Source organism: Centroberyx affinis, unplaced genomic scaffold (genome assembly GCF_046629955.1).
Source record: "Centroberyx affinis isolate AG114_WGS23_722 - 3 ecotype Tasmania unplaced genomic scaffold, CSIRO-AGI_Caff_v1 ptg001599l_1, whole genome shotgun sequence".
Classification (NCBI taxonomy): domain Eukaryota; kingdom Metazoa; phylum Chordata; class Actinopteri; order Beryciformes; family Berycidae; genus Centroberyx; species Centroberyx affinis.
Window position 1 is genome coordinate 334,765 of NW_027280045.1, and position 61,182 is coordinate 395,946.

General features: G+C 42.6%; 1 protein-coding gene across 4 annotated transcripts; it reads right to left on the minus strand.

Annotated features, from left to right (window-relative positions):
• Positions 1-23,682: 23,682 nt before the first annotated feature.
• elavl4 (ELAV like neuron-specific RNA binding protein 4) lies at positions 23,683-60,658 on the minus strand. Of its 4 annotated transcripts, XM_071527986.1 has the most exons (8): positions 60,400-60,658; positions 47,533-47,636; positions 42,960-43,113; positions 32,948-33,173; positions 27,258-27,296; positions 25,672-25,687; positions 25,590-25,606; positions 23,683-24,019 (listed from the first exon to the last, which is right to left on the minus strand). In XM_071527986.1, the coding sequence occupies exons 1-8, from the start codon at positions 60,632-60,634 to the stop codon at positions 23,683-23,685; spliced, it is 1,128 nt and encodes a 375-aa protein (XP_071384087.1). In that variant the 5' UTR covers positions 60,635-60,658. The 4 variants fall into 4 exon arrangements, with proteins under 4 accessions (XP_071384087.1, XP_071384088.1, XP_071384090.1 ...); XM_071527987.1 differs by lacking the exons at positions 25,590-25,606; positions 25,672-25,687 and having other exon boundaries at positions 23,683-24,010; XM_071527989.1 differs by lacking the exons at positions 25,590-25,606; positions 25,672-25,687; positions 27,258-27,296 and adding an exon at positions 31,771-31,773 and having other exon boundaries at positions 23,683-24,010; positions 60,400-60,652.
• Between the last annotated feature and the right edge of the window lie 524 nt (positions 60,659-61,182).

Below are 61,182 nucleotides of genomic sequence, written 5' to 3' on the forward strand. Positions count from 1 at the left end.
AGCTGTAAATTTTTCCCACTGTCCCCATTGTTTAGATGGGTTTTCTCCACTAATAGTGGCAAGGTAGCTGAAGAGACTGGCAAACTTTGTCTTACACAGGGCTTAAAGACCTCCGGCCAGGTGCTGGATTTCCGGCATATAGAAGTTTTAGATTCACAAACTATTTTCGACCAAAAAAAAAAAACCTCACTTCATGTGGGTTTTTGTTTTTGATGCGTTTTATCCAATCATATTCAGTGAAGCAAAGCAATATTTTACATTTACCAATGGAATGTGAGCAAGTTTTTTTTATTTTTATCCAATGAACAGCAACCTACTTTCTATCACAATGTAGCACAGATTCCGTAGTGTAGCACAGCTGAAATATGGAAACAAAGTTTATGAAAGCTGGTGAAGATACACGTCACTGAGACAGAAGTAAAAAACAAACAGCGATAGACATGGATTGAATAAACGGGTGGAGACGGGAAACCGTTTGACACTTGGTGCGACAAATTAAGGGATATCTGACCACATTGCCGGGAGCGATAGTTACAGCTGCTGCTCCAGCAGCAATGACAGTGACGTGATCTGTCTTTCACAATTTACAATCGTCATTCAGCATAAAAATGTGGCATTGCTTTGGCTGTGCTCCTCTACAGAGCTCCCCAGGGGTCACCTGGTAAGAAAAAAATTATAGATGTAGAAATCCATACGGGCACCGATTGGTAAACGTGCACGGCTCCATGCGCACGGAATAGTAAACCGTGCGCATGGATTAGTAAACCGTGCCCTCGAATTAGTGGCACGGAGTCCTAAACCATACCCGCAGATTAGTAGACCGTGCACATGGATTTGTAATATGTATATTGATAACGTCAAACAGGGACACCACAGCAGCCCACAGAGTTGCATATACAATTTAATTAAGATGCTTTTTCTACAAGCATGATTTATAAATAAATAAATGGGTTTCATTTTGTCACCAAAACACATATCGGATCATAAATTAGACCTACTGATGAATCAATGGTTATGGTTCATATATGCTCTAGGTGCCTAATGGCTATTACAGCTCACTATATGTATGCCAAGCTGTGTGTAATGGCTCTGGCTCACTGTATATAGGCCCTCTTTGATGTTATCAGCGTAGATATTACAAATCTGTGCACATGGTTTACTAATCCGTGGGCACGGTTTAGGAGTAAATTGTAAGAAACCCGTGCCCACTGATTTCCGCATCATTTTTTTTTGTACCAGGTGACCCCTGGGGGGCTCCACAGTTATCCTTATTGCACTAGGTTTATAGATTAATAATGCTGTGTTGAATACTCATTCATTCAGCACAGAAATGTGTAAATTGTTTTCGTTGTTCTTGTTATTGGACTAGTTTTATAGAGAATGTTTTTTTGCTTTAAGCCCTTCTTACAGGTTTACTTAGAAAGTGAAAGGTTGCAGTTACATTGAAAAACAAATAGTGGCGATGTTACAACTTTAATTAATGGGCGTCAGAGAGGCTTCATTAATTTCATTACTTAATAAAATGCTAACAAATTTCATAAAATGTGAAAATATATGTTTTTTTTCTTATGGCTCTTATGCTGATTTTGATTCCGTATAGAGGGTGATGAAGGGAAGATTCCTCATGCTGGATGGGCCACTTCCACTTTGTTTCTTCAAGACCCTGAGGGAAGAAACTGACAAGCGAGGAGAGACAATGGTTGATAACATGGTACGTGTGTGCCGCTCTGGTAAACATTTCTGATAGGGTTGTTTACAAGAAGACAGCTAAATGAATGTGACTGTCAAAGTGAGTCGCCTAACAGAAGCCTGAAATGTCAATCTAAAGCTGGGATTGCGTTTTTTTTTTATTATTCACCAGTTAGTCATTTGAGGGAATTCACTATAATACTGTGTGATTACATGAATCAAGTGTGAGCTTGGTATTCTTTACATCTCTCTCTGCATTCACTTTTCTTTCTTCCTCCCTGCACTGCATCCCAGCCCTGCTCTCGAATGTACGGCTTCCCCTAACGTTTTATAAATCCACCTGGAGACACAGTTAACTTGCTGTGGTTTTCTTGCACCATGATAATCTCTTTGGAGTTGTCTGCTGTGGCACTGCTCACTCCTACAGCGTGCATATCTGTGTTAAGGGCATGCATACAGTAAGTTGATGAGAAGCTCTTTGGTTGGCAGAGTGCATGTGAATCTCATGGTTTGATTTTCTAATTTGATTTTCTTGAGTCTTGGAGGATTTCGGTATAGGCCGACACACTCTCTCTCTGTTCCATTTACCTTTTCTTTGACTCTATCTCTGCAGAACATGAGATTAAAGAAACCTGGACCAGGCAGGACTAGTGCTGGCAACCCTGGTTTATCCCAGAGGCTTCAAGTTCAAACAAGACACCCCCGACCTGGGAACAGTTTTCTGCTAGGTGGAAATTTGACAAATATAAAACACATTTCACAATAAAACTTACGGAGGATATGATAATTTGTGTCAATAATGTACATGCTCTTATACACTATACATAAGGCGGCGGTTTCTCAGATACAAATAAATTTGTACGTTATTTGTGTCTCATCCTGGGGTGGAGAAAATATTCCTATTTGTCTTTCATATAGAACAAACAATAATTTGACTTTACCCCGCTATGCAGTCATAGTCTGCTGATGGTTTTACTTTTGCCTTCATGGTGGCACAGTTGGATCCTTCAGGTTTGCGAGGGTAAATCACCTGTACCTATCTTCTTCAAATAAGTTATATGCTTCCAAGGAAAGTAGTAGTTTTCAAACGATAGTATTTCAAACGGTTGGAGGTGTAGATTCCTTGTAAGATGAGGAACAAAATATCAATGAAAAGAATAATCAATTGAATGAATAATTCAGGAGGACACATCAAACTCCATTACTTTTTAGGGGAAGATGTGAGAGATTGGCAGGAAGGTGATATTGGTGAAAATATACCCTCTTTCCAGAGCCGGCCCCAAGCATTGGCGTTATAGATGTTCGCCTAGGGCGCTAAACTGTAGAGAGAGCGCAGGGGGGCGCAAGCCAGAAAGTTTATATATATATATATATATATATATATATATATATATATATATAAAAAACAACTTTCCCCTCAGATTATTATTATTTTTTTAGGCGCCCCCCATATCAGGATTCATATGTTTTGAGAATGAGAATATGAAAAATAAAACGTAGGGGTGCCCCCAACACTGCACTCATGTTTTCTTTGGTTTCTTCCATTTGTGTTGTCGCGTGTGACGCGCTCACGGCCAGAACAAGTGGGGAATTTAAATATCGTTAAGTTACTAATCGACAACATGAAGAGGGGCGACCCCAACAAAAAGCCTTCTGGAGCACACTGGAAAAGGCGAAAAAAGATGCAGGAGGAAAAACGTCAGGAAAGCAGAGGTATGTCTGATGGCTGTTTGTGTTTATTGACATTTTTCAAGCAAAGGTTTAAAGCTAGCCAGCTAGCTAGCTAACGTTAGCTAACGATAGCAGTTGGGAGCTGGCAGATGAGCTGCTTTACCTGTCGTCATCTAGCTAAATAGCTAACTACCTTTACCTCACTGATATTATTAAAGCTATCTATTTTGTTCCATCTGTAACTTACAAATGGTAATGGACACAAAATAAGTCTGCTAAATCATTAATGAGCTAGGTTATCAGTTCTAAAAATGTATACGGAAAGAAAGATTTCAAAATGCATTTGAAATATGTAAAAATTGGCCACTTCTTATATTTTAATAAATATATTTTAAATGTATTATCAATTCATTTCAAATGCATTTCTAATATAATATAATATATTTCTTCTCTGGTCTGGAATACATTTTAGAGACATTTTTGCATGGCTTCAAATGCATTTTCAAAATGTATATTCTGAAGATCCCATACATTCCAAATGTATTTGAAATGCATTGTGGCCAAAAAATATATATTTCAAATATATTTCCTTTCCATATGGCCACAGGAAATTATGTCAGATAGTCAAAACTAGTCAGGCTGCTCAGTATTATTGCAGATAGATACCTACATTATTATCTGTATAATTTCCAGGTGCACTTTTAAAATATCTGGGTAATTCCACCACTGCACAACCTGAGGACTCTGCTACTCAGTCTACTGTATCACTGCCTGTAGCAGGTGAGTTCAGTCAAGTTTTTTTGTGATATTGCCTGTTGAGTTTATTAGGGTGGGGGGTAGTTCATACACACATTCACACCTGGAAGCTTCCCAGCACAGTACCACAGTTTTCTAGTGTTAGAGACTAGTACAGTACAGTGCAGTACCATACAGTAGCACTTTTATTGCCACTAAGTTATGTCTGCAACGTGAATATTGCCTCGGCGCGCGCGGGGGGGGGGGGGGGGGGGGGCTTTTCCAGAATATTGCCTAGAGCTACTGAAATGCTAGGGCCGGCCCTGCCTCTTTCCCCAAGGATGTGGTTGTGTATCTATAATACTTATGTAGTTATAACAGCTTTAGGCTATTTCACAGACTTTGCTGTCAGAATTCACAGATGTAAACTAAGGTAATGTTTTTAAGTACAACATATCATGGTGAGGCATTAATAAATATTAGTAAGAACAAATTACTAACTTCAGTCCTTTGGATAATCATCACTTACTTTGGTCTGAGATACTAACATAAATGTTGCCTTGTAACTAAATATAGGGAGTAGTTACTTTATCACATTATTGTCAGCTGATGATGTAGCGTACTAGTAATATTTGGGCATTACAACTATAAAACATAAAGATCATTTTATTATCCATAACTTAGCTGAACAAAACAGGAGTACATGCCCATTTAATGTTGTACAATAACCTCAGCCTTCATACCACCTAACCTACTGTTAACATATAAATCTCAGTTCTAACGTAACATTACTTTCTGCTTGTTTTACTTAGCTAGCCATCGACAGCAGCTGCCTAGACTGCTGAATGACAGGCAGGTTGCTTGTGTGTAGATGAAGTCTCCTCACAGTTTCCTGAAGTGTGTGTGGATCATTAAGCACTAATACATATTAATGATTGCTGATTTATCTGGAAAGTCAATGAGATATGAATAGATGTCTGGACATGACACACCTGACCACTTGGTGGGGTTGTTAGTCCAGCAATCCTCTGGCAGGGTGAAAGGGCATCATTAAGTTTTTGGATGTACCTGCCACATAGTTTTTATACATTTTGCAAATATAGAATGATTATAATTTAATTAGCTAAAGATACATTTTCCATACAGATTCAATCAATTGTGCTGACAAACCCAGTCTCTGTCCCCCAAACAGTGGGTGGAGTCTCCAGCGGAGGGGCGTGGCCAACATGCCGACTTTCCCTTTTGGTGAAGGTGATACGTAATTGTTTTGTTACAGCAAATCCCCCTGACATGAAAGCCAAGTGTCATCAGTTCATGTATATTATACTTATTTATCATAGAAACTGTGATATTCTCTCAGGCACAATTAACAGTCAATGCTTGACACCGTCTGTTTGTCAAAAACAAGGTGACTGTCCAAAAAGGACACATGAATAGATTTAATATCACAGTCATGGAGATTAGTAGTGATTAATGAGCAGTGACAGTAGATAATCGTGTCAATATTTCTCTATTCATATTCAGATTTTGTTCCGTTCCGTTCCGGCCCGGGAAAAACAAAGTGACTAATCATAATAATGTCATAGGCAGACTTTAATAGATGCATTAGGATTGATATCCCCCTGGGGTGAATGGGTTATCACTCATAAAGCAGAATCATCTGCAGTGGCAATTAAATCAGATAGCATTACGGTTTCATTTAAGAGACTCACAGATAATGTAGGCATAGAGAAAATGGTCAAATACATGCTAATTGCAATAGGTTTAGGGGTTTGACCAGGAATACATTAGAGAGATTCTCAAAGTGCCGCCTGTCTGGAGGAAGGGTGGGATAAAGTCCTGCAACTTTCATGACATTTAATCCAGCTGAATTAGATTCACTTTGTTCGCACATAGGATGAATGAGGAATTTGACTTGGCGTCCATGATGCTTTACACATGACTGTCAAACTCCATGTATATGCTGATAAAAGTAGAACTGTTGATCCAACAACAGATTTCTTTTTGCAATGTTTTACTGGTTTATGGCGCATGTATCTGCCTGGTTTATGCAGGCACGCACAGACACCTACACACACACACACACACACACACACACACACACACACACACACACACACACTCAGCCCTAACCTCTGCTGCCCCACGAGTCTCTTCCCTGCTGGGCTGGTTTGTCCCATCACTGCCAGGCTGCTGGTCAAGCAGGATGGTCACCGTGTGTGTGTGGGTGTGTGAGATAGAGAGAGAGAGAGAGAGATACAGAAAGAGAGAGAATATGTACCTTCAAGTATGTATGTGTGTGTGTGTCATAGGGAGAGGGAGAAAATGGAGCGATACAATAGTGCTTGCATGTGTGCGTTTCAGTGTGTGTGTGTGTGTTAGTGTGTTAGATAGTGTGTGTAGGAGTGTGTGTGCGCCAGCTGCTGTTTCACGGCAGATTAAAGCCTCCTGTGGTCAATTTGCTCTCCCTAATGTCAGGTCCCCTCCAAAGACTGGAATCACCCGTAGCCTAGCAACCGTGGCCACAGCTAAGGGAAGCGCAGCCATGCATGCAAAATTCCACCTGCTTAGGTATGTGTGTGTGTGTGTGTGTGTATGCTTATATCCATGTTGTGTGTGTGTGATTGAGTGTACACGTGCATGAGTGTGTGTGTGTGTGCGCGCCTGTCCAAACGTGAATGTTTCGGTATGTGTGTGAGATAAATATTGTTATACGTGGCCAAACAAAAGCATTCTCCCTTTTTCTTCAATCTTCTTTGATTTCTCGTTCTTGCTAACTACCCCCCTCACACACACACACACACACACACACCACCACCACCACCACCCATCCTCCTTCAGCTCCACCTTCTCTCACTCTGTTCCTCATACCTCCATTGCCCATATCCAGTGTGATTCTCCAGGGAAGCCAGCCAGCGCTGCTGAGAGGCTGGGCTTGGTGCTTCTTGGCTGGGCAGCAGCAGAGGCTCTCTGGCCTCCACGGTCTGGATCTCTGCTTTGGGACCAAGTTCCTTAGACTGACTTATAGAGTGCAGTGCTGGATGGCTTTAGGCAAAACGGTGATACATATTCCCTGGATAGCAGAATGAATCTGGAATGAAACAGAGAGAGAGAGAGAGATTCTGGTATTTAAGAGGGATTCGGCATCAAAACCACAGACCAGCTGGTCACCCACTTACATACAAAGCAGATGGAATATCTATTTCAAGTAGGATTTGCTCAAATAAAAACACCAGAGTTCTTCCTGTAAATCTTTTGTTTATCATTCAGAAACAGAAAGAGAAATATAGTGAGAGGAGAAAAGAGACCTAAGCAGGTATCACACAAAAACTGAACAATAAAAACAGAGACCAAGTCCGAGTGTGTTGCACTTTTCTAAAACATGTATAAAATGCTTCACAATTGAGACAAACAAGAGAAACAAGGGTACACAGGCACAGAAGAGTATAGTGGCAAAATCAAAGACACAGCCATAAGTGTGTGGGTGGGATACAATACACTCTGGTTAGGGGAAGGGGAAAGGGTGTGGGGTGAGGTTAAACCAACAAACCAAAAAGACAAAGACGTGCACACAGTCCGAGACCAACTGTGTGTGTGTATGTGTGTGTGTGTGTGTGTGTGTGTGAGCCTGGCTGTGGTTACATGCGTGAGAAGAAAAAGAGGGAGAGAGAGAGCGAGCCGCAGGCAGAGAGACATGAGCCAGCAGCAGCACTAGATTACATTAGCAAGGCATGAGGCAGCGAGAAGGTCAGTGAATCAGATACTGGTTCAATATAGCGGCACAACTCGGAGGGCAGGAGCTGAGCTGGTCTGCTATCCCGGCTGAGTGCTGAGGAAGCCTTGTCTTTGCGAATGTGTTTAAGGAATTTGACCATGCTGAGAGGAGACAGAAGAGCTGACTCCTGAAAATGGCAGCAGGTCCATTTCATCTCAGAGAGAGAGGGAACTTTGTTGCTGAGTAGATACGTATTAACAATAAGCAGAGAAAAGCTTTTTTTTTTTAACTGTCTGCCGTTTTCCACTGGGTTTTTACGTAAAACAAATTATAGCCGCATACTGTCTGTGTTTCCATGCATCCATAGTAATGTTTATAATATTTTGCTGATCTTGTAAGCTGCTTTTAGGCCTCATGAAAAACAGATGAACAGCTCAACTTTGATAGATTACAATATCAAAGCAAAAGGATACCTACAGTAAATCCTGCACATTTTTGCTAGGCTATAATTTGTTAAAATCAATTACCAGCACATCTACCCAATAGGCACACTGTGAATGAGCTACATTTTGAGTGGCTATTAAGTCTCTCATAGATCATATTGACTAAGATAGGGTCCCTCTAACTTTTAATGGCCAGCACTTACAGTAGATGAGTAGTTCAGCACTCTTAGCCCATTATACTGTTAGTGGACAGACAGTGCAATCAGGAGGGTCAAAGATTTTAGTGTGCTCCATCAGTGAAGTGCACTACTCAGTTGGATTCTAATTGACCTGCTGTAAAAGGAGTGGACCAACTAGACCTCTCCCAGTGAAAAGTAATAACCACTAATTGTCAAGTCGGCCAGTAGAGGAAACTACATTACGTCCCTCGTCATCTTTCCTCACTCACTTCCAAGTCATTTATAAATAGATAAATATATTAACAAGATAAGATAATAAAAGATTAAACTTCAATGATCCTTGAGTGGACATTGTGTTGTTGTAGCGGCACATTGTAATAGGATACAAACAAGAATAGAACAAATGGGGGTTATATAAACATACGTAACCTACAGTTCAATTTGAAGAATATGTTAGGTACAATGTTTGAATGAAATGTATGGGAATGAATATGGATTGCAGCATTACTAGGGTGTGCAAAATAACAGCAGCAGAAACAAATGAATGCAGAATATATATGAAAATATACCAAAAAATATGCAGTATGAAATAGGTTATGTTACATTATAACAATATCGATCTATTTGCAATATATAATAATGAGAACAATATGGGGATATGAATATAACATGTTAATTTACAGCAAATATATATAATGTGAAATCTGAGTGTCGCGTAATCAATATATTCACTTTACAGAGGTAGATAATATCTGTAGAGTATGTGCTGATTTGGATAAGTAAATTGCTAGCAGTTCCCTTGTCATAACTCCACATGGAGGCACCATATTGTCGCTGTTGGGTGAAAACTTTGTATCACCAAACTTTTAAGGAATTAAGAAAAATAGCCTTGTATTTAGTTTGATGACGATGCATTTGTTATATTATCTGATGGGTTTTGAAAGGGTTTCACAAGTCCAAGAGGTTGGAGAATTTTCTCAACCCATAGAGGAGCCATGTAGGCTAATCCTTCAACTGAGGTAAAAATATGAAAATCACCAAAATTGGAATTTGGTGTCAGTCGAAGTTAAACAGCCAATGACGTACAAGAGAAAATTTGGGGTGGCACCAAGGGAGGCCAATCAGTTTTCAAGGGTAGCCAGTGCCACCCTGGCCACCCATTTGGCTCCGCCCCTGGGTAATTTGTAAAGACAGTGCAGGCGACCTGCTTCAGCACCCTGCCAGCTGGCTGAGGCGCAGTTTGGGCTGGAAGTATTGCACAGTCTGATGGCTGTCGGAACAAAAGAGCACCTAAAGCGCTCCGTGTTCAGTTGCACCTTGGGGGGAAGAGTCGGAGGCTGACGTTGCCTCATAGCTGCATCAGCTCGTCATAGATGGGGAGGGAGGAGTTGCCTAGGATGGATTTAAGTTTGTCCTTGTCCTTCTCTCTGCTACTGCCTCCAGTCTGTCCAGGCTCAGCCATACAACAGAGCCAACATTTTTCTCTAGTTTATTTATCCCGCCTGTGATGTTGTCTCCACAGCACACCTCTGCAAAAAACAGTGTGGGCCACAACAGATTGATAAAACATGTAGAGTGTTGCGTATATTGAAATGCCTCAGCCTCCACAAGAACAGTCTACTCTGTCGTCTCTTGTACAGTTCTTCTGTGTTATCAGTGCAGTCCAGTCCAGTCTGTTATTGATGTGAACCCCAGGTTTCTTTAGGACTGCATCAGTCAACAGACAACTTGTAGAGGCGGCATGACCAGGAGTTGAATCTGAAGTTTGGTGTGCAGAGTGTGAACAAGAAAGGTAACAGTACATCCCCCAGGAGAGCTACTCTGCAGCATGTCCGTCACACTGCAGTCAACACACTGCGGCCCGTATGTGAGGTGGTCAATAATCCAGGAGACCTTGGTGTCGTCCACCTGTATCACCTTGAGCTTCTCCCCAAGCAGGAGGGACTGGATGGTAAAGAAAGCACTGCTAGAAATCCACGAACATGATCTTCACCATACTGCTGGCCTCTCCAGGTGGGAATGGGCCCTGTGGAGCAGGTACATGATGGCAAACCAGAAAACCAATCATGTACTGAGGAAGGCTGATTGAGACCGAAACATCTGCACTCTGCGCTCTGCACCTTTTTATTAAAGCATGATCTTGCAATAATCTTTTTTAAGTCCTCTTTTTGCAAGTTGTGTGTGGGTTTTTCACCATTTCACTCATAAACCAACCAACAAACAAACAAACTAACCAACTAATCAATCAATCAATTATAGTCCTTTCCAGGTTTCTGAGATTACACCTTGAGAATATAGATTAAATCACAATGCCAACATGTCTGAAAAACTATTTCCAAGGATCCAGTCTGTAAAAGTGTTTGATTTTGTCCATCACAGATTAAGTTACCTATTACGCTTAAAAACTAACATTGTTGATGTGTAGCTATTACTTATTTTCAAATGGTGAATATTTTATTTCAAAATTAATCTCTTCAAATGTAATTGTAAAATGCCAGGATACTTTCAGGGAAAATTCTGCCAAAATTGTTTGTAAACTTTACATGATGACAAAACATTGTGGTGAATGGGGTGAGGGGTTTGCACCACAGTTGCACCACAGCTTCAGTACGCTTCTGCAGATTCTGCAAGTGTCTGGACCTCCAAACCTCTTGGGACGGCTGTTATATGGTTTACATCATTTTCATGCTCATCAGACTCAGTGACTACTTGTGGCCTGCGGATGGGGGCACTGTGACCACCAGAATGACTTTGTAGTTATTCACATTTACCTTGTCCTCTAAGGGTTGCAGTGAGCCTAACCACCCAATTTCCTGCTTGTTGAAAACAGAGTGAAGGATAACCATATGACTTTTTTTCACTGCTCAGGAGGCCACAGACTGTGTTCTTTGCACCACTTCACTCGCAAAAGGACATTTTAAGTTGTAAAGAGGTTTATGCACTTCACTCAGAACTGCTAAGTTCTTGAAGGACTTTTCTTGAAGAAACTGCCTGCTCACGCCTTAGATTGACATTTTCATTCAGCTGATTCAGAGTTGCGTATCTGTTTTTCCTTTCCTTTCCATCTTGAAACAATACATTGAAATCACAGTTGAGGAGTATGTATTTCCGACAACAATTGCCCCTTGATGATGTTTTTCTGACTTCTCTGCCTGTTGTTTGTGAATCAACAAGTTGTGTGTTTGGCTGCAGCCAAACGTATCCAAACAATCATCGTCTTCAAAGTCACTGCAACCTCTTCTTCGAGCCTTGATATAAAAAATAATGAACAGTTGGGTCTGCCCAGCATTTTTACACATGACCTTAAACATGATGAGATGTTAACTGCTCAATTATCTTTGTATTAAAAGCACCTGCTTTCAATACAATTTGCATTCCTCATGTACTCAAGTGTTTTCCCTTATTATTAAAGTGTAGTTTAGTGGTTGAGACTGTTGCTTCTGGAGCCTGAGCTTAGATTTACATTTTCATCTACAGAACATTTTAGGGATTTAGCTGACGCTCTTATTCTGACCAATATGCAATGAGTGAGGAGGTTTTAAGTTTCTTTCTGTAGGACACTATAAAACGACTATTGTGGGGATCAACTCTTATATGTCTCTCCTATTCTGTGTCCCACCCAGGACTACCCAGTGTCCTCTAAATGAAAATACTAAGGGAAGTGGACTGCCCACTCTCCTTTGGAAAAAATACCAAGGGGAGTGGAGAGTGGACTGCCAGCTCTCCTTTAAAAGAAAAATACTGAGGGGAATGGACTGCTCACTCTCCTTTAAAAGAAAAAAAAAATACTTTGGGGAGTGGACTTTTTGTCCACCTCTGTCCTCCATCTGAGAGCCAAATTGATTCCACACTGTGGCAAACGTGCTGCTTTCCCATTATCAGCACCCTTCTTTGGATGGCTGTTCCCCTTAGGTGTGATCAGCTGATTCTAGTGGACCATTTAAGAACAGCCATGGATACTTGTGTGTGTGTGTGTGTGTGTGTGTGTGTGGGTCTGTCCTTTGTGTATGTGGACTGTTACCACTGAAACAGCCTATGTACGATGAAAGTAATCATTTTATACACACACGCACGCACGCACACACACGTGCAGAATCATTGTGGGTACTCCCAGCTGGCCTTCTGTCAGTTAGCAACTTCAGCACCATGGACAGCTCTAAAGTCTGCGTTTAAGGAACATCTGGCTCTGTTTGTAGGAAAATGGGGGAATTACATGAAAGGCCAGGCATTGTAAAGGCAAGTCATGGAGATAAATTGGCTGAGGCCGAGTCAATAGCTAATGGAAATGGTCGGTCATTTTTGTGCCTGCAGTAAACACATATTTGGTTCAGCTGAAGAATGAAATGCTTGGACTTGGAAAAATGCTTTGAAAATGGCTGACTGAGCTGTGGACATTTACGGCTTTAGGTTTCCTCTGAACCTGGATCAGGACAGTGCAGGGAGGCTTTGACTGTATAGACAGGTCTGTTCATGCAGTCAGGAGTCAGGAGTCAACTTACAGTAATGAGGAACTTAAAGACACAATATGTCTTTCTGCAAGGACTTGGAGACTCCAACAAAAAAGGCAGAAATCTATCCCAATAATTAGCCCTGGTTTTCTGAATGGCTAAAAATATGAGGTGAAAGGGATACTGTTTTCAAGAGGGTGATGTGGTTGCTATGAGGAAAATTAGAAAGCATGTAAGGTCATAAATGAAAAAAATCCAAATTATAAAGAGAAGAAAGACGCTAATCCTATAACCTTAACCCTGTCTTCATTCTGCAGAGTATTTCTCAATTATTCCAACAGACAAACATTTTGAAGAGCCCAGGTCCAAATAATAATAATATCTGTGGGAAGATGCTGTGCTGCGAAACCCAGTTGCGTGTTTTACTTCATTTTTGTAAAATCATTTCAGATTCCGAGCGCGCCGAGCCTCTGATAACACGCGACTGTTGTTCCCACTGTCAAAAAAGAACAATCCCCGGGAAATAAATGATTTCAGGACAGTGGCATTCATTTCCCTCGTGATGAAAACACTTGAGAAGCCTTTCACAAATGATCTCCAACACACCAACACATAATTTTCCTCAATAAAAGATATCAGCGATGATATTGACAAAATAATGTACCGCCTGCATAGTTTTATTTTTGAAGTAAATTGTAAGTGACACTACAGCCAACATTGCATGCATAGCATTAAAGACAGCTGGACAGAAAATACTTGGTGTGAAAATATAAAAGCTGTGTTGGATCTGCAGGGAATTGATGTTTACTTCATTTATAGTTGATGTGTGTGTGTTTGTGTGTGCATGTGTGTGTGCGTGAATGTCTTTTCATACTGTGTATATATGGATACAGAAGCATAGCCCACATTTTGTTTCACTGAAGGTTGTAGGTGGTTTTGCTTCCTTGCCTCCAGCAGCTTTTGACAATAGCTGCCATTTCTGGTCAACTCGAGCCATATCTTAAGCTGTTGTTGTTTCTATTGTGTGTGTATGTGTGTGTGTGTGTGTGTGTGTGTATGTGTGTGTGTTGAGGTAAATGTGCTACTGTTGGCTGTCTCAATGTTGACATCTATATTGAAATTCCTGCCAACTTACATTTGAACTTTGAGTTCACCCTGGACCTTGATATCTGGACTGTAACATGACAAATTGTCAGCAGTGCTCTTTTCAAATGAACTTTAAGATGTGATAAAATAAGATAAAATAAGGTATGATGAAGTTTTATTGATCCCTGTGGGGAAATTAGGTTGTTGCAGCAACAAATAATAACAGGACTCAGCAGGGGAAAAGGAAATACAATCTGAGCACACAACCAGAATATAAAAATAAGCAATAAAAACAGAAGAAATAATAAAATACAACAATGAAAGCAAAATAAAAAGAGTATAAAATTTGTTTGTGTAAACACATGCTGCCAACAATTTAAATGTGTTAAGCAGACTGTATAAACTGGGAAGTATGGTGGCAAATGGATTACTAACATTTATGGATGATGTACAGATGTTAGTAAGAGGCACGATTGCTTACTTAGACATGGATTAAAATATGATTACTAAGTATGAAATATACAGTATGTTGTATTTGTAAGCTCTACATATACAAATATTCAGCTCATGTGGCAACCAATCAGAGAGTCACTCTGAACTACAAAACAAGCTACTTCTTGGAATTGTGTTGAAAGCCAGAGTTTCTCCAAAGAGAAAAAGGCCTTAACTGTTTTGAAGGCAAGTATCTATGTGATTGTTAAGTTTGTGTATGTGTGTGTGTGTGTATGTATGTATGTGTGAGTGTATGTGTGTGTGTGTGTGTGTGTGTCTGCTGATAGGAGCATGTGGCAGACTTTGTCATTGTCTGTGTGTGAATGTGTAGTTGGCGTCCTGGACCCTCGTTGGAAGGCAGAGCGAGGATCCTAGAAGCTGTTGGAAGGAGATGATTGGCTTTGGAACATGGTGGCCCCTTGGTGACAGATGGTTGGGTGCTGGGCTTGCAGAGCCGAATTCACCCACACACATACATATACATGCACACACACACACACACATACATACGCACACATAGACTCATACAGGCATTCAGACAGGCATGCAAACACGTGCAAACACACACACACATACACACAAAAACACAAAGACAATTTCTGGACTTAAACTATGCATCTTGGCAATAAGATATTAAACAGGTGATGATTAGGTCAAGTGGAAAGTCAATAATCAACAACCTACATGTTTCCAAAAGCCTCCAAATAGAGAGGAAGAGCGAGACCCAGAGACAGACAGGCACATAAATAGACACACGGAAAGACAGTAAGACAGATGCACAGACAAACACTCAGGCAGACGGGCGAGAATTTGGAAAATGGCATGAAAACAATATGTGCTCTAACCAGTGCCAGTGTTTTGGTTTTACTGGGGGTTTGCAGCCTTGGGTTGAACACAGTAAAGCTTTGCTGTGTGTGTCTCTGAACAAACAGGAGGAGATCTGGTGCCTGCTGCTTCTGCTAGCCAATACCACTCTCACTGTCACCGCCACCATCATCACAGCCATCAGCCTCCTCGCCACAAACAACACCACTGTGTTTGCCGTAGCAGTGCCCACCATTACCAAGGCCAAAACCAAACATCCAGGGAGAGCCAAAGAAGCGGCCACAGAGAGTCACACCAACCACAGTCTTTGGGCCATAATACAAATATACAATTTTGAAGAAATATGCATTTTTATGTATACAAAATAACAATTATAAACAAATTCCTTCTCATTATACTTTTCTCCTTTATGGTCCATTATCTTCTTTACTGTCAGCAGCCTGCTATCGAGAGTCATTTCATCCCGTTTGCCAATCACCATCCCTGCTGAAGACAATATTGCTCCTCTCTACTGCCTCAGAAAACTAGCCCATATGTCATCACCTAATCTTTGCAGCCACTGCCATCGCTACCATTATCACAGCTATCATCGTTATAAACAACAACACTGCATTCGCCAGGACAGTCAACAAACTATTCACAAACAATACCTTTGCATTTGCTTCTGCCAACAACAGCAATCATTACTGATTCCAAGAACCCCAGTCATTTTTGCAGTCACAATCACAGACATCTAAGCTATAAAAGCCCCCTGTCACTGTCACAACTACCGCTGTTGCCAAAATCCCAGTCTTCATATGAAAGGATGCTGGGGCTGCCAATATCACAGTCACCACAACCGCACGAGCCTTTGTTACAGCCAAAACCCACTGTCAACATGAGAGTCCCTCTACTGTAGCCAAGGCCTATAGTGAGCGGATAGAGAAGGACAGGATGAGGAGGGGAGGGTTGGGTTGGGGTTGTTGTTACCATTTCCACTATCTGTCCAGGCAGCAGGGTGGAGCTTTGAATTGGGAAACCACCATTCAGCCGGAGGAACCCAGGTTCAAGCCCTTGTGTCGCCAAGTGTCCGCCCTGCTGAAGTGTCCTTGAACAAGACATCAAATCCCCACCGGCTCCAGCAGGCAGGAGGGCTGTTCTGTGGCTGTGAGCCTGTGCTCCGACTTCCCCGTGGAGGGCAAAGAGGGAAAATATAATTTCTCTAGAGGAATCAGTAAAGTAACGCATTATTATTACCGCTCCTGGCCAAGGTTATTATCATATACTGAAGCTAAAACGACAAAGAAACTAGGTGTTGAAGAACACTGTCATAAACTGAAATTGACTTTGTGAAAACTCTAAAACAGAAATAAAACTATCTTGTCTACTGCAGACCGATTTGTTCGGCCTCCATGAGCGCCTCCTGCTCTCGGAGAAAGTATTGGCGTTGAGCCATCAGTGTTTGCATGTATGGAATTATTTTGAGCTAAATGGACTGAATTCAGATTGCTGTTGAGACTGCTAATGCATTTCATTTGTATAACATGAAACCAAGCAGTCCTAGAAAACCTTAAATAACCAGAAAAACTACTAAACCCTCACTGAAAACTAACTAAAACTAAACCAAACTTCCCCAACCTAACGCTAACGCTATAAAAATAAAATCTAATGAAACATCCAAAACTATACCAACCCTGCTCCTGGCCACTTTCACCTCCAGAATCACCATTACTCACCATTACAGCTAAAAGTCATCTTAACAAGGCTCTGCTAATGCCAGAACTCCATGAGTGCCAAAAGAGGAGCTGCCAAACCAGTGTCACTGTCAGTCATCAGAGCCACCAGCCATACTGCTCTGCCAAAGCCAGGCTTCACCACAGGCATTGTCATAACACTATCACAGCCACAACTGTTTTGGAAAGAGGAAGTGAGAAGAAAGTCAGAAGATGGGAAGAACGGCAGCAGGATTTTGGAGGTGAGGAGACAAAGGCCTCTTTTGATTTTGATGACCATACTGCGCTGGCAGGGGAAGTCTGTTCACATGCAGCAACCACAGTTGTCGGGAATAGGATGAAACACAATACTCTTTGTCCCAAATGAAATTCAGTTTGAAAGGCTAACACAAAATGACAGTGCAGATTATACCCAGCAGTGGAACACATAAAACAAACTCACTAATTAACATTGACGATTAAATCATCAGTCTGGTCACTCTAATAATGCCAAATCAGAAAATGAAGTGTACCACGCACTCATCTGTGAGCGGCATAGTTAATAAATGGCATGCAGTGAAGTTGAGTGTCTTTTGATTAGGCAGTGTGAAATCCCCAAAGCGGACAAAGGGGTGAGGAGAGGTATCCCATTAATGTTAGAGTGTGTACCAAGGAGAGCTAGAGGGCAACGACAGCGCCCTACCACAGAGTTTTGACTACCAGATTTGTCAAAGACAAGTAGCTCCTTATCAAATAATATGCCTCCGACTGTGAGGCTCATGCTTGTCATTTGGCAGAACTGCCGTCTACATCACAGCACGGCAGGATGCTGACATTCACACCATGGAGCGAGTGTGATCAGCTCTCACCCAGACAGATGAAAGGTGGTTTATATAGAAACTGAGAGGCAGTATCATATGGTTGCACCTGGTAATAGAATATGGTGAGAACTGAGCGATATTAAATCCAACAACTTTTCTGCATCAAGAAAAGGTCCCTTTCCATTCTAATTTAAACAGTTAGCTTCTTTACTTCAGATACTTCTATAGAATTTTTAGAAAAGCTATCATTTATTATTCTTCATGTGACATTGTACTAGTTTTCACTTGTCTAAGTGACAGTCTTGTAAAAAAAATAACTCTCTTAACAGCAGCAAACCAAATTCAAAATCCTCAATAGTTGTTTATTGAACTAACTATGCCTTTAAACCCCCGAGGAGCCAGTTGAAAGGGGACCGGCACGCGCACGATCCCCATCTACTCTTGCCTTGATGAGAGCGGAGGCTCATTAAGTCCCTAACAACGGGAGAGGAAAGACAAGGCTGGCTGGACATATCACAATCTAACAACCATAATCTCCTCCACGACCTCGCTAATGCTCTCTGGTTTGACTTAGATTATAAAGGCGTAACGCTGGGCTCACATCACTGGACATTATTGGGTTATTTCATCATTTTACACTGATATTGATGAGCGGACGTGGCCCGATGTGGCCCGCCGCAGTCATGAGGCCGGCTGCGGTGGCATTTTCCCCCTCTTCCAACAAAGCATGCATTCCCTCTGCGAAGGTCTGATTCTCCGCCTTTGTTTTCTGAGCTGAAAGGCCACCTTTTCTTTGTCAAGAAGAGCGATTAGAGCTGAGGTGGAACTGCATTTTCACCATAGCTAAATGACAGTGTTCCTGCTCGGTGTGAGCAGCAGCAGTGTGCTGTGAAGCTCTCTGATACTCTGGTGGAGATACAGGGGGCAGTGTTATCTCACTGATGTAGCTCGCTGATTCCTCCCGTCTGTCCCATAGCTGCACCTCAGAGGGCTGATTGAGATTAGCACAGTGTTTTATGCCCACACTGTTACCGCCCTGCGCTTCATGGTCGTGACTGTTCCTCAATAACTGAAAGGTCACGCTGAACTTAGATTAGATGTGTGATTTACAACAGCTCTATTGTGTTGTATTACTAATGTGAGATATTTACCTTATGCTGAGAATGACAGACGTAGGTACAACAGACACTGAATGTGCAAAATATTAAGGGAACTTAACTCTTTTCATGAAGTGCACTGATGAGTTGAATTCAGGCAAAAGCCATAATATCTTATTGATTACCCTTATTAAATCTACACCAATCACAAAAGAGGAGATGTAGATAGAGAAGCAGACTAGTTAGAAGATTTTTAAACCTTGAGACAACTGAGATATAGATTGTGCAAAAGGGGCTGCAACTCAATATCAGGAAGATGTCTCTAATATTTTGCACATTCAGTGTAGAGTACAGAATATTTAAATGCTCATCCATCATGACAAGGAACAGCCAAGCTCTTAACACCTCATTTTATTGTCCCAACATTCAAAAGTACAAATAATTCAAACACAACAGTTTTATGAAAAAGAAAAAACAAACATTTACAGCAAGATTTTTATTTTGTTTCCAGTTTCAGAAATGACCTAAACTAGCAAGGATAACATGAAGTCATTCATCGCAGTAATTGGATTAATAATAAGAATAAGAATACTAAGAATAATAGCAATAATAATCATAATAATCATCATTGATAATTGTTAAGTAATAACATAAGCAGGAGAGAGTAGAGAGAGCCACAGTCACGGGGCCCTGTGAACATTTTTTCATCTTTTTTGTCTTTAAAGATTTCGTTTATAGATTTTTCAGATAGTAAACAAACACGTCTCAGGAGGAAAATGAAAACTGACAAGAAGAGCCTAGTTCCTCTGTTCACCTTCCCTCCTCCACTACTGGCTGCGTTGTTCCTACTGGCAGGCTGCCACTATAAGGCGCTACAGGGGATGGTGTGAGCCATAGGGGTTGGGCATAGAGCGAGGTGACGCAGCCCCATGTTTCAAACACCCTGACATGCACACACACGCGCACACACACACACACACATTCCAAACACTCTGACAAACACACACAGTCATACTCAGGTTTCAAACATCCTCACATGCACATACGTTCACACAAACACATTTTAAACACCCTTGCTTGCTCTTTCTCTCTCTCTCTCTCTCTCTTACACACACACACTCACTCACACACATGCACGCACACACACACACACTCAGGTAGACACAGGTATACGTTTGAGACCCAAATGCACAATCATACACGAATAAGCACAAGCACAAACACATACATATATATACATACAGTCGCACACAAACACATGCAAAATACGTACTAACATATGAAGACACACGCACACACTCATAAAGGAACATAGCAATGTGCATGCACAACACGCACCCCCACTCACACACACACACGTGCACACACAGGGTCTAGACGGAACACAGGCACGCATCGTAAGAGTTCAAAAGTCATACAGTGTAGGAAATTAGTTCACACATCAGAACAACATTCTACTGGGGTCGTTGCATAATTCAAGCTCCCGACGGCAGCGGGGAGCATGAAGGGGTCTGGTTGGTGGGTTGGTTGGGTGGTTAGTTGGCGTTCTGAAGTCAGAACACTACGCGATTGGATGACGAGGAAGATGACTGGATAATGACGAGGATGTCAGATGGCCCGGCCTGTCAGATGACTGAGGTGTGAGGGAGAAGATGTACTATGCGAGCATGCGTCTGAGTGTTTACAATGTTCTCCACACACCTCCTTCATGTTTTCAAGTCTTAACAACAAACAAAAAATCCAATTCTGTATATTTACTTCTGGAACCATTCCCTTACCTTTTACCTTTCAAAATATATAATATATATCATATTAGAGTATATAAAATATAGAATCGGTACAATCCCTTTTCATACCTCCAGAGTTCTTTTTTTTTTTAAGTATAGCAACAACTGCTGTAAGTTACAGTTGGTGTGCAATGGTAACAATTTCTCGTTTTTAAAGATTTGTTGGTATGTAATTTGAAAACATGATGAATATTTTTAAAAATAAGTTTTGACTCTTAGGTGATTTTGACCGATTTAGTCCAGTGCAATGAATGACCCTCAAACAACAATGGGCATTTGCTCCTTAAAATTTATCTGCCCAAGCCTCCAAGAGTTGAATGTTATATAAAATGTTTATTGAAAACTGAAAACTATGCTTTCAGACCCACATTTTTGCATAAGGTTTCATCACAAAGCGGTAGTAAGTGGAGGGAGGGTGTGGACGGAGTGGCTTTTAGAACTACACAAACTTATCACAGGTTATATTGAACCAGAACGACTGTTTATAACATTCTATTAAGACTAAACTTTATTGAAAAAGATCTAAAGATTTCATTTTAACAAGACAAGAAAAAAGCAATAGCAAATTTAACTATTAACTAGGTTATGCATAGCGAGTAACTGTTTCTAGTAATAAGGGAAGAGCGTCCCCCAACCCTCCGGACATTTTTTTCAGTTTTCTCGACTTTTAGATTTTTTATATTGTAATTTTGATATATTGGTACAAAGCACAAACGTACTAAAAGTTCTCTCAGTGCAGTGGACTACTGGAAGAGCCTCTCCACTAGTCGCTTTGTTCCCTTTTGCTCAGAAACGCCCCCCTCCCTGTACCAGAATCACGCAAATACACAGACAACGAAACAAATAAATACATAAATACACAGATAAATAAATAAATTAATAAATATATAATAAATACAAATAAATAGAAAAATAAATAGTTTCAAAAATAGATAAGTAAGTAAATAAATTGCTAAACAAATACAGTTATATTCTAAGCTTTTGTTCGGATTCTTTTGCCGCGGTAGTTAACTAAAAGTTAATCCAAATCTTTTTTTTTTCTCCACAAGCGACATGACAACAATTGAACAGTTTCCTCACGAGTTTTTCTAAGTAACTGAACCACCACTTCATAATAAGTTGTCATATGAAAAAGACAAGCTCAAACAAAAGAACAGTGACAACTCAGATAGTACAGTAGATATTGTAAAACAAATGTAGACTATATATATATCATCTATTTGTACACAGCAAATAAAGACACAGTTGTCATAGATCCTTTTTAAGGAAACAAATATCTAGACTAACAGAACTAGCTAATCATTATTAAATTCTGACAAACGTTTCACGCTCAGCAAGTAACCTAAAAGTCAGCAAGCCAAACAAAAAAAACTTGTTAAGTGATTCTTACAAGGCCCGAATTCATTTATCTGGTTATTCAGCAGAGAAATAGTCTCACCAGATTTTGGGGCCAACAATAAACAAATAAACAAAGAACAGCAGCTCAAGTCAATGCCAACATCGAAGTATTATTTTTTTTCTTTAAACAACACATAGAACAACAAACTTGGATATTTAAGATATGTGAATAATGTAGTATAGCACCTACTGTTGATCGCTAAAAGGAAGTTCTTTTCAAATGTAAGTTCACAAACGCAGAGCGAAGAAAATGATATAGATAATGTATAGTATGCTCTCTAAATGGATAGATGTGTATATATCTATTTACTGATATCCCATATTGACTGATGACAAAACAGGAAAACAAGTGGACAAAGGGTCTTCTTGCTTTGGGCTCTGGACTATAAGGATGGTTAGGCCTTGGAAAGACCCCTCTCCCTTCCCTTTTGGGTATCGCTGTTGAATAATTACGCACTAGTACATATATGAAAAATTACCAAGATCACCTGCCTCAGTTTGCATCCCTTTTCACAAAACCTTCCATCTACAAAATCATTGCCGACTTGGATTCCCCTAAAAACAAACAACCTTTGATCCTAAAAAGTACCACGGCAGAACGAACAAGACAAGGTGGCGCCCCCTCCCTCCCGCCCCGGCCCCCCCTAGTTAGCCAGTCAAAATATTTTTCTCTTTTTTCAAATCCAGATTCTTGTAAAAATTCTTCAATAATTATTATTTTAATTATCATTTATAAAAATAGATCTTCTTTCTCTTTATTTTTATCTTTTTCTAAACGCATTTTTTTTTCAAGCAAAGAGATCTTCTCTTTGGCAACAGTGATATTTTTTTTTCTTAAATTACTGAACGTGTCATCAGGAAAGCTAACCCATCCCCTCCCTCTCCCCATCTCCCTGAACCCCTGTGAGGAAAGACATATGTTTTGTTTGCGATACAAAACAAAAACAATGTTAGAAATTCATTTTTTTCTGCATCAGAGTTATTGGGATTGTGGCATCCCGTCTATAATCGATAAGGGGGGAGTTTAATACACACTAAAAATGAATGAATGGTTCACCAATTTAAAAAAGAGCCCCCTCCCTTTCACCGACAGGGAGGTATATAATACTAACGACAGTGGATCCGGATTTACAAAAGAAAAACAAATCCTGAATCAAGACAGAGAAAAGGTTTCAATCTAAAAAGGACATTCTCTTCTCTGAAATAAGGGGGTACAGGGATTTGCTACTGTTTACACAGAAGAGAAAAAATCATTTTAACAACCACAACAAACAGAAAGAATATACAACAAAGAGAAGCCTGCATTATCACAGGAACTTCCAAAAAACTCATGGACATTTTCATTATTTCATTTTTGTAATACTTAGGCAACATTGGCTTATAGGTCCAAAGTTATAATATAAGCCATTTCTAGTTCAATTTGTTTGATGGTTTGTCGGTTGCTTTGTGTTCCGGTTGGAGTTGAGTTTGCTGTGTTGGATGGCTGTAGTAGGGTGGTAGTGGTAGGTTGTGACTAAAGGGGGCAAGGGACGGGTGGAGGTGGGAGGGTGGGGGTGGTTGTGGAGCGGACGAAGTCGGGGGGCAACTGGTTTTACCGGTTAAAGTTCAGGACTTGTGTGTCTTGTTAGTCTTGAAGGAGACTTGCAAGACGCGGTCGCCCAACCTGTAGCCGTTGAGACTGGCGATGGCCATGGCCGCCTCGTCGTAGTTCGTCATGGTGACGAAACCGAAGCCTTTGCACTTGTTGGTGTTGAAGTCACGGATCACCTTGACGTTGTTGACGGCACCGAACGGCCCAAACAGCTGCCAAAGCACGCTCTCGTCCGAGTCTGGGGACAGGTTGTACACGAAGATGCACCAACCGGTGCCTGTGTGCCCCGGGATGTTCATGCCAACCAGGCTGGTCATGCTGTCAATGGTGATGGGAGAAAACCTGAGAGGAGAGGCAGAGTGGAGAAAACAGACAGAGAAGGAGAGAGCAGAAAGAAGGGGAGAGAGAAGAGAGCAAGTTTCAGTTGAACTGGTTAAGGCATATAGTGCAGCTCAATGTCTGCATCTACTGTACATGAAATGACCATAAACCTGATAAAAACCTTTCTCCACCTCGCGTTTACCTCAAAGACAGCCTCCCTCCATCTCCAAAAGCTTGATATGATTCTCACCTCTAGAATACGCTACAGTCCACAGTCATATTAAGTAACTAGCTCTTTCAAATATGTTAATTAATTAATCTAACTATTTATCATTTACCAATCAAACCAAAATTAAACCTATCTCCTAGCCAAATAATCCAATTCAGCTGAATTAGAATGAGTGAGCGTGGATATATTTGTGCATGTGTGTTTATGTCTAAATGTATGAGTTTGTATGCGTGTCTGTGTAGCCACTACTAAATCCTCTCTGAGCTCCTCAGTACTGAAAGGCCTCCTCACAGGAATGACTACAGTGTTGCATGCTGGGGTGTATTTCTGGTGAAGAGATGCAGAGGAAGGTTTTCTCTCCATCTCCTTGAGTGGCTCCTTTGGGAGCTAAATTGCAGGAAGTCGTTGAATTAAAGCGTTTCTAGAAATTCATCAAAGACCATGCACGCAGCCTGCTAAATCTGTTCTCATTCGCCTCATAATCTTCTCCTTTTTCTTGTGATGCAAGAGATTTGAATCCTCAGCTGACTTCACTTAATTGCCTTTCCGCTTAAAGGAAAGGGAAAGGAGAAAAAAAAAAGATACCCCCACTTTTAAATAAAAGGTAAATGAGATAAAAAGGTTCATTTCTTATGCCACCTCTCTCCAAGAAACGACTATAGGCATTATTGGGTGTGCTTTAATTGAGATTTCCGCTTTGCTGCAGCTGTCTCAGAGAAGGCTGCTTTCTTAAGGAATGGGAGGGAGGGAAGAGGGAGCAAACTAAATGGAAAATGGAAGCACTTTACAGCCCAGTGGCATTAAGGAACAAAGTGTATTCCACCCACTCCTCCCGCAGTCTGCAGGGTGTTCTGTTCTGTTCTATTCCAGCGCCCGTGGCACTGATCGATAGCACCGCTAGCCGCTCTGGGCCCCCACCCCTCTCTCTCCGACTACTATATATGGCCGGCAATCACTGCGACCTTTCTGCATGACTTTGGTCTTGCAGTGTACGCTCCTGGCCATTGTGGTTGCTGTGGATGCTAATTGTAAACGCCTAGGGTTGTTGACTCATTGACTGCGAGGGCTCCCTGCACTTGCTTGATCAAATGTGGTAAGTAGTAGCATGGAATAAACATCATAATACTATATATCCTTATGATTAAGATAAGATGAAACTTGAGTGATTCCCGGCGTGGGAATTGGGTCGTTGCAGCAGCAAATGGTAATATGATACAGCAAAGAAAAACAGAATCTAAACAAGACTATAGCAAATTAACCTCTCATTGTTTTGGTAAACACATCATCTTTCTAGACTCCAAATCCTGTTGTGTCTCTTGTATCTCTACATGGCTTCTCTGTCCTGTTGAGGGGATTTCGTATTTTCTCCAGCATGAGGCAGGTGGAATCTTAACAGGCCTGGTCACGTCAAGGCCTTGTCTAGCGTGCTCAGCTGTGTTCAGGCCGCTCCTGCTGGGCTCGAAAACAACCTTGGGGTCATTTGCATGCAAAAGCTGGAGTGTGTGAGGAGGTCTGAGAGGGTGTGAGGGTGAGAGTTAGAGGCTAGCTAACAGAGCCACAGAGGACATGGCAATAAGTGTGCCTGTATGTGCATGTGTGTCTGTGTGTGTCTCTGTATTTAAGTGTGTGCGTGTGCGTGTGTGCGCGCTCATGCGAGTGTATCCATCAGAGCGGGACCAAACACTAACCAATGTTACAGACGAGACCTGGGGTTGCATAGCAACAGTGCAGCTGACCAGCTATCTATTCTATCCTTTCTATAGCCAACCATTTCCAGCTCTTAACACCTTTCTTCTCTTCTCTTTAAAATGATAACCTTAGATCATTGAGAAGCACTTCTAACGTGATGACATGCTGTGTAATCAAAAGGATTGAATCAGAAACCATTTACACCTTTTGAAAATGATTATGTAAAGACTTAGTGATAGCATCTATTCGTCCTCTCGAGGGTCACTGGAGAGTGATCATCCGCTAGTGGTTAAAGCTATGAATCCCACAATGCAGCACTCTATCATACTATCATTCTGTAGCTAGATTCCAAATTCCTGCCTTTGCCGAAATTACAACTCATCGTTTTTAGAGGAGCATTACTCTCAAACTAAACTTGCTTTCTGTTTGAGTTGGTAAGCTGACTTCAGATGGTGTCCCTTGTGCCTGCAACATGCAATATGCCACTGTCAGCACATGAAACATCTATCACCACAGAGGCTGCTGCTCAGGGTTATGTAACGCCTATGGTAGCGAGAAAGCAAAATGAAACATGGAGGCAAAAGGAAGGAATTAGAGCAGAGCAGTGCCGAGCAAAGTTGGAGCTGTCTGCAGTGAAACAGCATTTCCTGTTTCCAGCAGGGATCCAGGTTCATCCAGCCTCATCCTGTAACTAACCACTAACTAATCACAAGTCGTACTGCCAAAAGAGATTATGGCAGTAAATAATTTTGTCATGGCTTACACATTTGTAGAACTATCACACAGAGGGATTGTGTACATAGTTGTGGTTGTGCAGAATATTGTATTGTAATCGAGCAGTGAGGAAACCGTAATGAATCAAAGTGTTTGACTAATTCAAACTTTGCTTCTAATTAGAGACTGTTCCCAAGCTACGATGAAGCTACAGCTGCAGAGAGGCAAGGCAGGAGAACCTGAATCCAGTAGAAAAAACACACCTAGAAATCAAGAGCTTTACACCAGAGAACAAAATCCATTCAATACACAGAAACAATCCAAAACAATCCAAACAACACCAGCACTTGTCATAATCAAAACAAAGCAAATTCATCACCACTGAAAACAAAGACTGATTGTTTTCTGCTTTTTACACCTTAGGTGGTTGGTAGGGTTTCAAAACCAAATCAAGCTGAAGAGGAAAAACCAAACAAATCAAGGAACCAAAAAAGCAGTTAACCTTGAACGAATTGTCAAACGCAAAGTGACTGCAAAAATACAAGGAAACTTAAACTAAAAAATGAATAGAAAAAAGGATATTGAAAATCATTGAGTCAACATGGACATCTGGCATTGGGTGAAGTTTTTAATTACCTCTTTACGCCATAGGCCATATTAAGCAAATTGTCCAGCCTGTAAAGAGAAGGAGGGTTCTGGGGTTAATGGTGGGCAGATGGTCGACTCACTCAATGGAACTAATGCTAGGTCCCTGTAGGAACTGCATGGTCCTCCTCACTCAAGAAACAAACAAACCCCTCCATAGTCGGCCCATTACACTGAGGAGCCCCACCAGATAACACTATCTGCTGTCATCTGTTCAAAAACCTACAGTAGCATCAGCAGGATAGTCACTTGCTGGGTTGGCCACTGCACTATACCACAGGCTGCTCAGGGGCTGCAGCATAGCACCGTGCTAGCTAACACCAGAGCGCAGTGTTACAGCCACATTGTCATTATCAGAGGTGCTAGCATTCATGTGTCAGTACAAGACTACAGCAATGAACTGGCCACAGTTCAGTGTTACAGTCACAGCAGAGCGCTAATGGCCACAGGGCTACAGCATAGCATGGCACTCGGCTATACCTAGAGTGCTAGGCTACCCATAGTGCTATGCAGCGGCAAATCACTGCCTTATTTTATGTGCGAAAATTGCATGTGGCTATCCATACAATTTATGCCACCACATAAATGGTCTTTTAGAAGACGGGGGTTCATGGAAATTTAGAGGTCTGCTCAATAACTATGATCTTCAATTTGTGTTGTCTAAATTAAACAATTAACAAATTGAGAATGCACCTGAAATGAGGAAATGAGGTAAATGCCCTGATCCAGAGTTCTGTCAGTGTAATGGTTTGGCATTTGAACGATGGTGAGCGAGAGAGGGGATGATGGTAAGTATGTTTTCTAGGAGGTGGACCAACAAAAACACAACTGAATATTAAACTAGCCATGAAATTGTGAATGTCTGTCTTAGCGGTCTGGGTCAACCTGTTAAGTGCTAACAGGTCAGGTGGAATGGCCGGGTGTTAGTCAGTGGGTGTCCACTGTCTACAATGAAAAGGATTAGGTTTTGGGAAATGTCCTAGTTCCATAATAATTGCAGCCTGTGAGCTACAGCCATTGCAGCTGGCCAGGGTAGACTGCAGACAGTTTGTGTGTGTGTGTGTGCGTGTGTGTGTGTGTGTGTGTGTGTGTGTGTGTGTGTGCGCGCTGGGCTTAAGGAACCTGTGGGCTGTATGAAATCGTGGGCCTTGTGGATGGATGCAGTCTGCTTGGTGACTCAATGACCTTCATTCCTCACTTGGGTCTGGCCTGTCTCATGTCTTATTAACTCTTCTGGCCTAATGGACAGAGGCCACGGCTTATTAAGCAACAGCAGGCCGATGACTTCTCACTCCTCTTGAAACACTACAAACTCTCTGTCTGACTGTGGCTGCGGTATTGAAGCTGTCTCTCTTTGTCTATATTTGTCTCCTCACAACACAGTGGTATCTTCACTAAAACATTTAAGTGAGCATTACTAAATTCTAATTGAAAATGTGATTGTTTTTACTAAAAAAAAAAAGTCCAGTTAATTATACTACTATTATACTATAGTTCCATTTAGAAGCAACTTTATTGTTTTTTATTTGATTATATAAGCAAATTAATTATTTGATTATGCTTAAAACAGCATGATAGAGGATTGTGAGACATTTAACTTTTGATATAATTTGTAATAATTTCTGCAATCTTTCAGCCTTTCAGAGCCACAACAATAATTTTAACATTTAAAATATCACATCCTTGTCATTTTATAGAGGTTATTCAAATGAATCATTTTAAATGAAATCTGCAGATGTTGGGTATAATATACTTTGACAAAATATAATTTGGAACACTTTGAATTTTAACACTGGCTCACATTTAATAGACTTACATCTCACAATGATGCATTTAATAATTTATATGTCTAAATTGTGTAAATAAAAACTAATTATGATTACGTACCCAATAATACTATGAATGAAATCAAAACTCCATTAACATTAGCAAATAATGTAGGTGAGTTGACTGAATTTTGCATTACTTTTTTTAGGCAACATGTTGTCCTTCACTTTTGGAGCAGATTATACTTATCTGGGTTTACAGTGAGTGTGTTTGTTGCCTGCCAAAGGGCATTGTAGCACATTGTCAGTAAACATTACCAAAAAGTAAAAAAGCGGCCCTCAAACAAAGCAAAAAGTGGAGAAAAGGATATACTGACTCATTAAAGCAGTAATGAGCCCATTATGTGGGAGGGGAACACGCAGGCTGCTTTGTGGGTAAATGAGTCAATTGGAGTGGATGCTCAGAGGAGAGGCGCTGCAGGCCCGGGGAGCAGGAAGACATCTGCTGGCCGCCGGGCCGTTGGGCCACAACAAAACAACCTGCTGCTAATCCATAGACACACACACACACACCACACACAAGCGTTTATACACTCCCGAACACACGCACACACAGCCACACACACTCTCACACATGTACAATATACACTGATGCATGCTCACCACGCAAACACTCCGCCAGCTTTTCACACTACCTCTCCAAGCTCGACATAAACAATAGGGCTTTTGTGCTGTCTCTCAATGCATGTTAATGGAAGAATGGGCGTTTTTGTCTTTTCCTTTTTGAAACAAAAATCTGTTCAATTAAAATTGGCTCCTGCCCTGGATATAATAAGGCTAATTTGCTAATTAGTGCCATTAGTTAACGACACAGAATCGGAAACGAGCTGAGATCTAGGGCTTGGTGTATTGTGCTTGAGTGGATTATGTTTGCTGTCTTGGAGAGGGACCAGAGAAGCACACTGTACATTAACTTGTGGTACTGCAGGTCCACATGACTCAGTCAGACAGGATAGATGTAATTTCAACTGCATGAATGGGATTATATTCTGCCCTGTCTATCCTTTAGCCTGGGTTTGACCTGGATGTGCACTAGCACAAATCGTCTTTCAGTATGTGAAAGATGAAGGACTATAAATTTTACAATTTCCATTTTAATTTCAAATCTAATTTACCATCAGCTTTAGTTTGAATTAGATTTACTATTTATTATAAATGGTCAAAAGACTAAAACTGAAAAATATTGAGGTTAATTTTATATATTTCAGTTAATTTTAGATACATTTTAGTTTCATTTTAGTTTTTTTTGTTTTTAGTTCACTGAATGTTTTTCATGCTTGTTTTAGTTTAAGGTTTAAGGTAACTAATATTCTTCTCCTTGAGGAATAAACAGACCAAACAATAGAATAGTTTTGACTGAATTGTACTTTTCATCTGAGGATAGAGAATGTCTTTTTCCAGTGTCACCCTTAAAGGATTGAGTAAAAAAAAAAGAAAGAAACTGTGCACATCTAGCACATTTATAAGTTATAAAGTGTTGAGTTTTTAGTGGAGGGCGAGGGAGCGGGGAGCAGGAGCACAGGGACACAGTGAGGAAGGTCCTGTGGTTGTGAGTTGTGATGAGGAGCGACAGGTCTCCTGTGGAGCCTGTAAATTGGCTTGGCGTATCACAGACACACAGCCACGCTACATCGCTCAGGTGTCACACCAGGGAAGCCGCTCCAGAAGAAAAATACCTTCCAAGCCCTGACTTTGACGGGGAGTAAACAGCACGACCGGCTTAGTGTTATTGAAAGAGAGAGAAAATTGTATAAGCACATATTCTGTCTCAAGATCTGAAATATGCTTGTTGGATCAGATGATCGGGGGAAATATCATGCAATCACATGATTCTTGATTTTTTGTTCAGGTGAGGAAACATGAACATAAGGAACCATATAAGCCCTGATAATCTTTAGGTCTCATGGAACTAAAAAGGATTGTTTGTGTCATTAGTGAGTGACCATAGGAAATGACCAGCTAGGATGTCATATATATGTCAGCCATATATATGATGTTAGTGATGGCTTGGTGTAGAGATTAACTGACCTGGGCAAAAAACTGCATTTGAAATCCGATAGTTTGAGCTACCTCAAGTACACTTAATTTGACTCACCAGGCACTTGGAATAAGCTTAAAGCCCAAATCCTTAATTTAAGTTTTTCTAGCATTGTTTATACTTTGAATTGTCTTCAGTTCATTGGATTCAAGACATTTTTTCAATCTTAAGGACTGATGCAGTATGTGAGTCTGTTACAGTTTATTTGCTTTGGGAATGCTTAGTAAACATTAAAATAAGACAGACCCTTTGAGTTATGACGGGTTTATGAACTGGAAATGTTTAAAATGATTACCTAAAATTATTGGCCATTACATCAAAGTTGGCCAAATAAATTCAGGATTGGGGATTTAAAGGTGGAAACACAAACAAGGCAAATTAAATCAAGTGCAGCGTATTTTTTCATAAACATTTAAAAATATTTGTAATCAAATGCATGTTTTTGCTCAGGCCTCACAGAGAGTATTCTGGGAAGAGTGGGCACGATGGCAGCGTGATGAAATGAAGGGAAATACGTAGTTGTGAACGACAGAACCCCACAGTCTCTTATGAACAGTTCTTCTCTGATCTGGGTGGACCTGCACAGAGAACTCACAGGGCCTGATTTACCAGACATCTGCACCAGGTGGACAGCTTACACCTGCTGTTCAAAAGGGGAAGTAAACGCCGAAATGAATGTTCAGAGGAGAAAAGTTGCATGGTTGTTGATACAGAGACACTGCCATGACTCATGCTTTCCCTGTGTAGGCGTTACATCCCCTGTTCGAACACTTTGTAAATTGCATTTGGTGCAAATGTTTTCCAAATCAGGCCTGTTGTTTGGAACAGAAGTGTTTCCTTGATTAAATGCATTCATTGTCAAATAAACCAAGAATAATAGCTATCGTGTTTGAGATTGATGACTCACATCAAAGTGTTTGTTTTTTTTACTAGACATTAAAATCTCCCTCTCATCTCCACATATGAAATAACAATCTTGTTTGTCATTTCAGGATACCAATAAACCAGGTAATGCAGCACTTCATTTAATGGTAAAAAAAGTCTTTGAATGTAATGTGAAATGTTAATCACAGTACAATAAACTATCAATCATGTTTCTTTCAGGATTCTTGATTTTATGCGTACACTATAATATAGTAAATGCTGTTTGTACAGTCTGCTAGTAAAGATGTATATGAATTAACTTTGGAAATGAAACCATAAAATACAATGCTGCATGGTCTATAAACCCCAAAGACAGACAAACAAATCGTATGACCCCCTTGCTCTCCACTGTTCCCAGCTTCAACACATTAACCTGGAGGTTCCCAACCTTTTGGGCAGGTGACCCTATACTGAAGTGAGAAATTTACTGTGACCCCAGCTGTTGAAATACATAAAAATTAATGTCTAGGGTACATACCGTGTTTCATGTTGTTTCATCATGTTTTCTCTGGAACAAGAAAAATTAAGCTGTGCTTATTAGCTGGTCAATGACAACTCAGTGTCAAGCAGGATTGGTTTCAAAATGACTTCTGAGCACTGGAACCAGTTTTTCATTTCAAATTAGATCAGATATTATTAAAGTAGCTTCATTTTGATTAGGAATTTTGCTAGGGACTCCGTTTTAATATCGGAAGACCCCACATTGGGCCCACAACCCCAAGGTTGGGAAAGCCTGCATTAACTACACACCTCCATCTCCATCATAATATACACAGATACAATGCTCCCCATGTTTAACTAGACTGCTTCAGCCCTCTCCCACCCCTTCTTGTTCCTTCTCTAACCCACTTGCTGTCCCGCAGCGGTCTCTGTGCCGCCCCCCAGCTACTCACCTGAACCTCTGAGCCTGGTGGTGGAGCGGGCCCGGGTACCGGCGGTTGGGGGACTGGTAGAGCTGTGACAGCAGGGCTTGGCTGGTCTTCTGGCTGGGGTTGTTGGCGAACTTCACCGTGATGGGCTCAGCGGCGCCGGATGGCTTCTGTCCGTTCAGGCCCTTGATGGCCTCCTCAGCCTCTATCCTCTTATCAAAGCGGATGAAGCCCACGCCCCGGGAGCCACCTGCGGGGCCAGCACATCAAAAACAAGACGGGGTCCCCTTTACTTCACAGGGTTCAGACGTAAAGGGAAGATCTAACATACACCGTTATAGAGACTGTATTATGTTGCTTTGGAAACACGCATTTTTCTTTATATTTTACTATTTTTCACATTTTAGAATAATAGTAAAGACATCAAAACTATGAAATAACACAAATGGAATTATGCAGTGACCAAAAATGTGTTAAACAAATCAAAACTATCTTATATTTTAGATTCTTTAAAGTAGCCGCCCTTTGCCTTGATGGAAAGGCAAACGCTTTGGAAAGAAATTCATACACAGGCATCAACTTCACTATTTATATTTGTCTAAGAAACAAATTTCAAGCATTTAAGCAGAAGCCTTTAGATCCAAATGGCTTTCAGATAATGAAAAACATAGTACATTCAATCAGGTGTGACCAAACGTTCGACTGGTAGTGCACACATAAGAATGGAGATATGCAGAAAGACAAAGGACACACACACACACACACACACACTCAAACACACACACAGTCCTGTGCTGTCTATATAGGACTGTATTGTGGCATTGGTCCAGTGTCTGTTTTCAGCCTCACAGTCCATTCTTCCTCCATGCTAGCTCCAGTCACAGTCAGGCACACACACACTCTCTTCATGCATTGTTCCAGTTGACATTTGAGTCGTTTCCTTGGAGATATTTTTTGACTGCCACCTGAGAGGAACATTTAGAGACGCGCTTCCCGGTAGGTCCTTTATTGGTGTCTGTGAATGCTCCGTGTGCGTTACTGACTGTATATATATATGTGTGTGTGTGTGTGCTGGTATCTATTAATGGATGCTGTGCCTTGTTTTAATGAGGCTGCCTAGATGGCCCAGAGGATGCTCGCTCAGTGACAGCAGCACTCTGCTGAAGAGACTATTTACATAATACTGTGTGTGTGCACACAGCCATGTCTGTGTGTGTGAGAGTGAATAAAAGAGAGGCAGTGAGAAAGGGGGAATTTTGTGTTTGAGCATCATTGTGTGCAGTCTCTTTCTCACACACAAAAAACCCTCCTTATTGTTATTCCACATTTTCTTACATGCCATCCCTCTCCCTCTCTCTTATTTTATACCTCCTGTTGGCTTGTCTCATGGTTTTCACTCTCCCGAATTCTTATTCAGAGAAGCACCTTGACCACCTCCCTCTTTTCTCCTCTCTTCCTCTTTTCCTCCTTGATACACAAGCAGCAGCACTTTGTGGCCAAGCTGCAAAATCAAAAGTCACTCTTTTCGAAAATCAATGATCGATGAAAAGCTTCTTTCGCCTCCTTTGAAGGCCAGGGCCAGACATAAGGTCTCCATTGAAGTTAAGGTTAGGGTTAAGCTTCTGATCAATCTTCTGGGTTAAAAGTTCCCACTTTGCAACGTGGACAGAAAGGAACAAGCCGCCCGCCTCATTGTCTTCCCTGACCACACACCTTCTGACACACACACGGCCCCCGAACCGACATTCACACCACATCACCCTCACGCCTGTTAGATAATCTCATTCACTCCGATCCAATCTAAATTATTCTGTTTTATTCTCATTTTACCTTTCTGTCTCCCTCTCCCCTGACAGCCTTTCACAATTTCCCCTCCCTTACCTCCTCTCCTGCCAACTCAGTACCTGTACATTTTAATTAGCTTGTCAGAAGCAGAAAAATAACAATCCTAATGGGATCTACGCAGTGAAAACAACAACCAATATTGTTCCTGGGTTAGGGTTTTTTTTTTTCTTTATTCCTGTAGTTGTCATGCATGTGTTGTGTGTGGGGTAAAACGAGGGTCAGGGCTGTTGCTTTGGGTAGAGCTATTTGGTCTCTGGTCAATAACCATAATTGGATGTGGGCATTTTTATTTATTTATTTATTTATTTATTTTTTAACCAGGTAGATTTGCTGAGCATGTACACAGCAACACCCAGCTTCACACATACAGTTACAGATATTTATAACTGGGAACTGCCCAGTTCCACCACAGTCTTCAGCTGTAAGGCACTGAGCAACTCCAAGAGCCTTGCTCAAGGGCACCTCAGAGGAACGCATTATTCATTCACTTCACCCATCAAGATTTTTACAGCCAGACAGGTGATTTGAACTGGCAGCTTTTTGTAGCCTGCGCTGTATATCCCATCCTGTTTTTGTGTGCGTGTTTATGAGGAGAGGAGAGGAGAGGAGAGGAGAGGAGAGCAGAGGAGAGGACTGTAGTCGTCCTTTAATCCTCTCAGTTGTCTGGCCTTGAGCTGCTCCGAAGCTGTTTCTGGCTGGAGGGCCTCTAGACAAATGCTTGGCATACAGATGAAGGCACAAACACATACACACACACACACACACACACACACACACACACACACACACACTTCAGTGATGACTTGAAGAGGTGCCATTAAGAACGAAGTGTGAAGAGGGGAGTAGAGATGTCCATGACCATTTGCGATAGTCCATGACCAATTGTGGTTTTGAGTGTGTGTGTGTGTGGGGAGTGCATGTGTGCGCTCCTGTTTGTGCATGATTGTTTGTATGAGTGTGTACCAGCTACTCTTGTCCTTGAGTTTATACGTTAGCGCTGTAAGGGGGTGAGAGAGGTGAAGAGGCAGTTGACCCCATCGCCTGTAACACTTCTAATTTCGCCTTATACTGTCTGTATCTACGCTCTAGTGCAGTCATCCTCAAAGTCCGGACTCCGGTCCGGATCCGGACCGAACCACAACTGTCTCCGGACTCTGAGCAAATTATACTTTTCATATGTATTATTTGTATTATCTGCGAGACTTCGCCGCAACGCAACGAGTCAAAATTATCCGCTTTCTCCACTGCAAGCAGCGCTCTGAATGTCCGACTGCTCCACTGTCTGTGTGAGGACGTCTACTCTGCTTTGGTTTGGTCCAATCACATTCAGCGTCCCGTTATCTCCATGACAGCGGTGAGTCGCGGACGCGACGTCATACTGTAGAGCCGCACTTTTTTTTTCAAACTTTATTTTTACAAGAGAAGAGAACAAAGACCGGTGTAATCAAGTTGACAGCGCAGCTCGTTTCGTCAGCTGTTAGCTACTAGCCTAGATTTGGAACGTGAATCAATCTAAAATGGCGTGTTCAAAGGTGGCCAGCCTGCAGTGAGTCTGCATTCTCAACAATGAACACGGTGAAGAACGAGTACCGCAGCCGACTCACCAATGAACACTTGCATCAGTGTCTCTGCCTTGTCATCACACCTTTTGTGCCAAAGTTCAAAGTCTTGGCAGCAGACCAAAGGTGCCACTTCTCTCATTAAGCAACAGTGTTTGACACAATGTACAATAGTTCTGGACTTATTTGGACTTTGATTCTTAGGATGGTTTGATTCACCTTTGGTGGCTGGGTGTGTGAACCGGGTTTGGGGGATGGGGATAATGGGGAAATGGTGATTTGTAGCTTTAATTTAATTTAATTTTATATGTAATTTTATGTTTTATTTAATTTTATTTTATATATTTTATATAATTTCATTTTATATTATATACAGTATATTTTATACTTTATTTTATATTATTAATTTAATAATTTAATTATAATTCGTTAAAAGCTTGACTGACCTTAATAAACGGACCTTTGTCTAATTGAAAATTTTCTTTGTGGACCTTTAAGATTTGTATTTGAGTACCCCTGCTCTAGTGTATTCCGATGTGTATCTGTATATGACTATACGTGTGTGCACGTGTGCGTGTGTGAATTTGGAGGTCAGGAGTAACAACACTGCTGTTGCTCCTGCCATACTAATTCATACCAGACCAGACTACAGTAGAGCAGACTAGAGCAGAGTGGAGACAAAGAATCTGTGCCTATAATGCAATTCACCGGTTCAAGATTCTCATTTCAAGATTGGAATAAGAGAGAGAAGAACTGCGGCTCTGACACAGCAGACTGAAGTAGGCCCTCAATCGCAGATCAAGGCTGAGCTGAAACACTCCCACTGGACTCTATTTAGTATCACCAGAGAGGAGAATGAGATTGATGTGACTTGGGAGGAGAGAGAGGTGGTGGGGTGCGAAATGCGAGCTAACAGAGAAGGAGAGTTGTCAAGTCGGTGATACATCCAAACACGGAGCGCATTGATTTGATGATCAGATGTGTTTTTTTTGCTTTGCTTATTTGCTCATTGCTTTTACTGTTGATTTTTATCTTTTTTGTTTTTCTGAATGTATCTCTCTGTGTTTATTGTGTAATCCTCAGTGATTCTATTTATGCTTAATGTGTTTTAAAGTTGTCAGGAGGTAGGGAGGTGTTGGTCTCTTTATCTAGTCTATGTATGTTTAGTTTCCAGGATTAATTTGTGATTATTATCCAGACAATTATTTAAGAGAATGAGTGCTTGCTGATGAAATTCCTCAACCAATCGCTAATGAAAAACCTGCTCCCTGAACCAACACTAAAGTCAAAGTGTTGGGTATTCATGTGTTTACTTATTACCACTTTGTCATGCTGTATTAACGTAGTAAACCTTGAGAAGGGTTTATTTTTTTCTTGTTAAACATTACAACAAAAAAAACAAAAAACAAATTTGCAATCTGGGGAGGCGAGCTGCCAGTCTAGGGAGCCCAACCTAATGATTGTCCTTTCAACCAGCCCCAGAAGCCTAGGCTACTTATCAACAGCCAGCCAGCCATACAGGCAACATTAGTGTACAATGTACTTACTAAGGTACAGCAGTCAGTCTTTCTCTCCTTCCCTCTCTCTCTCTCACTCTTTCTCTTCTTCTCGCTCTCTTTTCCACTCTCCCTCTCCCTCTCCTCCACAGTAATCAACAGAGGCTTATGTAACTCTCTCTACCTGTGCTTATCTCTCTCTAACACACACCAACAGGCACATTGGCTGCCTTACTAATAACACGCTACCTCAATCCTGGGAAGGGGAAACAGAGGGAGAGAGAGGGAGAGATTGAGGGATGCAGGGAGCGTGTGTGTGTGTGTGTGTATGTGGGGAAGGAAGATGGGAGGGAGGGGGAGTGGGAAAGAGGAGTAAGAAGGAAAGGACAAAAGGAGAGAAGGTGATAGAGGAGAATGTTAGGAGGTGACGGTAAAAGGATGATGATGAAAGGAAACAGTGCTATTCTTGCTGCTCCTGCCCAAACAAAGCCTCTCTTTCTCTAAAACCCACTCTCATTTCCCCAAACACTGACTGACTGGCAGAGAGAAATGACTGGTCCTCCGAGAGACCAGGAGAGAGGAGGAAAGAGGGGAGAAACCTGGCTCCTACGCCGGCTGATGAAACACATACACACACACTTACATGCATGTACTGTATCTACGCAAGCAGGCACATACACACACACAAAATCCTCAGAATGCTTTCGCGTACTCTGCAGTTCCATCTTCTTTTTTTAAGTGGCTATATTGTGCCAACTGTATCAAACATTGATTAAACTCGCCTTTTCTAATAGTTTTAGAATATGGCAGGGGGAAAAAAGAAAACCCTGTTCCTGCTGCCTCTTAATCAGAGGGAGAAAAAAAGCAATGTCCTTGTTTTAAGTAACATTAGTGTGCCTGGCTACAGATGGCGTTTGAAAAAGCAGCGAGAGGAGAGAAGAAGAGAAGAGGCTTTGAAGAGTGGAGGTGCCCTGTGCTTTAGCCTCTGTCAATGCAGAGCTTCAACCATCTGTCTGGTGTGTGTGTGTGTGTATCGAATCGATGTGTGTATCTGTGTGCTGTGCATGTGTGTCCACTACCACAGGCCACAGAAACAGTATGCGCTCTAAAGATTGCAGAAAAACTAAAGGGAGAAAGAGAGAGAGAGGAGAGGACGGCACAAGTCAAGGCTGCAGCCATCCCACCTAGAGGGGGCACCTCTCCTCTCGTATTACCTTGACCGCTCTGTACTCTACTGGACGGGAGGAGAACAGGGATTCAGTGCGGTGTCAGTCTGAATGGGAACATCCATTATTCAAGTCAGGAGAGGAGAGAACATACCAACTGTTATGGAGCATGGCTAATTCCTACGGGGAAATACTGTAGTGTTGAAATACACAAGTACACCCGTGCACCCGTGTGAACGGTCTGTACGAAAAAAAAACAGAAACCATACCGTGTGTGTGTGTGTGTATGTGCCCGTGTGTGTGTGTATGTGTGAGCATCACCCACCGCTGCCTTTTCACAGTCAAGCCTAAGAAACATTAAACAGTAAGTGAGTTTCACATAAGAGAAAGGGTTTGTAAAAGCCAAGTCTGTGGATCGATTGTATTTGCAGCCATTGATCAGGCAAGTATTGACCGCTGTTCACATACAGGCCTTGGCTGAGGAACTAGGAATAGCTAACTATTGATCTAAGGCTGTCTCTGGTATTATATCTGTTTCACATTGATGCTAGCCCAAACCAACTGTCAGAGCAGAACATCACAGCCTGGCTGCCTTCCCTGAAGGTTAGGCAGACAGGCAGGAGGAGAAATGCAGCTTTGCGCTATTTGCACTGATAAAGAGGCAAAATATGCTTATCCATTCAGAAGGAATCGATAGAGAGAGGAAGGGGGGTAGGAGGGCGAGGGGAATGGAGGGAGAGATGGAGATATATCCTTGTCAAGTCGATGTTGTGTTCGCTCTCTGACTCTCTGGGGCAATTTGGCTGCTTTAGTGGATTTTGTTTCAGCTGCCTCTGACTGTGAACGACGCTAACTGTGATTCTTGAAAGTTCCTTCTTGTCTTTGTGAACAGCAGAGTGACTGCAGGGTGCATCCTGTTGATGAGGAGGTCATTTTGGAAACGGACATCGTGTTCCCATTTTAGTAGAACAGGAGTTGGGGATCATCAGCCCATCTGTCAGTGGTCTCCAAAGAACATCCGCTATTTCAACAACTTTTTTTGCGGTGTAGCTATCTCTATGTATCACACTATCTCTATGCATGTCTGTGCATGACTCTTCTCCGCTACCTATTCCATTTCTGTAGACAATAACAGTCTCTCTCTCTCTCTTTCTCTCTCTCTCTTTCTCGCTCTGTACTTACATTTTTGGCAGTCACAGGAGAGTTTTAATTTGCAGCCAATTTCTCTTAATGGCAGTTAGTGTGGGTGTGTGTGTGTGTGTGTGTGTCTTGTGTGCGTATGTCTGTACAGTAAGAGAGAGAGAGAGAGAGAGAGGGAGAGAGAGAGAGAGAAGAGAAAGATGAGTTGATGATGCCAGCGTACTGCTCTCAGGGTCCTACTAAAATCCTCCATGTTTCTTAATCACCAGCAACTCTAACATCTAATTAGTCATTAACATTTCTCCTGCTGATCCTAAAGCCTCCAGGGAAGCCTTGCAGGACCTCTCTCTCTCTCTGTCTCTCTCTCTCTCTGTGTGTGTGTATGTGCATGAATCACACAGTGAGGAATGTGTATGCGTGTCCTAAAAGAAAGAAGAGGAAAGAGAGAGTGTGCATGTATGAATAGTCAGGACAGCATTAGTGTAGTCGAGGGTATTAGCAGGTATATGGTGCATACCCACCTCTTGCTTTAAGTATAAAAGACTGTACCCACTTATATACATTATTAGCATTGATGCACATAGGAATGGTTAGGTCACTGTCTACCTGCCTTCTCAGTGATATATTCGCCTTCTACTTCTACACATTACAGCGGAGGAAAGAGTATCTGTGGTAATGGTAGCTGTAGTGAGAAAGGTAGAATGACTTCTATTGCCTCAAACTATTCTATTAGCTTTGTTATTCTTTTTTCAGCCTCCTTTCCTCTGTCCCCATTTCTGTCACCCTCCATCCTCACCTCGTTCTCTGCCTAATCTCTCCCTCTTTCTCTCAGCATTGAGTTTTTCTGATACAGTACAAATGTTACTATAAATAAATAATAAAAAATAGTAAATGCTTGCATTTACCGGTAAATGTACAGATTTCCCAAGGTAAATCTTTTATATGTGTACATTTCCCGGTTAATGTGATTGGAAACGCTTGTCACAGTAGCGTGAGGCTCTCTCATGGTCCTGTTACTACATTTTGCTGTGGGTATGAGGAACCACGTGGCCAAATTACGTCTTCGGATTGGCTGCTGTAGTAAACTGTGATCTGTAAGGCGCGGGAGATTCATTCATGCAACATCAGAAAGCAGCCTACACAACTCATTTCCATCCATGTCTGACAAGATGTGGATGCACAAAACATGCTTTCCTCCCATTTAAATTTTTTAAATGTGATTTCTAAGAATCTAGCATAATATAACTCCATGCGGTTAATAAAGCTCTACTACAACAAATACATTTCGGCCGATATCCTAATCTGATTAAATTCATAAAATGGCACATTTACATTTACCATTTTCACACATTTACCGTAACTCAAATATTGTGGTGTTCAATCCACTAGATTGACAAATTTCTCTGTAGCCCCAGTCTCTCCTTTTCTCACTGTTAGTTCCTCCAAACCCACATTTATTTCTCTCTGTTTCACCCCCCCCCTCTCCTACCCTCCCCCCCTTTCATTCCCTTAGCCCCTCTTTCTTTCTCCTAGATTTCAGGGAAGGGATTTTCAACACTGTGGTATCCCGCACCCACCATTCCTCCCACCAGTGGAAATGAACCACTACTGGTATACCAGTCCAATGAGCACTTAGCTTTATCTGGACACACTCGTGAGAACGCTCCTCTGTAAAACCGCCTGCGTGCAAAGCCAAGTATGGTAGCACAATGAATTATTGAGCCTCTTTTAAACCCAAGCTATGGTGAACGCATCAGAACCTCTCCGTCCCGTGACCATTGCTGCCTGTGTTGAGAGTTGTTTTATTCATGGCCCGTGGCCTGAGTTGGGAAGTTAAAAATGAGAGATGTGCATGAGGCTGTGGTGTGAACAGATGTATTTTCTGTGGCCTTGCTGTTTGTTGTGTGGCTCTGTTGCCGTGTAGAGAGTCCCAGGGGGCTAAGTAGTGCGGTGGTACGACAGGTCTGTTAGTTAAAGCAGATAAATAGACAGGAGACGTGCCCACTTCACTTCATCTATATTTGCGGTGCGGAGGGTAAAGCCGGTCCTATCTTCTCTTTTTTTTTCCACCTCCCCCTTCCGCTGCTCTTCCCCCTTTCCACAACTCTCCCCTCACTTCCTCTCTCCTCTCATTTCCTCTGCTTCCCACTCCTCTGCTCTGCTCATCTCCGCCCTCCGTTCCTTGCTTTTCTTTTCCCTTCCTCTGCCTCCTCCCTCCTCATCTTCAGCTCTCTCTTCTGTCTCCTTTTCTCCTCTCGTCTGTTTTCCTTCCCTCCGCTCCCCGCTCCTATCGCCTCTCTTCTCACCCTCTCTTCTCCTCTGCTCAGTGTGTACAGGCAGGCGTGCACTTCACTGCCAGCAGTGATTTATTCTGCTTAGGCAAATGAGTGTGGCTTACAGCATGCAGCTCCCTTTCTGCTTCATCAGTACACATTGCACAAAACACTGGAGCAGGTCGCAGCCTGTAGGCACCCACACAACCCCTGAAATGGATCTAAGTGACACGCTGGAGGGGTTCTGCTGCAACACAATGGGCTGATGTGATTCATTTCTGTGTTTTGGATGTAGCAGGATGTGTAATCGAGTATATATATTAAGCAGGAGCCTATACAGCACACACTCACATGCTCACAGATGCACACACACACGAAAGACCACAGAGACATTCATAAATGAGAGCTACATAAATGTTCTTAAACATTAAACAGACAATACTTTGTGCGTATAAAATGTGTAAATGATCAATCTGCACATGCTTGTAAATGTGTAGATGCCATGTGTGTCAGTCTGTGAGAGTGTAAGGATAGAGGAGGCGCTGCCCCATGGATACCTGTGACCTGGTCGACGAGGATGCGGGAGGTGATGATGCGTCCGTACTGGGAGAAGAGCTGCTCCAGCTCCTTCTGGGTCATGGTCTTAGGCAGGCCACTCACATACAGGTTGGCGTCGCGGATGGAGGCTGAGCTGGGTCGCGCATACGACACCTGGGGGAGAGGGAACAAAGTCTGTGGGCTCGCATGAATAAATCGGGGCTCCGGCACTTTATAGCACGGGAGTATGCACAGATTTTGTTTCCTAAGGCGTGTGTGTGTGTGTTGGGTGGAGTGGGGTGTGGATCATAGGACACATGAGGAGGAATATAGCAGTTTATTCTCTTGGTACACCTGGGTTTAGGGGATTATCGTCATCAGGAAACGATTTAGTTGGTTAGGGCATTGGGGAGATAACACTTCAGTCGTTTGCTGGGAGAGGCAGAGGAAACTTTGTTCCCTGGGGTAGAAACCACAGGTGTTTTATTTATACAGCTCAGGGAGCCAGGCGGAGGCTTAACACTATTGGTGCAACGATTTTGTGGAAAAAAGGAAGCCAGTATTCATGCTATTGATTTTTGGGCGCTATTCTGAGTTAAAATTTAAACTAATAAAAAGCTAATAAAAATTGGATAACAAAATAGTCATTTGGATTGCAAAGCTAATATGTTGCGTGTTTGCTGCCTTCTAATGAAAAGGCTTTACCTTTTTCAAAGAACATTTTAATTAAGACATTAGCAGCGAACTGTAAAAGCCTTTAAGCCTTTAACCATGCACCATTTAGCCTTCCGAACCCTGCAGAGTGGATTTCACTGTTAAGTTTAGTGTTATTAAGCAAGTATATTTAAAACTTAAAAAATACTTTGTATTGCAGAGAATCTACCCCTGTCCAGTATTTTTTAAAGATTAGTATTGGGGGCAAATCCTTTGCTGCAAAAGCAAGCGCCCACGTACACACACACACACACGCACGCACATACGTACACGCGCGCACACACAAACACTTACACACACAATTCCTTACACTCTTGCAATACTCGCTTAGTTCCTTGGACAGCATTCTCACAGAGGGAATAAAAAGATGGCCTCTTGTTATCACTCACCCACACAATTTCACTCAATGTCACACACTGCTCCTCCTCTTCATATCCACACATAGAGAAACACTTACCCACAAGCACATGCCCACACACACACACACACACATACTGCTTTCAATGCTATCTTGATTTCAGTCATTCACGTATTTCTCCCTGACATTTCTGTAAACACTGTCTGAGGGGCAAATGGCTAGAACTAACTAGTTATCCTGTGCAGCGCCCTGCAGTAGCTCTCCACCAGTGAACTTTCTCGTGTCAGTTGTCAAACGTTGTCCCCAATGTCTACATGTGAAGACCTGATTTTGCTCCGCTGAAGTTACGTAAATCCCATTACTACTGCTGCTGACTGGAGCAGCTTTCCCTTGCAGTACTTTCATTACCTCTGACATGTGGAGACATAAGCCATCCAATACGGTTAAAGTCAGGCAAATATGGTGGATATGCAGACATATCCCTGAGCAACAGCATGGAAATCCTGCTGAACTCTGACGACGGGAGAATGGGATAGGCGGCAGCTGGCTTTCCCCATGCCTCGCTCTTCTTCTCTCTCTCTCTCTCTCTCTCTCACCTCTTCCTCTTTGGCTCTTCTCTGCTCGATTCCTCTCTCTCTCTTTCTCTGACTCTTCCCTCTCTACAACTCTCTCTTCCTTTCTCTGCCTCGATCTTTTCCTTCTGTTTCTCTCCTTCCTTCCTGCCTGCTCCCTGCCTGCCTAAATCTTTCCCTCTCTCTTCCAGACTCTGCTTCTCTTTCTTCTTTCCTCTTCACTTTTCTTCTCTTTCTGCTTCTCCCTCTGCAGCTCTCCCTCATTTTCTCTCCTTGTCAGCCAACTCCAGATGTCTAATCCATCAACACCTCCTCAAGCTGTGAGTGGTATTGTGTGCAAGTGAAAGTGAATGGTGTGCATGTGTGAAACAGAAATGTGTGTGTGTGTGTGTGTGTGTGTGTGTAGGAAAGTTATGAAAGTGTAAGTGTGAAGCTTTAAGTGTTCACAAGCACACACTGCATGAATGTGTCTGCGATTATGTGCGTGCGTGTCACTGAATATGTGTGTACATATATACGATGCAAGTTTATGCGTGTACGTGTGTGTGAGCTCCTCTCACCTTTGCCATGCTCCTTCCCCTCACACCTCAGTAGGGAGGCAGCATCTCAGCCATCGCTGAGAAACTCAGAGGTGTCATGGCAGAGGAAACCACGCAAAGAAAACAAGCTCAAAGACACTACAGAAAGACACACCGCCTGAGAGCATGTGAATCTCCGGGCCAAGCCTTTCCTCACAAGTTTACAGTGACAGAGAATGGGAAAGGTGTGATATGAAAGAGCGCCGAAGTTAATTTTAGAATTATCATGCTGCCTTTTAATTTACCTCTCTACCTTTAGGGTCTTTTAGGCTGTTGTGGAGCGAGAGGAAGCGAGGGAGAAGGAGGGGGTGGAGTGTGAGAGAGTGATAGCGCCAGACAGAGACGCGGAGTTGTCTTCTGTCATTACAAAGCCTGTCTTTATCTCAGGGACGACTTGAGGCAACCTCTTGTGTCATGAGAGGGGAAAGTGAGAATCTGTGAACTCAGAGTGCTACACTCAGTAAAGACCCCATGAAATTCACACTGGATAAATGACCTTCAACTTTTTTCAGTCTATAGCCTGAAAAAGCCCCTTCTCGCTCAAGTCTCCAAGTTAAGTGACTTACTGAGTGAAGTAATAAATTTGAGGTTTTCATTTCAAAATGATATATATTCATTTTGGAAAAAAAGAAACACTTGGAAAAAAAAAAAAGATTTTATGAGCAAATGTCTTAAAATGGTGATAATGTGCTTCTCTTTCATGTCAGTGGTCAATATGGGAGAGTGGACATCATATTTTTTAAATGGTGGATATCTAATTTTGGAATGAAACTCTTCATTTGTAAATTTGAATGAATGAAGAGCTGTGTCCCGATCAATATTTACCAAAGCGCAGGCACACACACACACACACACACACACACACACAGTCTCTACCCTTTGACTCATCTTGACTCTTCTCAGCTACACTCAATGAGTGAGAGCTGCTCTGGAGACTGGAGAAACTGTGGGTCATGATGACTGAATCTCACACATGCTGTGAACAGACATAAACACCAACAACACCCCACCAACACACACACACTTCTGACCAAAACAGATCCTACTACCAACAGACCTCACTCACACACACGTAAGCACGCAAAAACACATGTATACACACACACGCGCACACACACACACACACACGCACACTCATACATTACATATTGCTCTGTCTTCCTCTCTCTCTCTCAGGAGTCAGATCAAAGCCGGGATGCTGTGTTGAACCCCGGCCGGGCCGGATCGTGTTTTCAATACACTGTCTAGGGGCTGCAGGGATCCTCTGCAGGCTTCCCCCATTCACAACTACAGGCTAATCCCATCCTATTAGATTAGATTAGATCAGATTAGATCAGATGACAGCGGTGAGAAACCAGGGATTACCACAGAGCAGCAGATTACTGCCCAGCTTAAAACCAACAACATATCGGCAGACAGAGAGAGCAGAGGGGAGAGGAGAGGAGAGGAGAGGAGGGGAGGGGAGGGGAGGGGAGGGGAGGGGAAGGGGAAAAGGAAGAGGAGAGGAGAGGAGAGGAGAGGAGAGGAGAGGAGGGGAGGAGGAGGAAGAAAAGAGGAGAGGAGAGGAGGGGAAAAGGAAGAAAAGAGGAGAGGAGAGACTGTTTTCTAAATATGCTGCGCTTTTTGGTAAAGCAGCTGCATCCAATGTTAATTTTTTAGAGTATTTAAAACATGTTTGGAAAGAAGGACAGTGCAGTGCTGGCATTGATTTATCTGACTTACCTCTGTGACAGCCACTGCCAAGCCTGCACATTTGTCATGCCATTAAAATGTAATACTAACAGAGCCCTCAATTATTTTGGACAACATGTGATGATGGATGCGTTGTTCCTCTTTTACTCAGAGATATCTATATAATTTCACCTTTACATTTTGACATTTGGAAACTAATTAGCATATCAGCTATAGTCATGAGCCTTTTAAATGTGTCTCTTTGATTTAGATGGTCTTTCATTTCTCAGGCCCAAGCATGCTAATCACATTGAGCCTTCCAGCTCACTCACTAGCAGCGTCACCATCACATGGGCTCTGAGGCAGAAGAAAGCAGTCGTATTTGCTAAGTTTACCATGACCTTCATAACTTTGTAACAGCATCAAAGAATGTGCACATCACTTGATACTAGGTGCTTGGCTTGAAAACGTGAAAAACTACTTCCTCAGGTACGGGCTCGATTTAATTTTCTTTATAACTTTGTAACAATTATTTTATAAATGATTATTTAGATTCCCCCCAACAAACATTTTTACTTGATCATGAAAAAACTGTCTTGGATACAAATATTAGGGTGTAAGGAAAATCTATTAATTTTAACCATTAACCACTGAATAATTACAGTAGTTAATGTGTTTAGCTGTCTATGGTGTCTGTTACCTTGATCGTTTTGGTCTGAAGTCTGAGTCCATTTAACGTGTTAATGGCTTTCTCTGCATCCTTTGGGTCGATGTAGTTGACAAAGCCGTAGCCCAGACTCTGTCCTGAAATACCAGAGAGAAAGAGAAACAACACAAAGTTACAAAATTACTCCATTCAATTCGCCCATTGACAGCAAGAAAGGAAAACATGTTAACTGATACTCCCACCCATAGAGACATCTTCTTGGATAGCATACGTCTTTCCCTGGAAAATCCTGGCCTCAACATTCAATTCATATTTCAGGTCATCAATTGATTGGAGACAAGGAAATATCTTTAACTGATATTCCATTCAATATAGACATCTTCTTGAACAGCAAACATGTTTCTCTGGAAAACTCCATGGCTCTGACCCTTGCACTTGTTACTCTTGATTGCTTGTAACATTGGTGATCTGGGAATTTAAGCTTATTCTACTGATGCACTCATTGTTAGTTGCTTGAGTTAGGACTAGTGTCAGCTAAATTCCTAAAATATAAATGTGAATGTCATGAATTAAATTCCCTGTGAATTAAACATTTGAATGAACTGTGTCCAACCCCAGCAAATAAACGACCACAGCAAGTACAAACATAGTGTATGTGTTACTGTCTTTGCAGCCGTGCAGAAAAAAAGAGAAAAAACCCCCACCACCCCCATTTTCCCTCAAAGCTCAGAGAGTGTCTCAGATAGCAGACTCCCTTTGAGTGTGAAGCAGGCCTGACATCTCCCAGTGTTTCCCCGACAGATCGAGCCTTTCAAGAGGCGTAGGACTTTAAGCGGACGCCTCCAGCCATCAGGGCCTTCAGTCGGCTAGTCAACAAACAGCCTCTATCCAGCAAAACCACACACAAGCACAAAGAATCCCAGCTAGTCTGAGAGCGGCGTGCGCTTCTTCACGCTAATGGGAACAGACAGCGGTTAGTCAGAGACAAAGTGAATCACAAAATATGGAGCATGGCTGTTTCACCAAATAAATACATCTGGGCTATGGATATCACAGCACAGAACAGCTCAGCTCTGCTCAGCAGCGAGTAGTGGAAGGGCCAGGAGGGACTTGTAGTCCTAACATCAAACAGCCGATGATTCTCTCCTCCTCTCTCCTCTCCTCCCTCTTTTCCTCTGGATTAACTGTGGATTATCAGACGCTCTCTATTGTTAATTAAAAACCTGCCATCCTGGAGAGACTACTGCTATTTATAACTAACCCTCCTCTCTTCCTTCTCCTCCTCCTCTGTTTGACTCTCAGCTGACACCAGGTGTACAGTTTGGCTATTTAAATATGACTCACATTTTTTTTTAGAGGTTATTTTCATGGCCTTTCTGCTTGATTAGATAGAGTACACTGAGGAGAGTCCAGGAAGATGGGCGAGAGAAGGAGATGGAGAGAAGGAGTTGAATTCAAGCCTGTGATGTAGCAAGCTGCCGATCGATTATGATCGCCCTTACAACCCATATTACCCAGTAGATATGCAAATGTCTTTCTATTATGTATTCCACCAAATGAAGATGTCCAAGAGCACAGTCCTCGCAAAAATTGTAACTCTTTATAGGTGTATGTATTCAAATCACAGTTGAAATTCTAGGAGGGGTGCGATGGCTGATAGGCTGCTGCTTATAGCGTTCTGCTCCCTCGTTCACCATCTCTCCCTCCCTCGCTTCCCACTTTCCCATCACCTTCCTCACCCCTCTCCCTCAGCTTCAACAAGAAATGTGAGGTTCGACAAGCGCAGCTACCAGAAGGTTAGCTGAAAATGAAGTGTGCTGGCGAAGAGCACTCATGCAGGGCAATCTAGATGGGCTGGCTGGTGCTTAATGGTACCGACACACTCAGATACTCAGAGCCATCCAGCCAGCCAAACAGGCCGCTAAACAGGCAGCCATGGACGCTGCCACTGTGTGAAGGAGTTCTGGAGGGGACAGTCTCAGCATAGGTTGAGTGTACGTGTGTGTGTGTGTGTGTATGTGTGTGTCGTGTGGGCGCGCTCGCAAGTGAGTCAGTGATGGATTTCAGTCTAACCACAGATGTAATAATTATGTATTTTCTTGCATTACAGCCCTGATGGATGTGGTATTCAACAGCTGCTATATGTTAATGAGGTGTTTATGTAAGTTTGTGTGTACGTGCGTGTGTGCACTTCTATAGAGTGTGTATGCCGTTTGCATGGGGAACTTTGGTTGGCATTGACATATGTGCCCACCCCCACTCTCATCTTCGCTCCCACTTTGGCATGGCTCAGGGCCTCCAGGGCTGGAGGAAAGGGGGTGGGAGCCGGGCTCGCTGGCTGGCAGCAGTCCCCAGGTGAGTGGGGAGATGAGGGGAGACAGGGGGAGACATCTGCCTGCAGCACCAGGGAGGCTCCAGGAGGGGATTCCACCCACCATTTTCAGCCTGCTACGGAGCTGCTCACAGCAGGGAGCTACCGACAGACTGCCTGGCTGCCTGGATCCTGCATGGATGGGTGGGAGACGCAACGCCAACGCACCACACTGTCAGATGTACACATACGTGCACACACATGGAGGTAAACATGTAATCACTCAATCACACAGGCACACTCACACATACACATACAGTGAAGTATGTCCTCACAGCAGGGAACACGGGACAAACTGTGAGGAATGTAGATGGCTGGCGGCTAACCAGTGAATGTCAACACCAGACATACATCCTTTATCCTCAGTACTTAAAATGTCCAGTATTTCTATACATATATGATCAAAGATGTTTAATGAAGACATTGTTCAAATTTGATTTTATTTGAATGCGTAAGTCTAAAGTTTACCTCATTTGAATTACAGGAGCTGGTGTTGTCGGCTAATCAGGGTCCAGTGTTGTGACCGTTCTACCTGTGAGGATTTGGATAACAGCTCATGGCACATGGCGGGGCTTTGTGCCAGGGAAGTGGTATTTTCATCAGGCTTATTTTCTCAACTGTGCCTGCATGCCATTTTGGTGACTCGCCGTGAACATGACTGTGCCGAAGTAGGAGAAGAGGCACAGTAGGGGGTTTGTCAGTAACAATCAAGCAGCGCAGTGCAATTTTGGTGTCAAGGATTACCAGGATTACCAGGTCAAATGTGTATGGTGCAAGGTGCGGTCGTGTTCTGTGCTATTTCCATGGCTTTACAGAGTGATGCTTGCATGAACAAATCCTATTCAACAGCTTACCAACCCTTTTTTGTGGATGACATGTTGGCCAATTTGACTTTGATATAAATCCCATTTTTCATTTATTTTAACTATATACACATTGTGGCAGTGGTTGAATGATTGTAATCTAACATAGAACTGGGACTGGGGACGGACTGGGGATTGTGGAGGTGGCCGCATCCTGTATCGATGTCAGGGACTGGCTGGTGGTTGCCCTAACTCCCATAGCCAAACTGTCCCTGTGGTTCGCCGGCAACTTCTGTTTGGCTCTTTGCCTAATATCATTGAACCGTTTCCTACAGAGGGCAACAGTTCTCCTAGGACCAGAGCAACACAGTAACCAAATGTGTTATTTCCCCCCAAGCTTATTTAATTCAAGGTGCTGTATATTCACCCGTGGTGATTCTGCACCTCCTGCACAAGGAGAGTTTCATCAGTTTCCTCTTGGGAGACGCTTTTGTGGCAGATCCGCTCTGGACTGTTCTTTCCATCATTAAATTGTCAGTGCACCATGGCAGAGTGCACTACATTTAAAGGGAAGGAGTGAAAACAAGTGATTTGATTGGTCATGACTGAAGCCAGTCCCTACCACACCTACTGATAATATGTTCTCCTAATCCCACCCCGTTTCCACCTGCACCACAGGTGTGCTGCACGCCTCTGGCCACAAAAATACCAAACATCAGTCGCCACGCCCTGTGCATGGCGTGCAACATTGACTACGCTTTGCACCATGCACCATTGATTCACAAAAATAGAGCCCTTAGTCTTTTATTTAACTAATGCAATTCAACTGAACTACATTTATTGGCAAACATCACAAACAGCATTATTGTTATGCTGAGCCATAGTGTATTTGAAAACAAAATTATGAAAATTGAATAATATTGGACCTTTAAGACAGAGGGTTGTGCGTGCACGCACTCGCACGCATACAGCAACCCACACACACTCACATATGCGAGGCCGGTGCTGAAAGCAGTTCTCTGTCTGTGGACCAACCAATGCATGCAGCAGTGGAGCCAGCAGGCAGTCTGGTTGGCTTCGGCCTGTCACAACAACAGGCCTGTCCGCCTCAACACTCCCCAGCAGGATCAGCCCTGCATGCTGCCTGCACTTGGATCAACCCATCACTGTACCCTGCTCTGCTCCGGCTCCACACACCATGGTTAAACGCAGTTCAGACTCACTTTAAAATCGGTCGGCATGGTTCAGCTTAGCATGGTGCCTTACTGGAACGCAGTTCATATCCACATACAAGTAATAAACAAAAGCATTTCAGCATAGACCAAGTGAACGTTGAACTTAGTATCAACATAGTGCTGTTGAGTATAGCAACAGCAAAGGTTGCTTTTTATATTGTAACACTTTGCTTTCCCAATTGAACTGAATGCTGCCCCAAATGAACTATAGGAACTGTGACATCTAGTAAAAGCAAAGGATATATAGCACAGAATCTGATTTATTTTAAAATGTAAAAAAGCTAGCTCTTTGTAGAGCTAGAAAGCCATTTAGAGAGATTACAGAGTTGTCATTAAAGAATAATTACAGACAAATATCTTGAAAAAATACAGCATCTGAGACAATACAGAGAAGCTATTAAAAATGCATGATAAATAGCCTCTAATGGGGTTGTAGCTAACAGAAGAATCAGCCCTGTGCTGATCAATTAGCTTAATGGATACATTAACTTATATATTTTAATTGTCAATTAAAACCACAAACCCAAATGATGCATTGCTGTTTATAATGGCCTTTTAATGAGGTTAGATATTTATTTGCCTTGATTCGTAAGTTGCTTACAGTGCCAGTCCCGTAAATCCTGAAGCAGTTGGAGTAACACAAGCAAAGACAATGCTCAACAGCAATCAAAGGGGATTTCATTATTAAAAAAATACATATTTCCAATATTGGTAGAGGTCTGGTTGTTTATGTGAAGTATATAAACCTAATAATTTGTGTTTTTTGCTATTATTGTGCATGTGTGCATGTAAGCACTTGTGCTTGCATCTGTAGAGGCCTTGGTACTGCTACAGCACTACAGCCCTTTATCACATTTTATCACATGTCCAGTTTCACTGAGAACAGGTAGGCTACTTAAAGATGTAGGGGTGGGGGAGTGAGGAGGTGGGGGCTAATTTGAACCCACCTCCGCTCTCTTGGCAGACCTTTTGTACAATCTGAAATAAATACTAGAGGGAGGCGGGCATGTTTCTCAGTGGTAAAATCACTGCTATTTCTAGTGAGTGCCTCTTTGGTGTGTTGGCGAGGCATTATGACTAAGCCATTATTTGTTTCCTGAGGAGCAGCAGGTTGCCCAATGTGTGAGATGAGAAAATGAGTGTACTTCGAGCGAGTGTCCTGCCTGCTGGCCCCAATGTGTAACAGTGGCTCCCCCCCTCCAGCACACACACACAAATACACGCGCGCGCGCACACACACACATACGCACGCGCGCGCGCGCGCGCACACACACACACACACACACACACACACACACACACACACACACACACACACACACACACACACACACACACACTCTTGGATGCATGTGAAAATTCACATACCAATGTGCAATTACACGCATAGGCACACACAAGCACAAAATATTTGTATGCATCTAAGTATTACATATGCAGACATATATAAAGTCAAAAGAATGCACTCATTTATATTCTGTACACAGAAAAGTACACAATCATGTGTTGCAGGGTACACATAGAAAGAGCCTCCAGTTGCATATTGCCTGTCATTATTTTGTTCCCTTCTTGTTGTATTATGTGACTAAGAGCCCTGTACTGTAGACATGAAAGCATCTTCAATTCCTGCTATCATCAGGCAAGGCTGACACAATGCACTATGGACCCTTTGATCTAGAGCGGAAGCTACCCAATGAAACACATAGCAGTAAGAACCATCCATCTTACTATGAGCCTGGCTACAATCCATTCTTCAAAACTATTTTCTGTTAAGTGTACAGCTATTAAAAATTACACTAAATAGAAAAATTAACAAAACAGACTTAAAATGTTATACTTGGTGGCTTTGGATGACTGACAGCTGACACTTTTGTAGTAGTGATGTAACTGCACCTGGTTCAAATTCCATTTTAAGCTTATGCACGTCTCTGTCTCTGATCCTGTAGTTGACGTACATTTTTCAATAACAATGAAAACTTTCTGCAGTGCCCGCTCTCCAAAAAATGCTGAAGCGGTCTAACAAAGTAGAAAATCAGGTAAGGTTGTTATTTGTGTGAAGTGACCCTTAAAGGCTACCTAAAGAAACCCTCTCTGGTTGTTCCCAAAGTCCCACACCCTGTCAGGAGTCATGGAGTCTATCTGTCATTTAGCAGCCATGGGAGGACGGGAGCGGCAGAGGGGCGAGGAGGGAATCGGATCATCGGAGCCATGAGCGGATGATGCTAACACACCTTGAGAGGACCAGCTCCCTCTCCCCACAAACAGGCAAATCCGTTCGGTCAGTCTTAAATTTAGCCACATTTTAAGATGTGGAGGAAGAGGGAAAAAAAACAAAAACATTTCAATTTGTCAAAATAAATGTGTTACACTCACTGCTTCCGTTCTCTTCCCTCTGACGTTTTGCCCCTTGCTGCTGCAGCAACTTGAGGTAGTGCTATTTTTGATGGGCCAGTGCTCCCCAACATTTGGAAAGGTGCCCTGTCACCAGCTTCATGTCAAAATACACTTCAGTTACCTTAGAGAGGTTCAGCTCCCTACAACATGGGGGTGGGGAGGGAGTTCAGTGAGTGTGCAGAAAGATAAAGCAACACCTGGAGAACAAAAGACTACAGTACCTCAAAGACTAGCAGTACAGTTTGAGCAATAGTACATATCATGTGGCATGTATTGAGCCAGTTTGAATAACTAAATTCATAAACACAGCCACGTCCCCCGCACACACATATCTACTGTAGCTCCCTCTCCCACTCACTCATTCAACACATCTTTCCCTCCTGGGTTGCCAAGGTAGCAGCCACTGTTGCAGTCAGGAGGCTCCCACTCTCAGTTCCCAAGGCCCTGCTTCCACCAACACACACGCACGCACACACACTTGCCCACATAGAAGCTCAGGGACAAACACACACACAGACACACACGCACACACACCACCCCCTCATGGTGGCTCCCTGAGCCTTGGGGCCAGTGGGCTGCAGCCTGCAGTGTGTGGGCTGGGTGGCTGGCTGTGCAGTGTTGGAGAGATAGAGCGATGAAGACAAACTGACAGACAGAGGAGCCCCTTTGAGTCTTGGGTAGCCCTGTTACGTCAGGACTGGGGAGCCTTCCCTACTGCACCTGCTGGGCTTCCTACTGAGAGCGCAGAGTGTCAGCAAGCCCTCAGGCCCGCAGCCATCCACCCCCAGACCTACGTGACCCACGCTGGGGAGAAAGGGACCGTCTGGCTCCCTCTTGCCCAGGTACAGTGCACTCAGAGTTGAGAGTGGGAGGGTGAGGAACCAGCCCTAAGGCACATTCAGCCTTTGGATCTGAGGCCGACACAGGGGACCCTCTCAACCTCTATGTTCCATGTAAAGGGCACTCAGAGAGGAATGAGAGGGGACAGAGGCAGTCTGAAGTGAGGGTCATTGGAGGAGCGGAGCAGACAAGCAAACTCTCAGGACATCCAATTCTGAGTCCTAGGCAGAGAGAGGGGGAGGGGGGCTAGGAGGAGAGAGACAGGACATTCTTGGGACCCGGGACTCTGAAACTTTAATGTGTGTCTGCCTGCTAGTGTCTGCACTTCTGAGCCTGGCAGCTCTCTTAATACCTGGCTTTGGAGATGTCAAATCCTTTTTTCATCTCTTTCCCTGTCAGCTTTGTTCAGGCTATCTTCAGCCTTCAGCCATTTCAGGTTCAGATAAATGCTGCCTGTATCTGAGATACAAACACTGCACCAGATCTCCCCCTGTATGAATTCACGAGGGATTTAAAAGTATGTAATGGTTTCTAACCACACAGAACAACATTGCATTTGTGTTGTATAGGTGTTTTGGAAGGTGTAAATGGATCTCATCATATGGCAAACAGAGGAATAACAGCGAGTTTTGTTCCTATCACTCTAGTAATGATGTGAGAAACAGCCCGGCTTGCAATCTGAAGTACAAAGAGCATCAGCTTTGCTCCTGAGCGTGTTCTCAATGCATATTTCAGTAGCAACAAAGAGATGCGGGTAAACTGAGGTTTATATGGTGAATATTTGATCTGCTCCGTGTTAGACTGACAGACCTTGTGCACAAGCTAAGCTCCACCCGCCTGTCCTTGCAGATCAGGGTTAGATGCATATTTTATGTTTGCAATACTTGTGGGTGCACTTGATGTACCATAACAGAAATGGAACGAAAATGAAACTAATGGAAGCGTGCTGCTAGAACCGCAGGTTTGTGCCTGCAAAGCAAGCTAAATTCAACAAACCCGAGATGTTTTTGCACCTATCTGACTCAGGTGTACCTGTCCTCATGTGAGCATTGAGTTCACAGCAGGCTTTCACATGGTACTGTCGCTGCTGTCTGTCAGAGGCATAGAGAGGTGTTCTGGCTCTGACTACTCCACAGCTGACATCACAGTCCATCTATTTTTCATAGCCAACATCTGCTTGGCTTGCTACATTGTCACTATGATTTGCATCAGATCCCCAAATTCCATGTGTAAAACCAACACATGGAAGGTGACTGGAGTAGTGTGAACAAAAGGCTTCAGTTGATGTGCTTTGGGGTGATGTCCGTATACAGGTTTTGATGTAGAGATAATATAATTTAATCTCAATAACAGGAAAATGCCATTCCCCTTATTAAAAGGTGTGGCGTTGCTGTGTGCTGCTGATAGCTGGCAATCAGTAAGTGGTGTGACTGCCTGAGGCGAAAGGTAACACAGCAGACAGAATAGGGCATAGACACAGCAACTGGTAAACACGGTGAACTGTTTACTCAACAAGCAAGAAAAATATCCTATCTATCTCCACAGAATATGGCTTCTGTGCTTTTGGCTACAGTAATTATTGGCACAACATGAGAATGCAACGAAATGGTCGTCTCTCAAAATATAAAATCCCTTTTTTTTTTTATCACAACACTAAAACCACAGACGCAATCAATTCTTGTTCCAGCATGAAAAGCCATTTTCTTTTCTGCCATGTCATTATGAAAACAAATGCATTCATTTCTCCAGCAGAAATGCAGCCGATGCAGAAAAATGATCCAGAAAAATGACTAACTGACAAGGATCAGTCAATTCCATTTGAGCGTGTGTGTGTGTGTGTGTGTGTGTGCGCGCGGCCAGAAGCAGCAATACTAATGTATTCCATTAAAACTTTGCATTCAGTATGTTGCAAGGTCCACATGATTTTTTCCTTGCTCTCCTCAAGGGTGTGTGTTTATTTATTATTGGCATCTGAGTGAGAAGTGGCTGCTTCCACTCTTGCTCAAGTTGTGAGCTTTCAAATTGGCGATTTTCGGCTTAAATAGACATTTTGCTGCCTTTAAAAAAACAACAACAACAAACACAGAGCGCTGTCTGTAGTGGCACCATCTGTGGTGCTCAGAGCCTCAAAGCAATCATGTCCTTGACTTAAGCATTTATATATAAAGCCTTCTCTCTGTCCTGAATGCAGGTAGACAAATGTAAAAGCTACTACAGCTATACACACTTTATTCGAACAACAAAACGCTTAAGCTGTCTTTGCATCTTTCCTTTAAGAGGATGCCCACAGTCAGGAGATTCACAGGTGGAGGCCTGGGGCTTATGTGCAAGTGTGTGTGGGCTGAAGCTAGGTGCGTGTAAGCTAGCCTTAAATAAAAGATTAACCTGCATGTCCCTGGTGTGTTATGAGAGCACCAGGCAGAGGTAGCTGTGCAGGCAGCCAGGCAGGCAGGAAGGTAGGCAGGCAGGCAGGCGTGTGGGGAGCAAGAAAGACACTCAGAGGTGGCTTTTCAACCAGCTGAAGTCAGCCAGGGTGACAGACGGAGCTGGAGTGCCTACGCCCGCCCGCACCCGCCAGAGCCTCACGCCACGCTGGCGTCATCAGAGCTGACAGGAGCAAGTCCACAGGAAGCGGAGAGGAAGCTGAGGACCTGCCTGTCTCTTCTACCTCTGCTGACGCTCAGGTGCTCACACCTTGTCAACACACACTCACAGGTTGGTCACACTCATGGGAAACGTATACACAAGATGCGAGCACACAAATACTCATGCATGCGTGCTAATACTGTGTGTAAACTCTTCATTTTGAAATGAGCAGAATGAAGGAATGACACTGAACTGATCTGAAATGATAATCAACATGCTATTAAAGGAACTTCATGCTAAAAACATATGGCCCTGTCTTATATAATACAATACGAATACAACACAAAATGCAACCAAAAGACTGAATCCAATGTATGTCTTGCAATCATAAAATATTGAAACGATTAGGCAAATAATTTTTTTTCAATTGTAGTGAGTGAGGGTATTTAAATTCTTTAACTGTGTTCTACTCTTCCAAATGAATAATACAATACAAAGGCAGGGAGGCCTTAATATTCCCATCAGTATGAATAATATGTGGCTACAGAACACCAGAACCGTCCTTCAGACATATTCAAAAGTTTTCTTATTGAAATTTCAATGTTGCAAAAAAACAAAAAAAAACATCTTTGACTTTCTCAGAAATCCTGAAAAATAAAATGGCAAAAGTTGATCTTTCTTCATATTGATGTGTGGATATTCACCAGAGACGACAACGGATACAGGTGTACTGTATATATCAGGATCCAAAAATAGCGCTCTCTTTACTCTCTCCACCATCCTCATTCTCTTTACCCCTCCCTCTCGCCAACCTGGCTTAGTCCGTTAATGATTTGGATGACTGTTAGAGAGCGAGAAGCCTCTTGGCATTCCCTACTAGAGGAGGGAGCTGCGCTTTGTTAGCCTAAAAGTTTGCACGAGGAAATTGCACCCATGGGAGAGCAATGCAGGCATACACCGCAGGGGGAGACGGAGGGAGGGCAGAATTTATTTATAACTCTTTGTGTGGATGCTAAGTCATCAGAGAGACCTTGTAGTGCAGAGCAGAGAAGTACCCTAAATGGTTTGGGAGTGAGTGAACAAACATTTCTACCTCTCTCACATTCCCCATTTAGGCCCCTAGCAGGTTTACAGCAATTCTGTTCGTTTTTAACTCTCTCCAAATATCTGCTGTTAGCTTGGTTCCTCACTGCTGTCTGTGAAATCACACTTAAGGGGAAAATCGGGTAGAGAGATAACATGGTGATGGTGATGATTATAGCATGTGGTATCCCAGTGTTATTTTTGTACACACCATCTTCCATTATCCTGGTGGAATCTGACTCACAGGCCCCATTTTGGGGCCCATTACAGAGGAAGAGGAGGACGGTCCTAAAGAGGAATCATAGAGTTGCAGAAATATGCTTCAAAGAACTAGAGAACAGAATGGGAGAGGAATGGCTGGACTAGTGGCGATCTCTTGTTTACAGTCGAAAATGGCACCGCTATTGGCCTATGTGTTGCACTTAATCTATTACAGGAGGTCTGATTCTGTGAATGTGTGTGTATATATGTGTGTGTGTTTACTCTTCTCGCCTTGCCTTGCCTGCCTCGCCTGCTATCCCAGAATGGCGTGGTGATCTCGACTGCCTGCCTGCCTGGTGCTCTTTAATGAGATTATCAGGAGAAGAGTGTCAGTAAGTAGGATCTAAAATGAAAGCCATTATGGAGCATTATCAGAGAGCTGCCCCCCCCCCCCCCCCAACCCCCCTATCCATCTGCTGTATGGCCACCCACACAGCCACTACGCCCAGATTACAGCCATGATTAGCACCACGAAGTGCTGCTTAATTTAAACACCTCTGGAGAACATGTGGCACTTTGCTGCATTGCTGAGTTGCAGCGCTTGAGCACACACAGAGGGCAGAGCTGGATTTGTGCTGTAGAAGACACTTTGGGCAGTGAATCCTCTCAAACGCTTGAATTGTTTGGAATGGCTCCAAATAATGTTTGACCCAGGACTCGTGTAAGTCTTTGTGAGCCATTCATGTACTATTTAGCTCTTTGAACCTCTGTGTGTGTATGTGTGTGCATTTGTGTGTATATCTGTATTGATATTTGTTTTACAGAGGCAATCTTCATCCCACACCTGCAGTGCTTGGCCAATATGTCGTATCTACACCTCTCTTTGATTTGTTAACAATGTGTAAAGCATTCATATAGATCCACATGAGCCATCTGGGTACATGTGGGGCACATGCCAGTCTCTCTTAATGACTGTTAGCATTAACAAACTTTTTTAATCTTACCATTTTACAGTCATTTGACAGTAAAGACAGCCAAATATATAAAGGCTTGTTGGCTAAAATTGTGACAGGCTGGCAAAAACACAAATTAAATGTTTAGGTTACCAACAATCTTAAAACATGTGGTTTCGATGTGAATCTATAAGTGTGTACCTAGCTAGAGTGTTATTTCCTAGTTGTTTGGGCAGCAGTGTATATAGGTGAATAGGGAGTCCATCCTTGAACCACAAGATCCGGGTTCAAGTGCCCCCTGTCAGCAAGCATCTGCCCTGCTGAAGTGTCCTTGAGCAAAACACTGAGTCCCTTTTAAGCACCAGGGATACTCTTCTGACCCTGCGCTCTGCCCTTCCTATTGAGGGGAAAAAGCAAAAAGGAAAATGGGGTACCTGTGATCTTGTCGCGGACCAGCTTGCAGGACTCGATCTCGCCGATGCTGCCGAAGAGGCTGCGGAACTCCTCCTGGGTCATGTTCTGGGGCAGGTAGTTGACGATGAGGTTGGTCTTGCTGTCGTCGGTGGCGCCGCCAGTCTGCATGGGCGAGGGGCAGCCGCGGCTATTGGTGGTCGGCCCGTTGGCTGTGGTGCCTCCTCCGCTGGGGCCGTTTGTCACCGGAGCCTCCATGTTACTGATGATCTGGGGCAGGAGAGAGAGAGAGAGAGGAGGTGGAGAGAGAGACCGTAGAGAGAAAGGACAGGGAGGAAAGGGGAGAGATGGAATTTGTTGGCTTCTCTATTTATAAATTTGGAATATTGAATATCTAGCAAGGCATACAAAAGTCTAACAAAATGGTTATTATTTTCATTATTGAATTTCTAACTAGCATGACTCGTTGCATCAGGTCGGATCAAAAGTCTTGGATTAAAAGGCCTTTTGAAAGCCTAATTCTAGTGTCATCACAAACAAATTTCAGTTTTCAAACAAGCTTTGAAGGTAAATCAATGTTTTGGAGTTATAATTAATTTCTTGCCCATTTTAACTGACTGGTCCAATAATCATACATCACTAAATTCAGACAATGTTGTGGTGGTAGGGCAAAATATTGGTTTACTGCAGAAAAAGTGGGGACCCAATGGAGACTCCACAAGTCAGTGTATTAGTTGTTATAAGGCTGACACAGTAGGTGAGTTTACCCAATATTTTGCAAAAAAGACATAGGTATATTCAGTATA

Excerpts from the sequence above, each read along its gene's own strand:
- elavl4 (XM_071527986.1), bottom strand. The coding sequence starts at position 60,634 with ATGGAGGCTCCGGTGACAAACGGCCCCAGCGGAGGAGGCACCACAGCC. Across the intron at positions 47,637-60,399 it reads GGTCCGCGACAAGATCACAG|GACAGAGTCTGGGCTACGGC; the intron begins GTACCCCATTTT and ends CTGGTATTTCAG. Across the intron at positions 33,174-42,959 it reads CCTCGTCGACCAGGTCACAG|GTGGCTCCCGGGGCGTGGGC; the intron begins GTATCCATGGGG and ends CTGGCCCCGCAG.